We start from the raw sequence: 72089 nt of genomic DNA on the forward strand, positions 1-72089 counted from the left end.
CCATTCCAGGTGCTGCAGCCATGTTTGCGCACTGGTCAGTGGTTGGTTTAACCACGTCAGTACTCTGTTCCAGAGTTGCTGCGCATATGTACACTTGACGAACATGCGTTCCCTGTCTTCATTATACGTTTTACACAGCACACACACTGGATCAAAGCTCAGTCCCCAGCTGAGTAGTCTATCAATTGTCAACAATTTTCCATGAAGACATAGCCACAAGATAAACACATATTTGGGTCGGGCATCATTATGGAACATTAAGCATTTCCAATTCACTCTCTCATGGTTGTTCAGTAGCTGTAGATAGATGTTTCTGATCGCGCTTTTGGCAGGCAGCGTCCCAGTGGTCACTTGCTCGAGTTTTTCCCAAGTGTCAATAATTTTTCGGACCATCCAACTTGCTTGGCGAGGTATTTTAAGAGTGGCCAACTGCTGATCTATGATGTAGAATGTATGAATCCATTTTATCCAGAGTCGATCTTGCTTCCTCGCTAGGTCCCAACAAAGTTTAGCTATAGCCGCTTGGTTCCACACCTGAAGGTTTATGAGATTGAGACCCCCCGAAGCCTTAGGACAACAGACTCTATCCCATGCAACAAGTGCTTTTTTTGTGATTGTATTGACCCCGGACCAAACATAGCTTCTACAATATGCTTCAATGGCTTTGATCACCTTAGCAGGCAAGATGAAGAGTTGTGCCCAATATGATTGTATGCCAAATAATACACTTTGTACTAGTTGAACCCGCCCTGCATATGATAGTTTCTTAGCAGTCCAAGAAGATACTCTTTTTACAATTTTCTCAATCAGTGGCTGCCATTAAATTAGAGTAAGCTTCTTTGTAGTTAGCGGTATACCAAGATACTTGAAGGGTAAGTCTCCACACGAATACCCCAGGTGTTGTAGGATTCTATCCCGCTCATTTTGTTCAACCCCACCGAAATAAACAGAACTCTTGTTCAAATTTGCTTGTAGTCCTGATGCCCGAGAGAACAACAAAAAAGACTTATGCAGTGTAGTCACAGAGGCTAGGTCCCCTTTGGAGAAAAGCAATAAATCATTCGCAAAGCTGAGATGAGTTATCCCTAATTTTGAGCATCGTGGATGGTATTTAAAGGACCTGTCTGTCCGCAAATTGTTCAGGCTTCTACTTAAATATTCCATGACAATGGCGAATAAGAAGGGGGAGATCGGATCGCCTTGTCGCAACCCCTTTGCTGCATCAAATGGTTTCTTTGGAGACCCAATTACCAGGATAGTATAGTTGACAGTAGTAACACATTGCATTAGCCAGCCCTTGAATTTTGCAGGGAATCCCAACTCCTCCAAAATCTGTTCTAGGTATGCCCACTCAACTGAATCATACGCTTTTTGTAAATCGATCTTGATCATGCATCTAGCAGAAATATGTTTCCTAGAGTAGGCTTTCACTAATTCGTGGGCCAGTAGGATGTTATCAGAAATCCTCCTACCTGGTATAAAACCCGACTGAGCCTCACAAATTAGGAAAGGCATAATCTTTTGCATTCTTGATGTCAATATCTTAGCTATGATTTTGTACAAAATGGTACAGCATGCAATAGGCCGAAAGTCCTTGACCGTCTCAGGGCTCGGGATTTTAGGCACCAACGTGATAGTAGTACAGTTTATGGCTTTGTACATTAACCCAGAGTTAAAGAAATCCTTGACTGCTGCACATATATCCTCTTTGATAATAACCCATGCTTTCTTGAAAAAATAGGCCGAATACCCATCTATGCCCGGGGATTTCTCATCATCAATAGATTTAAGCCCCTCCCAAATTTCCTGATCTTGGATTTCTGCGCATAACTCCAGCTGTTGTTGTCTTTTTAGGACCGGTCCCAGCCTCATAATTCGTTTATCTACAGCTGGGAGGCATGCCTGAGTCGACCCCATCAAGCTTCTATAAAAATTAGTGATTTCCACTTCAATGTCTTTAGGCTCACGAATTCTCTGGCCATTTAAGGAGCGAATATCGCTGATCAATTTCCTCTGGCATCGCTCTTTCATCACAGCTCAAAAATATTTGGTGTTACAATCTCCAAGTTTAATCCAAGAGGCCCTAGATTTCTGCTTCAGAATGTTTTCCTCGATCAAGGACCATTTTTCTAGATTAAGCAGAAGTTGTTTTTCCTTTGCTATCAACTCATCAGTGCATTGAGAACCCAACTGTGCCTGGACATTCTTTAAGGTCAGTCGAGCCTTATCGATGTTATGTCGGACTCCCTTGAACTCTTTGACATTAAGGTCTTTAAGTCGCGGTTTGAGTGTTTTAAGTTTCTGCCAGATTTTCTTCATACCTGTTTGTCCCACCGGATGCATCCATACCTCCTGTAGTATGCGAGGGAACTGGTCATGTTCAGCCCAAATATTAAAGAATCTAAAGGGAGTTTTGCCACTTTGAGGGGCTTTGTATAACTGTAGAAGCATTCGGGAATGATCCGGAATATGTGGCATGTCATACTCCGACTGGACATGTCCCCATTGCATCAGCCAATTCGCATTTCCAAAAGCTCGGTCAATCCTGCTCCAGACTCTGTCCGCGCCAGTTTGCTTGTTTGACCAAGTATAGAACTCACCCTTCCATGTTAAGTCATTCATATGTAGATCCTGGACACAGTCCGAGAAGTCCTGTGTTTCGGCAGAAGTAACAGGGTTGCCCATAAGTCTATCAAGGGGAGATAATACTGCATTAAAGTCGCTCCACATCAACCATGGTTTTGTAACCCCTTGGCCTACTCGAATCAGATTTTGCCATAGCACTTTCCTTTGCTCTATACTGTTGTACCCGTAGATCACAGTGACATACGCGTCAAACCCATCGAGTCTACCTTTCACATGCGCATGAATATATTGAGCCCCTTCTTCTATCAACTTCACCTCGTAACTTTTTTGGTCCCAAAGCATCCAAACTCTACCATTATCGGCATGACTATAGTTGTGTAGGCTGCCCCATCTAGGAACCACATTATTTAAGACACTTGCTACTCTATGTCTTTTAACACGAGTTTCTACTAGGCACACAAATTTGAGCTTCTTACTAGTGATATAGTATTTCAGCTCCTTTTGTTTGTACCTTTTATTTATCCCTCTAACATTCCAACAAAGCCAAGTCATATTGAATTTTCAATTGGCCTTGCATTATCAGGAGGCCGTGCATGAGTCTCATTGTTTCCATTAGTCAACACAGAGAAAGAATTCCTGATCGGAGTAGGTGCCTTATTAAGGGCAGGAAAATGTTCCAAGCTCAGCTCAGGAACAGGCTCAGCCCCTGCCTTGTTGCTGGTCAGTGGGCTTGGTCGCTGGTTCTGCTGTTGAGGGGGAGTTTTAGTTGTCTCAAGGTTAGCTGGTTCCGGTTGTTACGTTCGTTGTGCTGGCTGGTTGCCTGCTAGTGTAATCACATCCTGATCAACTCCCGCAATGCGCCGCTCCTGAATAGGCCCTTTGTATTGCCATTCTTGAGTGACAACCTTATTTTGCCTCCTCCTTCTAGCTCGTTGCATGTTTGGTCTTTGCTGTTGTACATTCATCTTCGCTGACTGCTCGACACATCTGTGACCTACAACCAGGCATTGTTCACAAAACTCTATCTTCCAGTCGTATTCAACAGCTTGGGTGTGTTTGGTCCCATCGCAATCCATTATGACTACAGCTTCAGGGAGTGGTTTAGTCACATTGACTTCTATTAGGATTCTAGCATACGAGATCCTAGTCTGCTTACAAGTGCATTCATCAGCATAAATGGGTGTCCCGACAAGACTAGCAATCCGACTGAGCGAAGCATCTCCCCAGTAGTTCATAGGCAGCTTAGGGAACAATACCCACAGTAGTATCTCTGATGGAAATTCGACATTAAAATCAAAATTTGGTGTCCATTGCTTCAATATGATGGGTCGATTGTTAATAGAGTATGGGCCATCATAATACACCTTCTGCGTATCCTCGACTGTTTGAAATTTAATAACATAATAACCTTCGGTATGAAGGTAGACATCAGGTTCCAGGATATCCTTCCAATTTGTCGCAATATATCTGCACATCGCATTGTAGCCCGGAGTTTCGCCCAAGAAATATGCAATCACAACACACTTCCATTTCTGGGTTTCTGGCTCAACTTCTTCGTTTGTTAATTGAGCCACCACCTGGCCCTCAATTACTTGTGGGGGGATATAGTTAAGTTCCCGCCCCACTGTTGCTGCTCTGTTATTTCGAAACATGTTTCCCCATTTAGCCCCCAGTCGTGTTTCATTCCCCGTCACAGGTGCAGGATGTACAACACACCACTTTTCTACACCCGACGAGCTGCTAGCGGCCATTGTTACATCAGCAACTGCAGCGGTGAGCACTACTGGGTCATTTGCCTTCATTGCTCGTGTACCTTCATTACTCATGTTCCCCTCATTTGTGTTAGGGGAAGTGAGATCTAGCCTTTTGACCACCCCAGATCCGTTCGTGTTACCCCCATAAGTTGGATTAATGGCGCCGTCGACTAGATCTAGGTTTTCCCCATCTCGATTCGCCGGATCCACTTCGATTCGAGCACCCACCGAGCTACCAAAAGTAGTAATCGGTACTTTCCTTGGCCTTCCCCGACCTCGACCTTGCTCCTGCCCCGGTAGTTGAGCTTGAGCTTGCGTTTTCCGTCTCCCTCTAGCCATGGTTTGCTCACCTGGTGCAATTTAGCCGAACGTGCGCCCAGAGCCTTTTCTAGAGAGAGAAATTTTTTAAGGTTTTTGGATTGGACAATGTTAGATACACTATTCCCGTGCACTTTTACTTGTTCACTTTTGATTTTTCACGTTCTTTAAGAATTAATAAATCTCACGTGGATATATGTCATAGTACTGAGTATTTATTCTCTTCTCATGTATACACATATGCACTTCAATTTTAATTCTTCGACATATATTTATTTCGTCCGTGCACTTTTACTTGTTCACTTTTGACTTTTCACGTTCTTACTGAATATTTATTCTCTTCTCATGTATACATACATGCACTTCAATTTTAATTCTCCGACATATATTTATTTCCTCCGTGCACTTTTACTTGTTCACATTTGACTTTTCACGTTATAGACTAACACAGCATCACCAACTTGTACCAAAAACTTTACAAACTGTACACGTAATGAAATGCTTGTACCATAAGCTATATAACTTGTACACTTTACCCAACAAGTTTTTAATCCCATGTGGACATATGTCATAGTACTTAATATTTATTCCCTTCTCATGTATAGACGTATGCACTTCAATTTTAATTCTCCGACACATTTATTTCCTCCGTGCAATTTTACTTGTTCACTTTTGACTTGTCACGTTCTTGCTGAATATTTATTCTCTTCTCATGTATAGACGTATGCAGTTCAATTTTAATTCTCCTACACAAATTTATTTCCTCCGTGCACTTTTACTGGTTCACTTTTGACTTTTCACGTTCTTTAAGAATTAATAAATCTCACGTGGATATTGTCATAGTACTGAATATTTATTCTCTTCTCATGTATACACATATGCACTTCAATTTTAATTCTTCGACATATATTTATTTCCTCCGTGCACTTTTACTTGTTCACTTTTGACTTTTCATATTCTTCCTGAATATTTATTCTCTTTTTATGTATACATGTATGCACTTCAGTTTTAATTCTCCGACACATATTTATTTTCTCCGTGCACTTTTATTTGTTCACTTTTGACTTTTCACGTTATTTAAGAATTAATAAATGAAGTACTCCCTTCATCTCATATTACTTGGCCACCTTACTACACTTGACTTTTCACGTTCTTTACGAATTAATAAAAATGAAGTACTCCCTTCGTCCCATATTACTTATATGTCTATTTTTCTATTCTATATTTTTCTTCTTCTTATCTTCTTATATATAAATGCCCAAGCTGGACGAACACAACAACAATAAGTTGTACAAAAAGCAACTGAAATTGTACTCTAAGCAAGAACTAACATGTGTACATTTCAAAAGTTGAGCATTAATTCCACCTCTTGTGTGTTTACATTTTAAGTCCCTACAGGTCCTCAGCGTCTTAATTGTCCTTTCATTTGGCATGTACTCCCTCTGTCTCAATTTAAGTGTCTATGTTTGACTAGACATGGATTTTAAAAAATAAAGATAGACTTTCAAATCTTGTGGTTCTAAATTAAAAATGTGTATAATGTAATTAAATATCCCTTGAATCTTGTGATTATAAACTTGACATGTAGGATATTTGAATTGTCAACTTACTAAATATAAAAAGAGGTGGACATAACCAAAATAAGACAAAATTTAACAGCAATTAAGAAATTAAGGGGAAAAATAAGACGAAAAGAAAAAGATATGGAGACTCGCTAAGGAGAATTTTATCCCACATGGACATATGTCATAGTACTTAATATTTATTCCCTTCTCATGTATAGATGTATGCACTTCAATTTTAATTCTCCAACACATTTATTTCCTCCGTGCACTTTTACTTGTTCACTTTTGATTTTTCACGTTCTTGCTGAATATTTATTCTCTTCTCATGTATAGACGTATGCGGTTCAATTTTAATTCTCCTACACAAATTTATTTCCTCCGTGCACTGTTACTTGTTCACTTTTGACTTTTCACGTTCTTTAAGAATTAATAAATTCCACATGGATATATGTCATATACTGAATATTTATTCTCTTCTCATGTATACACGCATACACTTCAATTTTAATTCTCCGACACATATTTATTTTCTCCGTGCACTTTTACTTGTTCACTTTTGACTTTTCACGTTCTTGCTGAATATGTATTCTCTTCTCATTATACATGTATGCACTTCAAATTTAATTTCCCGACACATATTTATTTCCTCCGTGCACTTTTACTTGTTCACTTTTGACTTTTCACGTTATTTAAAAATGAATAAATGAAGTACTCCCTCCGTCTCACAAACCATAAAGAATAACTAAATTGAGTAACCAAATTAATCGCGTTTGGCCCCGTGCATCGCACGGGCATAGTTTGCTAGTATATATGTAATTTACCTATTTAAAAATATTTATTGTAATTATATTATTTTATGAAATACTAAAAATTAAATACTCACGGGGGTTACGCCTCACCGAGGAATACATAAAACGCTCCGCCTTACACCCCCGCCTTTTAAAACACTGATATTACCCACGTCACTTCCCACTTAAATACTTTCATTTTCTAAACAAATATTTTCATTCGTAAAAAATAATAATATTTAATTTAATTGTAAATAAATATTTTAATTTTAAAAGTATATAATATTTATTAACTTTTAATTTAACAAACTAACATTCAAAGAAATAATTTATGCATGACTAAATCATGCACATATAAATAAACCCTGCATTACTAATACCTGCATAATTCTAACCAGCTACCAAACGACCTCTTAGTGTTTTGTTTTAATTTAGGTGGCTTGATTTGATGAATTAGTATAAACTAATTAAAGTATGACACACACACACACACACACAGATATATATATATATATATATATATATATATATATATTATAATATAGAATCAATATATAGAATCAAGGGCGGTTAAAATTATATTTTATGTATACATAGCAAAACCCTCTTTGGCTTCTTCGAATGTTTATTTTTTTATATTTTGAACCCCTCTTTGTGAAAATTCGGGTTCCGCCGCTGTATAGAATTAAAAAAGACATAGCAAATAATAAGAAAGGTCTGATATAAAATCTAGGAAGAAACTACTTCAACAATAATCGAAGCGCATAAAATAACAGATATTAACAAAAATCGAAAAACAAAAGACTACGAGAATAGTGTTCATACTACCTAAGACCCTCGGCTCAAATCATGATGGAAAAAATACTTTTAACTCTTTCAATCGTGATTCAGACAAATAAATTGAGAATCGAAAGAAATACGAAAATACTTTTTAATGTTGTGATTACAAAAAGATTTATGTGTCATATTAAAACAAATTAAAATAAGAAGATACATAGATTAAAATAGAAGGACTAACAAACAAAAAGAAAAAGAAGAAGAACAAAAGGTGATGAAAAGTTCTCAAACAATACAAAGATCTAGTGAGAAATCACATAATTCAGGCCTCGTGAATGTCTTTATTGTCTTGTCTAAATGGAGTAGTCAAAAGGCAATGTTCGCTTTCGACCAAGTTTAGGGAACGTACTAGCTAGCCTTTTCTTCAATTAATAATTAAAGAACACAAAAAAGCTTATCAATGCTCCTAATTAAACATGCATAGCTATTGAACGATGATCAAAATAATAATAATAATAATAATAATACTTTCTTTGCTCAATTTATATGACACATTTTTTTTTTAGTCAGTCGCAAAAAGAATGACATATTTTTTTATTTGGGCAACAATTTAACTTTAAACTTTACTGTACCTTTTACGCTTAACGAGATGATTTATACCACACAAATATCTTTGGCTTGTTTTAGACCACAAAATTCAAAAATCTTTCTTTATTTCTCAAACTTTGTGTCCGATCAAACTACATCACATTGGGACAGAGGGAGTAATAATAACGCATTCCAATCCTTTGAACTAATTTTATAGGAGCACGAAAAAAATTAATTGACCTTTTTAGTAAAAAAATTATATCCTTAATTTAATACAATATACAGGTCAAATTAATATTATTAACCTTGCTTATTGAATTAATGCATAACAAGATTGGATTATTATTTTTTAGAATAACTATGGGGAATGGCATAATTCCTAAGCAACAGTTCATAACTTGGCTAGTTATTCAACACAGGCTTGCTACAGTTGACGGATTATCCAAATGGGGCATTCAAGTAGCCAAGGAATGTGTACTCTGTGACTCAGGAACAAAGGAAACAGTGGCTCACCTTTTCTTTGACTATAGGTACTTTACTTTAGCCACATTTGGAATGCAATATTGAGATGGTTAGGGTTACTAGACACTCTATCAGTTGGGATACAGAAGTAACCTGGATGACCCAAAGAGTGAAGAGTACAAGACAAAAGTCTGAGATACTGAGATTCTTGTTCCATGCAACAGTGTTATCATATCTGGCTGGAAAGAAATGTAAGGAGATTTCAAGGAGTCCAGCGACCAAGTGGAGATAGATTGAGGGAGATAGTAGTTCAACTACACAAGGGAAACCAACAATCGAAATGGAAGCATATGCTTACAACTTTGAATAGTTATCCAATCTAGAGGGATTAGATGTTTTTTGGTGTATTCAGATTCCTTAGGCTAGAATGGTTAAGTAATTATGAGGTCTAGTTCTAATGTTTATATGAACTAGCAGGTTAATTTACAAAGTCCCATTTGGTTGAATAAAGGTTTCCATTTTTCAACCAAAAAAGATTGGATTTTTTTTAATGTGGGTAGAATTTTTTATTGTCATTTTTAATTGAGTGGAGCTTTGTAGTACAAAGCTTAGCACCCAATAATTTAAGTAAAAAACGAGCCTAGACTGTGGCGGCGGATGGAGAGTATATTACTAGGTTAAACTGGACACTAACTTGTTGACACGAAATATAATATATAGGAAAAAAGACACAAATGGTCAACCGGGTGAAACTATTGACAGCCGGTAGCCCAAAAATTTTAAAAGTCATTTTTTAGCCTTTTTAAACTAATTCCATTTTCTAGCAATTTTTCAACTTATTCCACCATATATATATATATATACACTGTATCATTGTTGTATATGTATCACTACTGTATATGTATAAAAAGTGTATCATACGTATAGAAACTATATCATTGTTGTATAGAAGATGTATCACTACTGTATATGTATAGAAAAAATGTTTCACACATATAGAAACTATATCATTATCGTATAGGTCATGTATAGAAAATATATCATTATTGTATAATTTGTGTATAATAAATGCATAATCAACATATAATTTCTGTTTAAAAAATGTATAATTAATATATACTTACTAATTGTACACATATTATACATGTTTTGGGATATTTTTCGGTGACCTTGTGGCGACTTTACTCGCCATAAATAGTCCTGTTCCATTTGTGGCAAACCTTTTAGTGACGATTTTTTGATCTGTCATATTCTTTTGCAGCAACCTTTTGTGGCGGTTATCCTTTTTTTTTTTTTTTTTTTTTTGTAGTATAGGCTGGGCGGCTAGCGCCTGGGAATAGTATGGGCCGAACTGCCAACTCGGGTATTCAGCTCAAAATGGGGCTTTTTTGAGCCTTTTTTTTTTGCTAGTAGTCTCTCAATGCCCTTTTCCCTAATATACATGTGTATTAAAATTTCAATAAATATTTAATTCTAAACTCATAATTACAAAATTATAATGGGTCCGCTATTAAGAACATAAAGATTGAGTCCACGGGATTAAAGATCTGCCTTTGCACCGGGGAAGGTTTGTGAAATGTTTACGTTCAAATATTAACATCGCAAAAGGGCATTTAAAAAATATTCTATACGTATCATTTGCGCACCTTATGAGAAAAAACAAAAATCAAACAAAGGAAGTTGCGTTTAATTTTTGAGTTAATTCCTCAAATGGTCATTGAACTTATAGAAAAGTTCTACTAAAGTAACTTTTGAATTTTTTTGGACAATAAGGTCATCAAACTATGTCCTTGTTTCCAATAAAGTAAATTAACCCATTTTTAGACATAAAACCCCTTAACACATATATAAATTATAAAATCCATTACCTAGGCACAATTTTTAGATACTCCAAAATTCTTGTTCAATTTTTAATAATAAAATAGAAATATTCAAATAATATTTCAAGCTATAAGAATAAAACACTATAACCGTTCAAACTTTAAGTATGCTATAAGCTGATTTTCTTTGTTATATCAACATCTTTTGAACTATTTTGATATTTTTCTATTGTTCAAAGTCGAAAGTTAAATATTTTACTGAATAGAAGTGCTTTGGCATAATTGAAACACATGAGACGTTATATAAATCTATGATGCATGTAATTATTATTTTTGGTTTTTTATACACACGCGCGCGCGCGCGCGCGCACACACACACACACACACATATATATATATATATATATAATTAGAACGAGATTGGTTTATTGGTAGAATATTTGGATAGATTTTCTCAAGAAAAAAATCGTGTTGGATAACGACGTCGCAAAAATGAAAACACTTTTACAATTAGTTGTATATATGCTTTCTAAAAATATAAAATGTTTACATTAATTGTAATCCACTTATTTATAAAACTTAAATAAAATCAAAATATTACAAGTTCACCTCAATCAAAATAAAAATACTAAATATTTTCCTTTATTATATATCAGGGAGAATAATTTACAATCAGTTAAAAAACCTATAGTTAAGCTTTGTGCTTTGTTCTATTACCATTCAATTGTATCCTCTTATTTTCCACTGAGATATAATTTTGGAATATTCTGAAATTTTTATTCGAATTAATATTTTACATTTTGAAAGTAAAATAGAAATATTCAAATGGGTTTTATAATCTAAAATGAGTTAAGGAGTTTTTATGTCAAAAAATGGATGGTTTTACTTTTTTGGAAATATGGACGTAATTTGATGACCTTATTGTCCAAAAAAATTCAAAAGTTACTTTAGGAGGACTTTCGTACAAGTTCAATGACCATTTGTGGAATTGACTCTTAATTTTTTAAACCGCGAGAGAGGTTAGCCTCATAAAAATACAAGCATAAAAGGAGGTCCTTAAAATTTTCTCATAATTAAATATTAGGAAAGTCTCCCTCTTCATATAATCCTAATTGTACTACTAGTATATTTCTCTTCATAATCCCAATTGAACTAGTAACAGAGCTACAGATTTACGATCCCATTTAGGAAAAGTCCTGTCTTTTCCTACCCCGAATCAAATTAGTAAATATTTACTCTTTATTTATAGAAACACGCAATCACACAACTCACAGCTAATGTTTTCTTGTGTCACTGTGCACCTAGTAGCAGAAATCATATTAGAAGATGCTCGAGACTTTATTTTTTATCAAGAAAGTACTATGCTCGCGGCCGAGTAGAATAGGTATGATGTTGTCTGCTTCTAATTACAACGAGGAGAAGCATATGCTACAAATTAACTGGGCTTATCATTAATTGGTGGAGGCAAGAAAATATATGAGATAAGTCTTCGTGGGGTGGTTATGAAGAAGTCCAATTTTAGGATATGGGGTTGCATATTTGAATAATTCTTGGCGAAAGAATGGAAAAAAGGGATGACTGAAGAAGAAGCCGAAGAATTAGTATTGAAGCTAGGCACTGTCGTTAAATATTTCATTAGGTGGTGTTCGTAGCTGTAGGGTTCAAACTGTGAGTATAAACTCGAAAGAAATCCCAGAGCTTTAATTTTCACCTTTATGACAGACACACTTCCAATTAGACGAGAAGAGTTGGAATTCAAGCATGTGAATGAGAAGGCCCTGCTCGAATGCGTGCGTGCACGTTCAATTCCTTTACTTCAACGTCCATGAATGTATCTAGATTCAAATTCTTTTGACACTTATAATGGCAATGTAGTATAAACTGCAAAATCATGAAGTAATAATAGTCGTGCTTTTATTATGCTACGTAATATTTGTTATAAACAATATGCTTGAACCTCACTTTATTAGGTGGCTATTCTTTTATGGGAACTTACTAAAGAGTATAACAATTACAGTTTTCAATTTTTCCCATTGGAGTTGACTTTCTTTTTCATAATCTTGTACTAGTTAACTTTCTTTGTCAACGGATAAAGGCTGGAAGCTTTATGTATCAATTTTATTCGAGACATTTGGCTAATACTACTTATATATTACTAACTATTCAGTTAGAAGAATCTCAGTAATATTTTGAACACATTGAATCGCATTGTTACACCGATAATGTCAAAATTATTACTAAATAATTAGTGCAATTTAACCAATATATTATAGCAGATTATAACTCTATTTTCTACATTTCATGCTTGATCATGAAGTTGGAAGAGTAAATATTGAACCGATCCCACTTGTGCAGTGTGCAGCATGAGTGGTCCACGAGAGAAGGGAAATTAGCATCTTCGAAACCAATATGTTGTAACTAATATGCTTTACAAAAACACGCAAATGTTTTTGCATGCAGATACAAACAAATCAAGGAAACAACAATGGATGCTTAAGTCAGTCTAGTAGAAAAAGAACATCATCCACGTCTACACCAACCACTACAAGAGAACAGGCTATTAGCTATGGACTTTAGCTAGGAAAATCAAATTCCTAGCTAATATACATCATTAGCTACGAATTTGGCTAGAAATGTCCGATTTCCTAGCAATTTGTTTCGTCTGAAAATTTAGTCAAACTATAGCTTGGAATTAGCTAGGGACAATCCCTAGCTAATACATAGCTAGGGATTTTTCCTAGCAAAATCCCTAGGTAATTTTTTGCTGGAAATTGGATTTGGCGCTAATTTTTTAGCTAGGGCACTATCCGTAGCTAACCCCTAGCTATTTTTTAGCTAGGAAAGTTTCCTAGCCAAATCGCTAGCTAATTTTTAGCTGAAATAAAAGCTAATTTATTTTTCTAAAAGGTAGCTAGGAAAGTTTCCTTGCAAAATTTATAGCTAAGTTTTAGCAAAATTCTAATCTTGCGCTAATCGTTTTCATTTTTTTTTTCTTTAGCTAGTCGAGTCCTTACTAATATATTGTAATTTTAGTAACAATATTGTTATTATTATTATTATTATTATTATTATTATTATTATTATTATTATTATTATTATTATTATTTTTATTGTTGTTATTTTAAAGGAAAGATGTCTAAATAGTGATAATCAGAGTTTATATAAATGTTTTTTGATTTCTTACTGCAATTTCACTATATTTTTTACCATTTGCCTCAATTTACGTGCGATGTTTGGCCTGGCAAATAATTTAAGAAGTAAATTGAAAAAATATTGTGGTTTAAAACAAGTCATAGACATTTGTAAGACATGTCAATCATCTCATTAAGGATTAAATAAAAAAAATAAAGTTTTTTTATAGAATGATATTATTCTTTTGGGACAAATTAAAAAGAAAGTTGTGCCTTGTAAAATGGGAAAGAGGTTATATTATATTAATTGCTTAAATCTATTTATTTGTTGTTTTGTATTTTCAATCTTTTTTGTTTATTTCGTATTGAAATTTAGTGGTAATTCTATTTTATGTGAGTATTTTGTTTAAATTCATAGAAAATTAGAAAACGGGAAAAAAGAAATAAAATGAAAAAAAATATAAAATACGGAACAAAGACCTTGATATTGTCACGACCCATTTAGCCTAGGTCGTGCGGGCACTTACCTTCCCATCTCGGTAAGCGAACCCTCATCCCAACAATGAACCAATACATAAATTGAAGAAAGTTAAGTAGCGGAAATCAACAAATACGTAAGTCCCACGATAGTAGTAAAAGTGCGGAAGACAGTAACTACCCCTAGGGTCTAGTCTGAATAATACAAGAGCATCTAAGGTGAATAGTACAGTCTGGAATACTAATACATAAATTTCTATGTCTCTGAAATAAAAGTAAGACATATGATAGGAAAGCCTTCAAGGTCAGCGGACACCATGCTCACCTTGGAAACTCGAGAGGAAGTTGAAGAGTCGATCAGCCACGGGTCAAAAAAGTAGATCCGACCTGCTACTCTGCATTCATAAAAGAATGCAGCAAGTGCAGGTTAGTACAAACAACAGTACTGGTAGGCATCATCGGCCGACTAAGCATAGTTAACACAATTCAGAAAATAAAGCAGATAAGCAAGGAATCTAACAAGTATAAGACAATATGATTACAACCAAGTATCCGTCATCGCCTATGTAAAGCATCTAAACCCAAATACGTCAAGTCCGAATATATCCGATCCAATCCAAACAACATTATCCAATCACCAAGAATCTCAATCAAGTCATAATGCAATACAGTGCAATGATGGAATGAATGCAATGTGATGCCATGTAGATGAGGTGTACACATGTACTCTGGACGGAAATATCGACGTCTCGGTAGCACAACCCAACCTGACTCGTGAAGTCTAAGTACCACCCTTCCCGGATCTTTGCCTAATAGACAAACGGGACCCTGGCTAATTGCTCACAGGGTGAGTCTCACTGGCACCACCCTGGGGGACCCGTGGAGTCCATGCACTAACAACGATTACGGGATATCATCGGAATCGGCCATGCAACGACGATGCCTGAATTGATTATCGGACATCAGCCATCTCACAATCACTCAAGTAAAAGAGTCTGTCAAATATCAGTCTCACACAATCAACGATTCCGGAATTGATCTTCGGACATCAGCCTTTTCATAATCACTCAAGTAAAAGAGTTTATCAGATATTAGTTTCATACAATCAACGATTTCGAAATTGATGTTCGGACATCGGCCTTTTCATAATCACTCAAGTAAAAGAGTTTATCAACTATCAGTTTCATACAATCAACGATACCAGATCATCACTGAGTATCGGCCATGCACCATGAATGTGTGAGAATGCGTGCAATGCGTATATCAATTATCAACAATCAAGTTCAATATCACAAGTACCAACGAAGGGGTACGCCAATAATGTATCATATCACAATACCAATAGCGGTATGCCAACAATATATCAATATCACAAGTACCAATGAAGGGGTACGCCAACAATCTATCATATCACAATACCAACAGTGGTATGCCAACAGTATATCAATATCACAAGTACCAATAAGGAGTACGCCAATAATGTATCATATCACAATACCAACAGCGGTATGCCAACAGTATATCAATATCACAAGTACCAACAACATGTACGCCAACAATGTGTCATAGTTCAAATACCCACAACGGTATATCAATTCTATCTCAGTCAAGACAATAACACAGATTCCGATATCTACCAACTACTCATGGTATCAACCATCACAATGGAACAATCAACACACATAACAGGGTAGCTAGTCCCAACACACAACAGGGCCCAAACCTAAGACAATATCCAACCCGACTTCATACCCGAGGGTTCACATGCTATCTCCGACATCATAATATAAATGTGTGCTTCGTTATACGAAGTCTCCCCAAAGGTAAGCCATAACCTACCTGGACTGCCGAACCATAACACCAACAACTCATTCCTTTGCTTTGCCCTTCCGCTAAACCTCGAAACCAAAGTAGTCTAAGCATAATTGAATTCTATATTAGAAATCATGAAGAATGATACTAATATTGCTACTATTTAATTCAGTCCATTTTAACTCTAGAGATTGGGGAAAGGCCCACAAGGGCAAAACGAGAAATTCGCAAGCAAAATACCAAATTAAGTACTAGGTAATCATAATCTAACCATTAATTGTTGATTTAGCCCAAGATTAGCCTAATTTCTGATTTCAAGCAAAACCCCCAATTTGGGTATAAACCCTAAGTGTTCAATGCCAAACTTCAAAGTTAAAAGTGAAAGATATATGATTAATAAGCTTAGATTGGTCAATATCTAACATAAACATCACCAATTTTATCATTAATAATCTTAGAAACAATGTTCTTCCAAACCCTGCTTCAACTCTTATCACCAAGGGTTTATTAACAGAATAGGGGAATCTAACATGATAATGGGTTAAAGGAAGAATGAAGAAATGAGTAGGAATTACCTCCAAGATTTTCCTCTAAATATCCTTAAGAGCAGTTTCTTCAAGCTCCAATATCGAAATGGGACAAAATGAGGGTCTAGGGCTTTTTAACACTTCATTAATATTATTAACTGCCCGTCACTCACTTCAGCGGTAATGACCAAAGTCATTAACCACTCCAATGGCAGGACTACCGCTCTAGCGGTGCCGCTGCCGCAGTGCTGGTGCAGCCAAAGCGGGCACCAGACACCAGAAAACTCCCAACGTCCCACTTTTCGATCCGATTTTTCGACTAGCTCCCGAGGCCATATGCTCACATACCATATACGTAGACACATATAAAAACGCGCTACAAACCCACCCGTGGCCTCGGAATTCCCAACGGAGGTCTCGTTGACCGAGTCAACCCCCGATGCCTTAATTCCAATTTCCCATCCCAAGTACGAAATGCATCCGAATGTGTTGGGAACCGAACCTCCAAAATCGACGAAATTTCGAAAAAGGTTCGTTTGCCCAAAAGTCAACTTCGGGTCAAATATTTTTCACTTTAAGCCTATATTTCCCAAAAGTTGCCCGAATTCGGGTCCAGACACCTCAGGAAGCGTGTCAACGGTCCCCTCGGGTCAAAGGTGAGCTAATCTATGCTCGAAAACTGGCGAAAACGCCGAAAATACTATAACGATTAAACGGGTCGTTACAGATATCCTTAACCGGTTGAAACGTATTATCTCAAACCAATTGTTTCTTCTCTCCACCATCAAAACCCTTCGATCATGCACCAATGTGAAAAATAAGATGATTTTAATAAGATGGTTTATCAAAATCATAATGGCAACAATCCACATTTTTAAAACAATTGTTCTATGTACAATTAAAACGATGATTTCCTACTAATTTTGAATTTCTTTCATTTCCTCCAAAAAGAATGTCGAATTTGGTATGATTCTCTACCTCAATTATCTATGGTTCCTCACCCATCCCCATACTAATTAAGTTCTTGGAGAACTCCACATGTTAAAAGAATGAAGAGGCGAAAGATATCAAATTTAAATTTTGAAGTTATAATTCTTTAATTTCTAGTCTCTTGTGGATGACCTTTTCATCTTAATGGTTTTGGTTCTACGTACACCGATGATCTCAATCCCGATGACCATCTTAATTAACCTCGAAGCTACATGTTTTGTTGCTGCACTTTGTTACTTTTCTATTATTTACTGTGACGCCCTTAATAAAGGGCGGCGAGCTGATGGGGGCAGATCAGGCATGACTAACAAACTGCTAGGTTGGTAAGCTTCTGAAGATGAGGTGTACATGACTCCTTAGGCGAACCCCACATCAAAATGTGAGAGGAAACTACAGAAATTCATAAGGCATAACTCAAGTTCACATGGTATATGCTTTTAAGGCTTGATGTGGCGTAGTCCAAAAGACAAATCTGTTCGGGCCTAGCCCCAAAGCGAATAATACGTGCTATAAACTTAGATCATGAAAAAAGTAAATATCTGAGCCTGTACTCCCTTAGTATGATGGTGGGCAAACCTCAACAAAGATACTGAGTTCCTAAGGGGTGTATGTGAAGCCCCCAATAGAGGACGAGCTGATGCGGGCAAGTCAAGAAGGACTGCCAGTGGAGTTCACAACTGTGTTTAAAGCATGCATGGAGTTTCAAGGTGAGTTGCTTGGCTGATCTGCAACACCGGACTCTGATTCTACCTTTACTTCCCGTCCTTCCAATCTAGACAATGTATTAGACTCAGACATATGTATTTAGTTTTCATCTAAGATGTTCTTGACTCATATCACCACTTATATTATTTGAGACACCCTTTATGACTTATAATTTGTTTAAGATATTTGTTTTCTACCTTGTAATAATGGAAATGGTTTAAAGTTAGAATTGGCACGTCTATCAGGGTTGGGGTGTAGGTGTCATCACGACTTAGGTGATTTTTTGTCGTGACAGATTTTTTCATGTTATGTTACACAATAGCATTTAACTATAGCAACAAAAGAATATTCAGAGTTTCTTTGTTTTGTAGTAATAAGAGTTTAATAACCTATTTTGAGTTTCTTATGGAAATACTACAAAAAATGTCAATTTGAAGAAAAATGAAGATTTAAAACCCCATCAAAATTTTCACGTTCTTATTTTGTTCCCTCTCATTCTTTTGGAGGGAAATGAAAATCTAAACTTTTAACTCCTTTCTCCAAAAAAAAAAAAGAAAGATCCAGAACTAAACTTTTAACTCCTCAAGACTCCTCTTTATGCCCTTCTTATTCGGTCTATAATTCTTCCAAAAAGCTCAACCAATCTTTTGGAAATTTTTTAAGGTAACTGGCATTTATGGCCTTATTGCTTTATCTTGTTTTCTATAGATTTAAGGAGAAAAATATAATTGCTTGAGCGAATATGCTTTCATTCTTAGCAGATTATTAACTAACTTTTCTTTTTGTTGGATATGTGTTTTCTCGGGTTAGAATTCACTGATTCTGTCTCCAACAACGTGCTATATATAAATTGAGCTTTTCATACTTTATTTCTCATCTTCTCTAGTCGATAGTTGTTTTGATGCGTATGCTACTTTTGGTGTTTGTTCATGTCTATTGAAAACCGAGTTTCTTGTTTCTCCATAAATTTGATAAAATTAGAGAGAATGGATCTTATATGGGTTGTTAGAATTGCATCCCAATTGTTTGATAAAATGCCGCAGATTGTTGAAGTAAAACTTGCAAATAGCTGCTATTCTACTTTGAATCTTGTGTGCTTTGGTCATTCATTAAGCAAGTTCCTGGTGGTTCTTTCTGATTTTATATATATATTTTTTCCACCAGTGATATAGCTTTAGGCTTAGGCTTAGGCATTTATATAAAATGGAGAAAAGAGATTTCTCTGTAACTGTGTGGGAAAGAAAATAAAATTACTTATCCGTCCCAATTTAAGTGTTTTAGTTTGACTTGACACAAAGTTTAAGAAATTAGCGACAAATAGTTATATAGTTAGTAGAGCTACTTAGAAAAATTTGGTGTGAATGTGTAGATTCATACTGCATTTGTACTACATTAAGAGTTTTACTTAAAAGTGAATTTGTTCTAGCACAAACTCACCTTACATGATCAGATGCTAATAGGCACATTAATTTTTGTTGTCTAGTAAAGTTGAAATTAGCTTCTTGCTTGACGCTGAATTCTGGCAAAAGGATATGTACTCCCTCTCTTTCTGTTATATGCTTGGTCATACATATTTCACCAGAGGTCAGTCCCACTTCAGTAACTTTTGTGCACTTTTCTACTTGTTAAAAATCATAGCTCATTGTTGTTTTATTCATATCATTTTTGAATTTGTTTTGCTCCAACTCCAGCTGTAACATATGGTTTTATTTGATACGGATATTAATTTTTGCTCCAACTTGAGTTGCAGAGAGTTCAACAGAAGGCAGCCCCAGATTGTGTCAGTCTCGGAGAGATTGTAGTTTGAGTATGTTTTCCGCTGCAAGTACCGACTACTTGCATTATTAATCTTTCTGCGTTAACTTTAGTTGTTTTTTTTTATTTTATCACAATGCAATTTATTTTAGAATATGCTGAAAGAAATTATAATAATACATGATCAGTTGACGGGTTGTCTGTGATTTGTAGTTCAAGACGATAGGAAAATAGAAAAGATCAAGAAAGGGAGGCAACCACTACTGGAAGAGCATCTGTTTAGGTTCAAGACTTTTGGTGAGGTTATTGCAAGTTCATATTTATTTATTGTTTCTTTTAACATTATATTGTTTGAACTTTCTGTAAAGAAAGAATAGAACTATTTGAGATTACAATTAGCTTCAATATGATCCAATTTAATAGTATAACATAATCTTGACTGACAGTATTTTGGTGTGAATATATGAAATTGTACCAGGAGACAGAGGAGGGTAGCACGAATTCCAAAATCAATATGTGAAACAGCGAGAAGTTCTGTATTTTATGCCCTCTTTGGCTTGTTGGGAGATTGGAGAATTGCTATACTTTTGTGGTAGATATGCTGCATGTTTTGAGCAGAGATACACAAAGCAGAAGGTCATGTTGTCTTTGGCTAGAGACCTGTTTTTTTCCACAACAACTACCAAATGTTTGTGGTTCTCTTTCAAAGTTTTTGTTGTATTTTATGTTGAAGATAGTTTTTCTCCATTTTAAACATGGATTTCATCTTTTGAAGACTAATGGTTATACAAGATTCATATTGACGATTTGTTTGGATTTGAATGGTATTAATCACTTTTTCTCATTAGTTTTTCTCCATTTTAAACATGGATTTCATCTTTTGAAGACTAATGGTTATACAAAATTCATATTGATGATTTGTTTGGATTTGAATGGTATTAATCACTTTTTCTCATTTCGAATCATATAGAAAAATTGTGGTTGTGCTTAATTTGTGTAAGCCAGGAATTACGCCTAGTTATGTGAAAATAATAGGATATTTAAACAAATTAGCTTGGTCAATGGTTTTAGCTGAAACATGGCTTTAGCTAGGGATATTCCTAGCTAATTTAGGGAAAACCTATCATATCATTCTCTAAACAAAATTTGCTAGAAATTTAGCAAGGGATTGCCCTAGCTAATAATTGCTAGGGATACATACCTACCAAAATATCCTTGCTAATTTAGCTATGGATATCAAGATTTCCTAGCTAGAATTTAGCTAAGAGCATATTAGCTACGGAACTTTACTAGGGTCATTCTCCTAACTAAAATGGCATTAGCTAGGTAATTTTGCAGGTTAGCTAGGGATCTCGTCCGTGGCTAAATGACTGTTCTCTTGTAGTGAACAAGTCATCAACGAGCAAATTAAACATAAACAATCAGAATACTTAATAGCAAGTCAAGACAAGTTTGCCAAAAATATAATTACAATGCTACAGAAAAAAAATGCATATGCAATATTAGTCCATGTTCAAAAAAGCACTACCTGGAAAATCTAAATTTGACAAAATAGACCAATACATGACAAAAATCAAGGAAATCATAAGTTAATATCCAAACCCGTGGTGAAATAACAAAAAAGTCAACATTCAATCCAATCAGAAACTTATAATCTAACACTAACCAGAGAAGAAATTGCACGGGTTACCCTTCAAACAAAGGCGGAGCCAGGATTCAAAGCTTGTGGGCGGAGCCAAGATTCGAAGCTTGTGGGTTCGGGATTCTAATTCTTTAATAATTTGTACATATTTGACAAAAATTTTAATACAAATATATGATTCGGACAAAAGCTACTGGGTTTGGCCGAACCCACACCCGAAGGGCTGGCTCCGCCCCTGCCTTCAAATGGTCTGGTGCTAAATATTTGCCTTTAGCAATTGTACTTATGTCCAGCAGGGTAATAGGAGTAAGTTTTTTAAGGATGTGTGACATAACTTGTGAAATATTATGATGTGTAGGACAATTCGCACGAATGCCCCTATCTTGGGGTGATCTTTAATTTTTGTCCCTCAATTCGCTGGTCTTTAATTTTTTCCCTTCGGCACTTTAAGTAACAAAAAAGGTGGCCGAAAATATTCCTGAAATTAAAAAAACAGAAAAAAGAAATTCGGATCTATGACCTAATTGTTATGTAGAAATTAAGTTATCCGGCATAACTTTATTTCTACAGAACTTATGCCGGACAAGATAAAGTTTCTATAAACTTATGCCGAGCGAATTAGTTACTACACAACTTATGCCGGATAACTTCATTTCTACACAACTATGCCGGACAAGGTATAGTTTCTATGAAACATTGCCTTGTGATTTTTATTTTTTATTTTTTATTTTTTTATTTTTTTTGACTTTGCTAGGGATCGAACCCAGAATCTCTAATTTCGTAGACTAGCGAATAAGGATACTTGAGCCCACAAATTTTCATTAAATGAGAAGCAGGGACAAACATTAAAGACCAGCGATTTGAGGGACAAAAATTAAAGATCAATCCTTTTGAAAGGCAATCCGAGCAAAAAATTAAAAGTATAAACTCATACACCGCAAAAAAAATTGTTTGTTACGAGGACTAAAAGTAAAGACCAGCACAAAATAGGGCACGCAAAGAACCGCTCTATTAGACGAGCCCAGACGTCCTAGAATGGATGTCGGCCCAAATGGGCAGAAGTGTTAGGCTGCACGAGGAAAGTGGGCAGCCCCCAATGAGGCTGGTCCTTGGAACTTTTTTTTGCGCTGATTGCCCTTCTTTTGGGGTGGTCTTTAAATTTTATCTTTTATATTTGTGGTCTTTAAATTTTACCCCTCATATTGTTGGTTTTTAATTTTTGCCCTTCGCGTTGCAACCCTGAGCTTCGCGCATAAATCATGAGGTTCTGGGTTCGAACTCCTGCTCAAGCATAAATTAAAAAAAAAAAAAAATCGCAAGGCAAGGTTTGGGTCGCGTGTATGTCGGACCCAGCATACTCATGCCTTATGGGCAGACTTGGCATAAGTATGCCGGGTCCGACACAACTTTGGTTATTCCTTAACAAGTGTATGTCAGGTCCGACATAACTTTGGTTATTCCTTAACAAGTGTATGTCGGGTCCGGCATACTTATTGGCAGACTTTTAGTTAAGCCTTAACTAAAAGTCTTTTCCTAGTTATGCTTTATGGGACAGACTTTTAGTTAAGGCATAACTAAAAGTATGCCCCTAAGGCGGAACTTTTCCTTAAGGCATAAACTTTGCCTTATAAGGCAGAACTTATAGTTATGTTGGGTCCGGCATAACTTTAGTTATTCCTTAAGGAAAAGTTCCACCTTATGGGGCATACTTTTAGTTATATCTTATGGGGCACACTTTTAGTTAAGGCATAACTAAAAGTTTACCTTGAAAAGTAAAAAAAGAAATATATATATATATATATATATATGCCTCAAGGCAAAGTCTGCCCTCATCGGCAGACTTTTGGTTAAACTTAATTAAAATTTTGCCGGTGGGGGCATAGTAAAATTTAAACTCTGTCTTGCGAATTTTTTTAAAAAATTTTGACTGAGTGAGGGTTCGAACCTGAAACTCATGAGTTTTAGCCGAAGGACAAAATTTAAAGACCACCCAAAATTGCCCTCCTTGGAACATAAAACAAATGAACCAACCCCATTAATTATAGCTTGAACAAAATTATAGTTGTTTGACAAACTTTCAAAGTATTTTTATTTAGAAAAGTGTTTTTATCATAATTGTTTTTTCCAAAAAAAAAAAGTATTTTGAAAGATTAGCGTTTTGTGTTTGGCTAATCGATTTAAAATTATTTTTGCAAATATTAAAACAACGATGTTGTTTGATCAAGGTTCCCAAAGGATAAAAACTTACCTCAACTTTCTAAAAATAGCATTTTTTTTAAAAAAAGTTAACCACTTTTAGCTTTTCATTAATTTAGTCAAACATGCTATAAATCAAACAAACCCATCAACAGGAAGGATTCCCCAAACTGATATTGTGTAACTAAATTACAAGAGGACAGTTTTGATTGTTTTATCTATCAAAAAATAAGTCAAAGGAACCAATGAAAGTTGCAAGAATAAGATAATGGACGCGGAATAAATAAATAGAAACAGTTGCTTATCAGCCTATTCTCTTTTAGGCCTAAAGAAACCAACCAAGCTTTATATCCTTAAAATAATTACTTTTTATACTACTATTTCTTTGTTTCTCTAATCTAAAAGAGGAACTTCTAGTAACCATTATGGATCACCTCTATAAAAAATTGAGGAGAAGTTCAGTATGAATATATCCAAGTGATTAAAGTACTTATTTCTTAAAAAATAAATAAAGTTGAAGCAACTGTAACTATGCTTCTGGAGACCCCCATTTGGGGAGGTTCTTAAAATAATCGGTCCGACCAAAAACCAACACAGTGTGCTTATTAACATTTAAAAAACAAACTAAAAAAGAAGTTCAGATTACGTTGTTTGAATTATCTTTAGAAATTTTTTAGCAATCACTTTTGTATTACAACTCAAAGTGGAGCTTCAATTAATACGTAGTAAGTAGATACATTGGTTTTCCCTATGGTCATGGAGCTCCTCTAAATTGGATAAAATCAAGAGTGTTTAACGAACGAGGTGTTTTAAAGTTGAATTAGTCAAATAGCCGTTTAACTAAAATGTGCGGATCATGAACAAATAATCTAAAATAATTCGAGATAATATGACTTACATGATTTATGATTATATCGAATATGACTTTCTGTCTCTCTTTTTTTTTTCTTTTTTTTTTTTAAATGAAGACGTTTAACAGGATATGAAATTTAAAAAAATTGCTACTCCTACTTTGGAGTTACAAATATAACCACATTGAATATTAACTTGAAATTGATCCAATCTATCTTACCTTAAGTATTCTCTGAACCAGTTAAATCATACTTAGTCTATTTGCTGACTTAATCAGTTTAGTGCTTCCAAAGATAATCCATACCGATGTATAGCAAGAAGTTAAGAGGACATTAGAGATGGAAACGTCATTGAGCACGTGAAGTTCAAAATGGAATGATGTGAAAAGTAGATAACCAAGGATATACTTCTACTAATTTGAAATAGAAACAAAAGGTAGAGTAGCAAATTGGCTAAATTTAGAAAACTAAAGGAGTAACCAAATAAGGAGAAGAACAAAAAAAAGGGAAATAACTCTTGGCATTAAATGACATTTGTCCACCTCCTTCGTAAGCCCCAATTCCCTGCTCCACACTACAAGAAAGTACGAAATAGCAATAACTTTTTGATAACAAAATAATATTTTTGGCAAAACTCAATAGTATTTGATAATAACTTATTTTTATTGTTGCCATATATGATGAAACTTTTAAAAATGAACTTTTTTTTATTGCTAAACAATTTAATTTTGTTACCTTATATTGACTGTTGTTGCGAAAAGTACTTTTGGCACAAGAAAGAAATTATTGCACATTGTTGCAATAACAGCCAATGGGAAAAATTTATACAACAACAAAAAAATGTTATTGTCAAAATACTTTTTGCAACAATAGTTAATACTGTAACAATAAAAAAAAAAAATTGGCAAATATCTTCTTTCTTGTAGTGCCATCACACAAGAAGAATTACTCCCATAGATATTTTATTTGTGTAACATGTGATTCCCTGTTCCTTACGCAGTTACGCTTGCATTCTAAAATTTTGTTGACAACTACGTGTTCCCAAAAAAATTTTATAAACTATAGTATTCCCATAACATTAAATAAAATAAAACAAGGATTGGGGATTGGACACTCCTGAGTCCTGAGACGATAAACATGAAACAACAGAAATTCTAGCTCCATTTCTGACACATGCTATGTCGCGCTTGTTCACGTAGTCCAATTTGTGCACACATAGACCAGTGTAATATAGTGTTCCGCACCATTATTTAATCTTTTTTCGAAACTAGAATACGTATGGCCTACAAAATATATACTCCCTTCATTTCATAATAAGTGACACTTTAGCCAAACACGCATATTAACAAATCAATAATGCAATGTAAAATTTACTAAATTACCCCTATATAATAAAAATAAATTATTTTTTCCTCTTGATTAAAGCATGCACAAGTAGTAATCCTTTTGACATTAGGAATCTAACAATACCAAGTTACTATGTGGCTTGTCCAATCATCATTTAGATGTTACTTTAACTTGTCATTTTTTGTTTAAGGGTAAAATTGAAAAAATTAGTTAATTTATGTCTTGATTTCCTAAAATAACACTTATTATGGGATAATTTTTTTAGTTAAAATAACATTTATTATGGGACGGAAGGAGTATATTACTTGAAAGAATGGCAGGGACAGGAACTTGCAGAGTTGCAATTCTTGAATGAATGGTGGGGACTGGAACTAGTAGAGTTGCAATTTTCACGTTACGTCATTTTTGATATTTTGTTAGTTGTGGCCTCTAGGGCCTTGTGGCCACGACATATGATTTCGGAAGCAATTCATTACTACTATATTAGAAGCACCGGTTGGGTGCTTTTCGTCATCCGTTGTGGGGCCCTTCATTAAAAAAAAATATATTTTGAGTCTCATGTTAAACAGGCCCATAATAAAAAAATAAAAAAAATATGAGTCTCATATATATTAAACAACAACTAATATTAAAAAAAAAAATTGTAGGCTTCATATTAAACACCAATCAGTATTAAAAAAAAAAAAAAAAAAACTGGAACCCACCACATCCAAACTCACGGGAGAAAAAAAGTGGACTCCATATTAACAAAATTAAGCAATATTAAAAAAAAAGTGAATCTCATATTAAAAAAATAAACAATGTTAAAAAAAAATTGTTGGCCCCATATTAAACACCATGCGTATTCGTAGCAAACACTAATATAATAAAGTTTGAAATACGGAGCACAAACTACAATATAATATTAATCGTGTTTTGAACATACTTTCCTATATTGACAAAATCAAGCAATATATATATAAAAAAAAAAAAAAAGTGAATCTCATATTAAAAAAATAAACAATGTCAAAAAAAAAAAGTGCAGACTTTGTATTCTTAGCAAACACTAATATAATAAAGTTTTAGATACGGAGCACAAATTACAATGTTATATCAATCGTGTTTTGAACATAGTATATATATATATTATATGCATAAAAATAGTTCAAACTAATAATGTCCAAAAGGGTGGGCCCCATACTAAACAACACCAAGCAATATAAAAAAAAAAAAAAAAACTATATAATGCATGGGTTTACACCCATTCTTCATCGTCCGTTGTCCCTTAAAAAAAAGGGTGGGCCCCATACTAAATAACACCGAGCAATAAAAAAAAGGAAGAAAACAAAATGGAACTCACCACATCCAAACTCACGGGAAAAAAAAAGTGGACCCCATATTAACAGAATCAAGCAATATTAAAAAAAAAAGTAAATCTCATATTAATAAAACAAACAATGTTAAAAAACAAATGCTTAGAAAATCAAACAATTAAATCAATAATGATGGACTCATTGCCACATGCATATCAACCCATTAGTGGGAGCAAATGAAATTATTGTACAACAACATACCTAAAATACTTATATATTAAAATAAGATAGAATTTAATTACTTTTTCATTTTTTCCTTTCTCTAATAAATGTGAAAAGAGATTAATGTCATAAAAGAAAAAATAATATTAAATGGAGATCAAATAATTAATAAGCTAAATTAGTGAAATTATAATTCTAATTGACGTTTCCTTAAAAAACCGTGTAAAAAACAACATGACAAGTAAAATGAGTTAAACAAAAAATATTTACTAAAAATTAAAAAATAGAAGCTCTTCATGGCCCCATATTAAACACCAACCAGTATTATAAAAAAGGGGGAAGAAAAAAGTGGAACCCACCACATTCAAACTCACGGGAAAAAAAGTGGACCCCATATTAATAAAATCAAGCAATATTAAAAAAAAATCCATATTAAAAAAACAAACAATGTTAAAAAAAAAAGTGCTTAGAAAATCAAACAATTAAATCAATAATGATAGATTCATTGCCACATGCGTATTAACCCATTAGTGGAAGCAAATAAAATTATTGTACAGGAACATACTTAAAATACTTATATATTAAAATAAGTTAGAATTTAATTAATTTTTCATTTTTTCCTTACTCTAATAAATGTGAAAAGAGATTAATGTCATAAAAGAAAAAATAATATTAAATGGAGTTCAAATAATTAATAAGGTAAATTAGTGAAATTATAATTCTAATTGACGTTTCCTTAAAAAATCGTGTAAAAAAAACCATGACAAGTAAAATGAGTTAAACAAAAAATATTTACTAAAAATTAAAAAATAGAAGTTCTTCATTTAAATAGAAAATCAAATTTCTACTTCGTTTCATCTTAAACATGTAAAATTAATATAATAATTTGAATTAGAATTATCCAAATCAAAATTTGATAAAAAAATTATATGTATTACTTTACTATTACTACTATATAGAAGAGTCGGTTTACAAAGGCAAGATCGTCGTCCGTGTTCGGTCCTACTTTTTTATTGCTATTCCGCCATGTCATTTATTTATTATGTTTACTAAAATAAATATACTTAAAATATATATATTTAAAAAATAAGATACAATTTAATTACTTTTTTATTTTTATTCTTACTGTAATAAATGTGAAAAGAGATTAATATCAAACGAAGATCAAATAATGAATAAGATAAATAATCAAATTATAATTCTAATTCATGTTTCCTTAAAAAACCATGCAAAAGACAACATGACAAGTAAAATGAGTTAAACCGAAAATATTTACTAAAAATTAAAAAATAGCATTTCTTCGTTTAAATAGAAAATTAATTTCTACTTTGTTTCGTTTCAAACATGTAAAATTAATTTAATAATGTGAATTAGAATTATCCAAATCAAAATTTGATAAAAAATAATAAGTATTTTACACTTTTAAATTAATCAAATTAAAATTGAAAATATCAACATATATATATATATATATGTTGATATATATATATATTATTTAAACACAACTACATATACATAGATACACTATAATCCGACGTGTTGGTCCGTGCCCAGCACGGGCATAGGCCATCTAGTTACTACTTTAATAGAAGAGTCGGTTGGAGCAAGGATCGTCGTCCGTCCTTGCTACAACATTGGGTGTAGGTCCCACCTCAATTTCCTATGCAAGCTTTTTGAACTAACCAGTTTACTTTTGTAAAAATGTGGGCCAGCTGAATTTATTTAAAAGGAAAAGGGCCAAAATTACCCCTGAACTTTAAAAAATAGTTCATTCATACCCTTCGTTATACTTTAGGGCCAATTATACCCTTACCGTTATACTATGGGGTCAATTATACCCTTATGTCTAACGGCTGCCACGTGGCATCATCTCAGCCCTTCAAAATTATTTTACCCTCAAATAATTTTTTACCCACTAAAATAACTCAAAACGACCCGTATTATTTTTGGTGGAAAAAAAAAATTCGGGTCGTTTTGAGTTATTTTAGTGGGTAAAAAATTATTTGAGGGTAAAATAATTTTGAAGGGATGAGATGATGCCACGTGACAGCCGTTAGACATAAGGGTATAATTGACCCCATAGTATAACTGTAAGGGTATAATTGGCCCTAAAGTATAACGAAGGGTATGAATGAACTATTTTTCAAAGTTCAGGGATAATTTTGACCCTTTTCCGTTATTTAAATATCAATATGTCATGATTTTGCTTAATAAGCTTTTTATTCAATTTTTTATTAATAGTATTTATTTAACTGAGTGAGAAAAGTTCCGTTTCTCCCCCCCCCCCCCCTCTCTCTCCATAGCTTTTTGTTAATTTTTAAAGTAGGAGCTCTATTTAAATATCAATATGTCATGGTTTTGCTTGATAAGCTTTTTGTTCAATTTATTATTAATAGTATTTATTTAACTGAGTGAGAAATCCGATAAAAAGAAGGATAAAAAGTTTTATAAGCATACAAATATAGTGACATATTTACAATTGCAAGTTCTAAAAATATTCAAAAACCACACACTCGAAATTTATACTTCTTTTACTAAATAAGAATTATCTTATATTATCAATTCAAAATTCGTTAAAAACTTAATCATTGATTTATCAATATTTTTACATGTGTTTGGGCCCGTGCATAGCACGAGATTTTATTATAACTAGAAACATGAGTTTCAGAAGTGGATCGGCGACATGCCTACTTGCACAGAGGGGCAGTTTTGATATTTCGTATTTTTTTTTTGTTTTAGAGATATTGTACTCAATTGTTTTATGTATGTACTTTTTCTTTCTTGGACAATTAAGTGCCTATTAGGTGACTTTAGTGAAACTGTGGGTCCACCTTGGATTTCGAAGCCACATGCTTTATTTGCACACTTCTCAAAAGATTCCTCTGCACCATTTAAACATTTAAGTGACAATCTCGATTTGCATCTTTTACTTCTTTCTTTCTCCATAGCTTTTTCAGTGAATATAGATCCTATCTATAGTTAATATGTTAAATAGGTAGAAAACACCGGTTAGAATTATTTAATAAAATTAATTTTTAGTTTGAAATAAATATTTTATTAACAGACTTAATTTTTAAAAGTTACAACTGGTTAAAAGTTGTGATGAATAAGGAAAAATATCTGAAGAAACAAGTATAATTAGGTAACAGGACTAACTGTAATATTGTAATAAAACTAATTAAACATGTTTACGAAATAAATTACTCTATTTTTATCGCAATGTTTAATATTCTGAAAATAAACTAATATAAGTAGGCATTTTCCAATGTATTAAGTTTCTAATTATAAAACATCAAAATAGCCAATATAATTTATTAGTAAATACATAATTATGATAGTTCGCGTAAAAATAAAGATATAAAGAGTATCTTATACCACACATATAATTATATGTCCGTGTTATATCATACGATAGAGACATATAATTATCATACATATATGTGAAGTTTTAAAGATTATACTACTCCAGAAACATTTCTCGGAGTTCTTGCATTCCAAGTACATATATGTGAAGTTTTAAAGATTATCACGTTTTAGTCTATGGGTACGGTCGTTAAAATGATGTTTACTGATTTTAAAAAGTAATTAAAACTCAATCAGTCTTAAAACGATAGTTAAGGTTTGATTAATGGTTTAAAATGATTATTAGCACATATCTTCAAAAGAAATAAAAAAAAAAAAGGTCACATAACTTGAAGCAAAGAAAATATACTATAACACAAATTATTGAACTCTTGCTCCTAAAACTTTTATTTTTCCACATGTAACTTTCCAAAAACATCATAAAATATGTTGAAGGAGTCTTATTATTGCATAAAAATAAAAATAAAATAATTAACATATATCGGGCCCGTGCTAGCACGGGCTCCGGTATCTAGTAATACAAATATGAATGGGTAAGTGGTTCTAACTATTTCATGTTGTAAATAGATGCATGCTTACCATCAAAAGTTGTGGGAAATTGGTATCTAGGGCGAATATAGCCTTTTGGATACAGATTTATCTAAGAAAATTTACTTGTCATAGCTACTCCTAAGACTTAATTATGGCTAGTAACTATCTTTTTAAATTTTTAAGTTTAGTAGCTATATTATTCAAAATTTACATTTTATAGCTACCCCATTTTTTTTTAATTAAATGTGCTGCCCCATAATCCCTAAGTTTTTATCGTTTTAGCTCCATACCCACCAAGTGTATTTTCAGTGTATACAACCGTTTTCACACCTAATTTCAGTGTATACAGTCGTTTTTTACTCAACAACGATTTTGTATTTCGCTGTATTTCGAAAACGCGAACATGACCAGACTCAACATCGATTTTGTATTTCGTTGTATTTTTTGTTGTATTTCGCTGTATTTTGAAAACGTGAAAATGACCAGACTCAACAGTGATTTTGTATTTTCGTTGTATTTCGCTGTATTTCGAAAAAGAGAAAATGACCAGAAATACAACAAAAGGAGTTACGAATTGTAATTTTGCAACTTGTAGCTATAAATTGTTAGAACCTATTAAAAGGTAGTTATTTGTGTAAGTTTTACTTTATCTAAACCCAACTTTCAACGTGGAGTACAAAGTAAAATCTACTAAAATCTCAATAAATATTAGAGTTGAACCCATAATCAGAGAGGTGAATCTAGATTTCTAGAATATGGGTTCACCACTTAAGAAAAAAAGGAAAAATATATTTAGTGGGAATTGATCCCTAGAAATACCAGAACCTTGAGGACTTAATCATCAATTAGGCATTCTCCAGGTGGGGCCATACAGAGAAGACGAATCATGAATAATAACAGAATTCAAAAGCTAGCTCAAAAGGTGAAAATAGTTCACGCGATTTTAAAGAGATTTCTCATCCCGTAAGAGCCCGATATTGGACTCAGACAATATTTAAGGTTTTAACACAAGTCATTACAAAATTATACTATTTGATAGCATTAATCATAAAATGTATAATTAAATCATCAACAATCTTCCTCAAATGAGTAATTAATGACCAGTACTTCTTCAAATAGTAAAAGTTAAATTGAACAAAAAGAACTTAATATCTTTTGATTTTTTAGAGTGTCAAAATATTTGCACGATTTATTTTTTAAAATTCAAGTGGCAAATAAATGAGCGAGAGGGAATAAAGTTTTTCCCTTTTTGAACTACGAAAAAATATATACCATTTCATGACCAAGTTAATGTAATAATGTGTGTGCATTGGCGGAGATCTTTGGAGCAGTAGCTGCCGGCTTGCCGCACCAATTCATTATCTATGTCTTTCTCTGCCATCGATGCCCCTTTGAACTTTGCACAAATTTAATTCAACACTTTAACTTCAAGTCCACTCTTTTGAATACCTTATGTGTGAAACATGTGTTTGTTATACAAAAATCTAACAATTTCAAACCAATCATATCCCGTGAAATAACAAGATTTGCTGAAAACAAAGAAAAGGAGAGGATGGGCCTGCAAAAACTTCACATTTACAGCCAGTAGAATGTAAAATATAAAAATTTAATGCGCTGAAATTGACACTAAGATGTTCAATAGTACCATACAACGATGAAATGTAGAAATTTTTACGGCCCATAACCAACTCTAAGACTTATTTATTAGTAATAACTACATTTTTTTAAAATTATATTTGGTAGCTTAATTATTTATCAAATTATCATCTATAACTTGTTTTTGTAACTGTAGTGTATTTCCCTAAAAATAAGTACCATTCTCCCACTTACCCACAATATTTTTTTTTCCAAATATTTTTCTCTCACTTATCAAATCTGTTTTCTCCCTCACCCCTCTTTCTCTCTCCGTTCCATCTCCTAGTCTTTTAAATTAATTTTCTCTCACCTACTAAATTTATTTTCTCCCTCACCCCTCTCTTCACAAGCAGACTCCAAGATGTGGCTTCACAAGTTAATCGCGATGGCGTTCATCTCCTTCAATTCCTCTCAAAAGAAGAATGTTAGGAATTGCTCCAGTTGAAGATATTCCCAAAAGAAAGTTGTCCATTAGAAGAACTAATTGAAATTGGATACATAATTGCAAAAAAGTGCCAAGGCCTTCCTCTTTTTGTTGTTTTAGTTGCTGGACTTCTATCAAAGATAGAAAGATCTAGAGATTGTTGGGAAAAGTTTGAGGTAAATTTGAGTTCAAAACAGTTGATGGACTTAGTAGATATGAGCTATCAGAATTTACATCCACTCAAGTCATCCCACGCCTCTAACTAGTCCAATTGAAAGTCTTTATCTCCGGATAACGTTCTTTTGTAGCAATCGGAGGCGACTCGCTTCTTTCCCATGAGAACACCTTTGATGAGAGTTGTGGAGCTTCATGCCCACCAAGTGTTTGATAAAATGTTTCAGTAGATATTTCAATTTATTTCTGTGTATTAACAAACATTATATTTCAGTATATTATTTCGCTATATTTCAATGTATTTATCTTTTTTTTTGTGTGTAAATATAGTGAATGTTCCAAATATAGAGCCGATTTTTACTATACTTTGTTTTCACGACTTTTGTACTTCGCTGTATTTCAATGTATTTCTGCATTTTGTATTTCTAATTTATGAAACATTTTCTGATATATTTCATTGTATTCCATTGTATATACGCATACTACAACTTTATATTTCTTAAACAATTAACCATATTTCATTATATTTCAATGTATATTTTTCAGTGATAAAAGTTGAGAGAGATACGAAAGCTTTTATAGAAGAACAATCGTTATACGTGATTTATGGGAAGATTTAAATTGAATCCCCTAATATATATATATATATATATATATATATATATATATATATATATATATATATATATATATATATATATATATATATATATATATAAATAGGGCCTGATTTTACCCTTCAGTGATTTGCGTGAAATATGATTGATTTAATTTGACTTACTATTTAAAAAGGAAAAGAATATTATGTTCTAAAAATATAGATTATTTTTTCTCTCAGAATTTAAAAAAAAAATATGTTTAAAAAATAGAGCCTAAATTTACTCTAACGTGTTTTGTATTTCTCTGTATTTTGCTATATTTCACTATATTTCAAAAATGCAAGATACAACTAAAATACAGCTAAAAACAGCTACGAATTGTAAATCTTTAACTTGTAATTATAACTAATTAGAAGCTATTAAAAGATAGCTATTTGCGTCAATTTTGTGCCTACTGTGAAAGGCCAACTAACGTTATTGACTCTTTTACCAAGCACCAATCAATTATTTAACTCCACAAATATCTTCTTCCACTTTTTTTAAGGCAAACATAAGGAAGAAAAAGAATGCCGCGTGTCTTATTAGGAGCTCCTTTTGTTTCTATTCAATTCCGTCAAGCCACTTCTCATACTGTATTTTATAAAATAATCATCGTCTGGATATGTGTCATCCTATCCTTCCCTACCACGTTACACGTCTCCCCCTTTGCATTTAATTTAATTCTAACACACCCACCTTTGAAGTTTGAACCACCAACATTGGCCTTTTGCCTCCTTGCTCAATTGTTGTCTCCTCTGATTTGACAAGACAAATACTCGTTTTATTTCTTTGTCACTATTAATCTTCTTCATGCCAATATGAATTAGAAAAAAGAAAAAGGACTGTATTGACATAACCTATCAAGCGAAATGAATTGACTAGAAGAAGGTAATGAGTTATAGCAGCTCGTGATCCTTAACAAGTATTCCACTCTTCGACTATCCAATGCATAAGATTCTCACAGTGGTATTAGGAAAGATCATTGAGATATTTACCTTTCGCAATGAATGTGCTAGCAAAACTAATAAATAATCGCATGCAGCATATTGAAAAGATTGATTAGCCAAATCGGATGTTATTCATCATTTCAAGCTGAAACTCGAGTTAAAAAGAGCTCAACAATACAATAAAAAGGTTGATCAAGGTTAACAAGCTGGATTTTGAGTTTACAAGAGACCAAAAATAAAATTGACCCTAGTAAAAGGTTTAATCGCAAGGCAAAACAAGCAATAATTAGAGGCGCTTAAGAAAATTACAAATATCAAATTTGTGAGAATAATAACACGGGAAGATATTTTAGGGGATCCACAAAAAGATACTTCAGCAAAGAAAAGCTTTATTACGCAACTCGACATCCCCCACCTTTCAACAACTTTTTCGAACAACTTCCTTAGAAATCAAAAGTGTCTAAAAAAGTTCTTTTGACTTACCTAATCTACCCCCAAATAAACAAGTTAATTCCTCCATGATTCATCTAATCCAGCCCACAAAATCAACATCAAAGGGTTGTTACAGGTAATTCAAAGAGGGGCTGGGTGGGCAGGGACCACCTTCACTATATTTAGCTTAAAATTGACAGTTATAAGAGGTGCTATTGGCATTGAAATCAGCGGAATTGCGTTTTGGAGCAGCACTTGTGCTGCATCCTACATCACGTGCCCTCTTCTTAGCTGTTGGATTTTCATCATCCATCATCCTTGCAAAATCTCCACCGAACATTTCCACAAACGTTCTCTGTAGATCCTCTAGACTCTCCTCCTTTCCCATTAATTCAAAGAAGAAAGAAAAAACAAACAAAATAAATATAATCATATAAAGCATCATATACTTGAAAAAAAACATGTATGAGTAATTGATTATAATCACTTACCGCCGCCCCAACATTTTGATCCATTCTGTTCATCAAATCGTGCAGGAAATCACCCATCCCCTGCATACAATTCCAACTTAGGGGGTGAATTTATAATTACCCTAAAGTGACACAACAAAAACGGCGGGCTAAAGTAAAGACTAAACAGTAGAGTTTTTGTCGTCCCGTTATTTGTTTTAAGCGTATTAATAATAATACGAGTTGAACTAAACATACAATTCAAAAAACAAGTTAAGACTTTTAAAACACAAGTTAAAAAAAAAAAAATACGCGAGCTACAAAAGTTATTTTACATTTAAGAATAGTACAAAATAGTAACTTGCCGTAAGGGGTTGTTATATAAGCTGATATATCCCAATAATAATTTTGATATTAATTTTATAACATATAAAGGTATAAATTTATACATTCTACCAAACAGAATATAAAATGAAACACACCTTATCCCACTAATCTTGAGATTATTTTATCTCATCTCCCAAACAAGATAAATTAGTCCTAAAATTATAATTCCGAAATAATTTAATCCGCGTACCAAACGACAAGTTACAGTGTTTCAATTTTTTTCCAATAAAAGGTAAAGGTCTGACGAATTATCATATCATTAAGAATAAGAAAGCAAAAGCTTTCGAATAAAAAAATAATGTCATTTTCTTGTAATTGATGAAAGAAATATCACATAAAATTGACAAAGGGAAATAACAGAACTGAAATACTCAGCTGAATTGCAATTGACAAGACTTAGGAGATAAATTCCTAATATATAATTTCGAATTGTAATATCATCACTACAATTTTAATTTTGAATTGCTATATCACGACCACCAGGATTTTTCGCAGCTGTGCAACTAGTAATAAAGTAGCGGCAAACTGGCAATATATAAAAAACAAGAGAACAAAAAATCTGGGGGTTATGATTATAAAAAGGACAAAATTACGTACTTCATCTTCCTCAAGCAGATCAAGGAAACCGGCGTCGTACATTGACCTCTTGCCTTCATCGGAGAGAACTGCCAACACGAATAACGGAGCAACTAACGACCGTCAATTCCCTTCAAAACACCATTTTTCAACGAGCAAAATAAAGACACACACCCGCCGAAAAAACTTTGTAAATGAAGAATTGTAATAACCTGAGTAGGCCTCTTGGATTTTCTGAAAGCGGCGTTTAGCTTCTCCAGCCACCGACGGATTCTTCGCCCACCTATCCGGGTGCCATTTCTGAAGTATTATCACACGCTTTGTTATAATAATACTCACAGAGTACTATATATTTGTACAAACATATCCCTCTCTCCCAATTTATGTAGCATCTTTCAAATTTTGAGATTTAATCGGTTTTTACTTTTTAATACTCCCCTGTTTCAATTAGTTTGGCTTGATTAGTACCGGCGTCAAACTAACTCATGTTCACAATAGTTAGTTATTCAAAATATTTATGGTAAAAAATACTATAATTTTTTATGGTCCATAATTAAGACAACAAATTGAAACAAAAAGGGTATGTCTTTTAAATATTTCGAATTATCAATCATTGTGACTTATACTAAACACAAAACTTACAGATTGTTTGTCCGAATGTACAGTTAAAGTTAAGTTTTTGAGTCTCAAAATTCAAAATGTACCGCATAAATTGAGAGAGGGAGAGTAACTTTTTATCTCAATTTGTAGTTAATTAAACAAAAAAAGTACAGGAGTTGAATAAACTACGTACGACATACCATAGCTAGCTTGCGATAAGCTGAGCGAATGTCGGAGCAGGAGGCATCCTTACGAATCCCGAGAACTGAATAGTAACAAGATCCAGCGGATCCTCCTTCTCGATCCATAACCGTTTCTCTAAACCAGACCCAAAATCCCCAAAAAATTGATACGAAAACAGAAACTGTACCTTAATTGACAGGTACAGCACAAAGTGTAATTAATTCAATTAAACCATAGACAAATGCTGTTACGAATCAGATAAAAAAGTGGAGCAATACTTGAGAATTTAAAGAGGGAAACAACGGGGAGGCAGAAAGGCAATGTGTGACGTGGAGGGGATGTTTTGTAAGATTTGTGTTAATGAAGGGAAAAGATGAAAATATCTGGCAAGAAAAAAGATAGTGATGCCATGGGGAACGTTCGAGAGATTTCGCATTTTCCAAATGGAGAAGATATTTTTTTGGTTGAGTTTTGGAATTGGGCTAGTAGTTTAGTAGGATTTACGATGATTGCCACTGGGATCCGATAAAGTCGTTGTCGGTTCCCGGGTCATTATGTGATGTAACCGTTTCGGTTTCGGGTTGTCTTCAAATAGAGCGGGAAAGGTTATAAATGAAATTCTCTAACAATAATAGGAAATTACAACAAAGTCACAATTTCAAACTAATCGAGACTGATTATATATGTTTTTATAGTAATTTAATTCATTCAACTTGAACCCATTTCACAATACCCAATATTGAAGTTTGCTTCAGTAACATGAGCAGTAAATTTAATTGTGCATAATTATAAATGTAAAATTTCTTGTAAATAATGTTCCTCTGGAGTTTCACAAATTTTTAGTAGATTCTAGGAAATAAGCATACATTAAGATGGAAACTATAGATATGTATGCCTTTCTTCTTTTTGTTCCCTCTATCATTAGCAAATGCTTGAATGTTTCTTCTTTGGTTATATTTATTATTATTATGCTTATTAATGTTGAACTCATAGTTAAAATAATTGGCTCTTTTATTAGGTATATTGCTCCCCAACTCAAAAGGTTTGTGTCCATCACTAATCTTAGATAAGCACGTTATATATCAAGAAGGGTAAAAAGTTACAGAAAAAATGTACACTGGGAAGATGAGGTCCAAGGATACAGATGACAACAATTGACATAGCATCTCATTATGATATAAGCTTATTATATTACTTCCTGTACAAGCGCATGTTATCACATTTGATGCAGAAAACATAATGAAAACACTAGTACTATATAGTAAAGAGGTAGCACTAAACTCCTCTAAGGATGATGGCATTTGGGGTAGCAAAGCATTTGATATTGTTTCTGCAAGCAAATTTATCCTACATGCACCTTCATCCTGACAAACAAAACCCTTAATATATATGTACAGTTCACTCACTTATGCTGGATGCTATATGTAACGGACATATATCTTAAAATACCAAAGAGGCGAAAGAATAGGCTGAGACATGGAGGTGAAGTTTGGTGGTTAAATCTCGAACAAACTTCAGATATACCTACATGTAAAAGCCTTTCCATCTTCAAATAGCCACGTTTCGCTTAACCAATGTTTTTTTCCATTTCAGGACAGCACGGATGGTGCACCATATGGCTCTAGGATTTCCACGTCTTGTGACTTGAAAGCCAAAATTAGGAGACACCGGCTGAACACTTGAACTCGCTAACAATCCATTTCCTTGCCACACTGGTGTCTCAAACTGATGATTGTTGTTGGGAGGTAGATAATCGGTCATCCCTAGTGACTCCAATGAACTATTGGAACCCCAGCCATAGTCGCCAGGATAGATACTGGAGCAGGGATCACTGACCAAGAAATTGCTTGTGAAGGTCGAATTAAATGCTTGAATTCCATTAAAGCTTTCTGGCATGGACACTGCGGTTGGGCTATCTTGTTGCGCTGTGTAGGCTAGTGGCAGTGAAATTGTAGTATGATCAGAGTTGCTTTGTGACTCCCATTGACCTGCAGAACACATTTTCTAAGTCATACCATCATTTATCAGGCAAAAAGGAGGACCAAAAACAAAGTTTGGTCCAAATTGCCCTTCCCAGCAAGCAAATCCAGGTCTTTAAGTCTATACTATTTAGATGGTTTAGAAATTGAAAGAAGTTCAATATTAGCTACAAAAAAGTGGACATCTTTTGAAGAACACAACTTATTTATGCTCAATCAGATGTATGAATATGCTTAGTTGAAAGCATACTTTTGCCATACCTCCCCCCTCCCCGCAACAGAAAAAAATAAATAATAAACACAAAACAAGTTAAAAGAAGGAAAATGGAAAAATAAAGGGCAGAAAGAGGCATATGACTGAAGAAGACAATTTGATGGTTCATACCTTGTTCAACTGGGTAGTTCATATTCTGTTGGCTTGAACTAGGAGTATGAGAAAGGCCAATTTGCAGATTGGATGTAAGGACGGCTTGGCTAATCAAAGAGTGGTCCTCAAGGGGAACTAGACAATTCAAATTTTTGTAAACACGACGCTTAAAGTCTTCCACCTTCCGCTGGCAGTTATAAGAATACTATCAGCTTTTTAATTATTACGGTAAAGAACCAAATAAATATCTATGTGGGATACAGACCTTCTGGCATACACCTAGTTTGTCCAAGGACTGCAAATTTTGTCCATCAAGAATTGCTCCTACAACCTCATAGATGCAGTTGAATAGAAGTATAATACTTTCTCCAGTGTTGTATATGTACCACTCACTGTTGTCTAAAACACAGGTTTTCACATGTTCAGTTATTTTCTCCCATGTGTTGTTTCCGACCCCACAAGCCAGCATCTACAAATTAGATGGGACAAAAACAGCTACTTTACTTCTATAAAAGTTCGACTTACAGATCAAAGACAAGATTCGAAATGTTAGTATTAAGGATGACCTTACCTTGCGCAAAAGAGATGGATCCGTGACATACAGCCGTAGGAAGTCTTTCACACAGGATATTCCTTCCTGACTCAACCGTTTGTGTGATGCACCATTTTTTGCAATCTTGTCCAACCGCCATATTTCATCATCCAAAGTGGGAGGGTAATGCTTCCTATAAGCTAAACCGAAGGAATAAGAAAATAAAACAATGTCAGTACAAAATATTACATCAAAATAATAGGCACAATGACCGGAAAGCAGTACTACGAGCAGCATCTCCACAAAATGGATATTTTAATCCGCTTGAGGCAAGTAGAAGTGGATAATATAGCAAGCATAAACAAATTTCTATCCATCAATCCTCTTTTCCCACTTTGCAGGGTGTTATTAATAGGATGGGGATAAGGGCAGGTAAAAGGAACTTACCCTCCCCACGATGATCTCTCACAGTAATGGGCTTGCTAACTCCTTCTCTGACCCTAAATTCACCAGAGCGGTTAATCAATTTCAATCCCAACCTAAAGGTCCTGCTCTTTGTCCAGCTTGAATTGTCAGTGAAGCTGATATCACCCAGATATCCCACACCGTCCCTTAGCTGAATGAATAAATCTCCAGTCAATAATGGACGTTTTCCTTCTCTTTCATGAACAACTTCTCTGCTGAACTCTTCTTCAGTCCAGTCTTCTTGATCGTTGGGATTAAATTCCCCATTAAGCACAACCACACCAACTTTTGCTGAAGATAAGGGTCCAGATGTTATCCTCTGGTTGGAACTAGCATCATGCAAGAGAACTTTAATGGGCCTATTGCCCACGGATATTTTACTGCCCGTGTAAAGGGAAGTAGGAAATATATCATCAAAGAGTAACTGAATAGTCCTCGATTGAGAAGTCTCCATATCATTCAGTGAGGATCTGCAACAACCAAAAGAAATCCCTTTGTAAATCATTTTATACCAATATCAACCTACAGATTCATGTTGATACTTAGAGAATGGTAAGTCTATAGTTAAGAAAGCAGCATAATTCTTCCATGTGCTGGGTCATATATAAAAGGTCACGGGGATTATCAACAGCCATTTGGTTAAAAGCAAGAACTAACCTCAGGTTTGATCGGAGTGCTCTCTCAACCTCTTCACGCACCTATCACCGTTTAAGAAAATGATAAATATGGAAACTTTAACAGAAGACAAATCAAAGCATAAAATAAAAAATAAAACAAAATACTGCTTTTCTCTGTAACAATATAATATTAGCTTCAAATATCAATAACTTTCAAGATTACTCCTACTGAGAAGTAAAGAAAAATATTTCAACTTTTACAAACATGGCCTGGTATCATCTAATAGTTAAACTAGCGGCAAACCATATTACTACTAATTAACATGAATTGATAACAATCCTCCAATCAAGAACAAAACACAATTATCCTACCTTCTTGAGATAAAAAGTAAACATCAACAAGTTGGAGAAACAAAATAATGAGAATAGGGATGCATAATACAGACATTCAATTATTCAATGGCAGGTAAAAAGGATTAACAAAAGGTAAAGAGCACTTTGGGCTGAGAAAACCTTGTAACTTATCAAAATGTAGGCAAACTTACAGAAACGTAAAGCTATTTGATGAACAATGTGAAGATATCTGGTCAAGGATGTCCAGGCTATAACCTGATATTCACTAACCAAATAAAACTTTCCAATCAAAAAACAGCTCAACTACTTTCTGAGCTTGACAAAATTCATCCTTCTGCATTTCCACGAAGACTTTGGTATGCGGGATAAGGTGGGATATCCTAGTATTAAGTTTTGTATTAATTTTACACTTTGTTTGGTACAAGGTATAAATTTATCCCAGGATAATGTTACACTTTGTACCAAACAGAGTATAAAATGAAGCCCAAAATTAATCCTGGATATTCCACCTTATCCCATCATAGTTGGGATTAGTTTATCCCACCTTTCAGATGGGATAAATTAGTCTCAGGACTATAATCCCAGGATTATAATACCGGAATAATTTAGTCCCCATACCAAACGACCCCTAAGGGCCTGTTTGGTAGGTTTGCAAACAAAAAGATACTCTAATTTTCTTGCTTAGAGCATGAAACCATACCACTTTTCGGATTAAGGGCTCCATCCTAAGTGCAAGTTCTTGCGGAGGAAAAAAACTCCTTGGCCCTGTAAAAAGCCTGTGAAAAACGCCAATCAGAACAATGCAATCCAAATTCACAAAATAACAGCCGTAAAAAAAAAAAAAAAAAAGGAGCAAAGTCTGATCCTATACTAAATAACATACTGGGTAGAAGGATGTTGGCGCTTAGATTCTCGGGCTGGAATTTCAGAGTTAGAGCCGTCATCATTACCCTGATTGATATTCCTTTTCTGTACCATCAAAGTTCAATTAAGGAGTGAAAACAAATGAATTAGTAATGAAACAGAGCAAAATATGATACCAGGTGTAACGTTCAACTGTCAACCACCAAAGTTTATATAGAAAAATTAGTGACCCCCATTTGCAGGAAACAGGGTAGGAAGCTTCAGCAATATCCAATTAATTTATATTGCTAATCATAAGTCAAGCACAAGTGGTGTGGTTCTTTAATGCATTAACACACGCACTGTGGGTGCTATGTGTTTTATGTGTGCGCGTCTAGTCCTTCAAAATTAGTATATTATAAAAACAGGAAGACTTCTTTAAGTCAATGTCGTCTTCTGCTCACACGAAGACAATGTTGAGTATAATATTATTGCTTTTTTTGATTAATCAAGGCTACAACTTGGAATGTAGGTTAAATCAATGGGGGTGTTCAAGATTTGAAGAAGAAAAATCCAAGAAAATAACCGGAATAAGTAGTATTATTTTATTAAGGCCCTTACCGCGTAAACTCAGAGAAGTACAGGGAAAGTACAGTTAAAAGAAAATTAAGGGGTCGTTTGATAGATAGTCGAAATTATTCGGGGATTATAATTTCGGGACTAATTTATTCTATCTATTTGGATTATTTTATACCATCTAAAAGATGGTATAAAATAATTCCAATATAAGTGGGTTAAGAAGGTATAAGCTGGATATCCAAACACTAATTTTTGTATCATGTTTGGTACAAGGTATAAATTTTTCCTTTATACCTTCTACCAAATATGATATAAAAATTAGTACTGGATATCCCAGCTTATACCTTCTACCAAACGACCCCTAAGAATCTAATCAGCCCAAGTTTTGTGGAAGTGCGGCAAGACAAGCAATTAATGGAACGCGTATCTGCTGATTATTCTTCTGATAAAACAAGGATATGTTTTACCTAGTAGTTCGGTATAGGGTGCAAAACACATTAAAAATTTGTGTGAATCTGGCGTTTACATGCATCAAACACACTCGCTTCTTTAAATTCGTTTAAATTTGTTTGTCTTATTTTTTTTTAGTCCGTTTTAAAAAAGAATGTATTTTTTTATTTTGACAGCTTGTTAATTTAATTTTTCACATGAAATGTTTTAGAACACAAGATTAAAATATTTTGCAATTTTATATATTTGTAATTTATGATCAAAAAATTCATAAATATTTATTTTCTTAAACTCCATATTAAATCAAAACAAGATAAACAAATTGAAACGGAAGGAGTATTAACTTACGCGTGATTAAGGAATTTAATAAGATGAAGACACATGCATCTATTAGTTTAGCATGAACATGTGAAAATAAACTCTCGCGACAAAGTCTCAATCACAGGTTTTTATCATCCATCTTCTTGCTCGTAGGAAATAGGAAGGAATAATCCCATTTTTTACCTTTTTTTTTTTTTTTTTCAGAAACAATGTGGTTTTGGTAATGACGAGCAAAGGATGACATACTGGGAAATAAGCGGGGAAAAAAAGGTTTGGGGTCACTTTTGCATCATTGAATTATGAAGTACTCCCTCCGATTAAAAAAGAGTGGTCATCTGGGGCTATTTGGAAAGCCACCCAGATAATTGGAACTAACTGTAATTTAGGGTAACTATATAGTTTGGTCTGTTTGTTTGATCAAGTAATTATTCGGTTGCGTGGAAATTTGGTATAATTGACAGGGTATAATTGTACTCTTCAATTCTCAAGAGAGGGTTGAGAATTGAGTGTAACAACATTACTTTTTAGTTTTTTTTCTTTTTTCTTTTTATTTTAATTTCTTTTCTTTTTAGATTTATTTTTATTTTTATATTATTTATCTTTTATCTCTTTTCTTCTCATTCTCAACTTTTACCTCTTGTGACTCCATGTAGTTGCTCATATGTTTTTTTATTTTATTCATTTAGCATAACTGTGTTATTATTCTAATTTTGAAATTAAAACTCTTAATATTAAAAAGAATGAGTCATTAACAAACTTGGCATATATGAGTGATATTATTAAAGTAAAATTTCATTGTGAATGAGGTTATAGACTTATAGTTTTCCTTTCTTTTAAATTATATTTACTTAAGTTATGTTGGGACTTACTTATGTAATGTTGGAATTTGACATAAGAGTATTATGTTAATTTTTATTCTTATTTTAAAATTTGAATTTAGGTTATATTTTCGATTTTAATTTATTTGCTTTAATACTATTGATTTATTCATTTACATCGCATGTTGTTTATTTTTTACTTACAGTTGATAGATTATTATTTTTTTGTCAAACATTTGAATAATGTTAGGGAATTATATTTATAAATATTCATTTTTTTTGTCAACATACAATCCATGATTTTCTCACAAAAAAAATCTTCTTTTAATTTTTATAATTAATTAAAATAAAAATATTATTAATTCTTAAAAAAAATCAATTATTTATTTACAATATTGGTTACAAATATATGATTATTAATTAATATATTTTCAAGAAATAATGTGTTGTTAAATACATAATGTGTTGTTAAATACATAATTTAATATCATTTATAAAGACACATATTTTTCAAATATTAATTTTTAATTTTTGATAATTAAATTTATTTTTAAATTAAACTAATTGTGTAATTACACTTGTGCAATCAAACAGTACGCTTGTAATTACACTGTAATTACATCATGACAAACAAACAAGTCATTATAATTACAATACTGTATAAATTGTAATTACTACCCTAGTAGAAATTTCACCAATTCCATTACTAGGTGGCTTTCCGAACAGACCCTTAGGATATACTTTTGAGTTCAAAACGTCATAAGCAGTGAGAGACCATTATTCACCCAAAACTAAATAGGACCGCGATTAACAATTGCCCGAGTTTTAAAAAAAAGATAATGAAGCAAATGTGTATATCCAGATCAATGGACATGCATGTATTTTTATAAGCAGTCATCATCATTTTCTAAAAGTTCTTATGATTTCATAGCTCAAGTCAAAAGCAATGAAATGAACGTGGATCTGAGTATGAACTTTCAAATCTATGTATCATCAACCACCATGATCGCCTCTATTAATAATCAATACATCAGAAACCCATGATGAACATTAATGCATCATGTATAATATGCAAGTATTTCTAGACTTTATTTAATGGCTTAATGCATATGCAGCCATCTAAACTTGCCCTTTTTTTCCATTTTGGTATCTCAACTAAGTGTTGTTCCCATTAAATCCTTGAACTCGTCCTTATGTCTATCAAACCCCCTAAATCTGATTTTTGTTAGAAGCAGAAATTGAATTGGAAAAATGAAGGCGAAGTAATATTTTGGACATGTGGTAAGTTATTCTTTAGGTTCATGAATGTGTCGAGCTCTGCTGGTCTGCTCTTCCACTGCCAACTTAATTAAAAGATGCTCTTTTTTCCCCTCTCAATTACTGGTAATCTTAGTTAAAAGATGACACAATTAAATTAGAATATATATTAGCATGTTGCTACATTAAAGATAGAATACTATGTAAGTCGAATTGTGTTTGATAGACGTACTTGAGGACGAATTCAAAGATTCAATAGGAAAACACTTAGTTGAGGTGCTAAAAATAAAAAAATAAAAAAGGGACAAATTTAGGGGACTCATATGCATTGAGCCTTATTTAAAACACCATATTTTCTTGACATTGAAAAATCAGATAAAACCAACGCGTTTGGTAATGGGACAACCAACCAGCGTGAAAGAGACTAACCGCAAGTTGGACTCAAACCAAAAAGTCCTTGATATAAAGTATAATAATAGTAACTAGACGGTCTATGCCCGTGCTGCGCACGGGCCCATTATAGTGCATCTATGTGTATGTAGTTATCTTTGAGAGAGAGAGAAAGAGAGAGAGAGAGAGAGAGTATATATTATGTTCAAAACACGATTAATATAACATTGTAGTTTGTGCTCCGTATCTAAAAATTTATTATATTAATGTTTGCTACGAATACAAAATCGGCAAATTTATTAATATTTTTTAAAAGAGAAGACTTGCTTAAAAGGAAATTATTTTCCTCACCTTGAGATAAAACAATAACAATATTTAAGCATCAGTTGATACTTTCAATTTTAATTCGATTAATTTAAAGGTGAATATGGAGCGCACTTTTTTTTTTTGACATTATTAATTTGCACTTTTTTTATGCATATATATATCACGATTAATATAACATTGTAGTTTGTACTCCGTATCTAAAACTTTAGTATATTAGTGTTTACTACGAATATAAAGTCTGCACTTTTCTTTTACATTATTTTTTTTTTAATATGGGGTTCACTTTTTTTTTTTATATTGCTTGATTTTGTTAATATGGGGTCCACTTTTTTTTTTTTACAGTGAGTTTGAAGATGGTGGGTTCCACTTTTTTTATTATTATTATTATTTTATTTTTTATATTGGTCGATGTTGTTTAGTATGAGGTCCACCCTTTATGGGGTGCACTTTTTTTTTTGACATTATTAGTTTGTACTATTTTTATGCATATAATATATATACATATACTATGTTCAAAACACATTAATATAACATTGTAGTTTGTGTTCCGTATCTAAAACTTTATTTTATTAGTGTTTGCTACGAATACAAAGTCAACACTTTTTTTTTAACATTATATTTTTTTTAATATGGGGTTCACTTTTTTTTTTTTTATATTGCTTGATTTTGATAATATAGGGTCCACTTTTTTTTTCTCATGAGTTTGGAGATGGTGAGTTCCACTTTTTTTTCTTCGTTTTTTTTATTGGTCGGTGTTATTTAGTATGGGGCCCACCATTTTTTTTAAGGGACAACGGATGACGAAGCATGAGTCTAAACCAATGCTTTATATAGTTTTTTTTTTTTTTTATTGCTTGGTGTTGTTTAGTATGGGACCCACCCTTTTGGACACTATTAGTTTGCCCTATTTTTATGCATATAATATATATATATATATATATATATATATATATATATATATATATATATATATATATATATATATATATATAAAACACGATTGATATAACATTGTAATTTGTGCTCCGTATCTAAAACTTTATTATATTAGTGTTTGGTACAAATACAAAGTCTGCACTTTTTTTTTTGACATTGTTTATTTTTTTAATATGGGATTCACTTTTTTTTTTTATATATTGCTTGATTTTGTCAATATGGGATACTATGTTCAAAACACGATTAATATAATATTGTAGTTTGTGCTCCGTATTTAAAACTTTATTATATTAGCGTTTGCTACGAATACGCATGTGGCAATGAATCCATCATTATTGACTTAATGAGATATTTTGGAAATTACATGAATATTGTTTAATTTTTTAATACGTGGTGCACTTTTTTTTTGACATTATTAATTTGCACTATTTTTATGCATATATATATATATATATATATATATATATATATATATATATATCATGGGGCCCACAATTTTTTTTTGCACTTTTTTTTTGACATTGTTTATTTTTTTAATATGGGATTCACTTTATATATATATATATATATATATATATATATATATATATATATATATATATATATTGCTTGATTTTATCAATATGGGATACTATGTTCAAAACACGATTAATATAACATTGTAGTTTGTGCTCCGTATTTAAAACTTTATTATATTAGTGTTTGCTACGAATACGCACGTGGCAATGAATCCATCATTATTGACTTAATGAGATACTTTGAAAATTACATGAATATTGTTTGATTTTTTAATATGGGGTGCACTTTTTTTTTTACATTATTAATTTGCACTATTTTTTTAATATTAGTTGTTGTTTAATATATATGGGGCCCACAATTTTTTTTTAATTAAATTGGAACGGATATATATATAAATTAGAATTATGGGACCCACATTTTTTTTTATATTAGTTATTGTTTAATATATATGAGACCCACAATTATTTTTTATTAAATTGCAACGTACCCCACAATTTTTTTTATTAAATTGCAACGGATCCCATAATTTTTTATTTTATTTTATGAGGCCCACAACGGACGACGAAAAAGTTAAAACAAAATATGGTATCAAGATTTCCAATCCAATAAGGGGAATTAAAAAATAAAAAGTACTTAGCAGTACTTGATTAACACGATACTGCCAATGGCAATACCAAAGATTTAGACGCTTTGTTTTCTCGTTATAGTGATTAGATATGTGACACAACCCCACAAGATTCGAATTTAATTTTCTAATGAAAGGCAAGTGTATCAGCATCATTGTCGTCGTGGCTACACCTATACCCAAAGGTCATTGAAAGGAACTTTGTCACTGTTTGATTGAAACTGGTAAAACCCAATGGAGAGAGACACGCATGCCCTAGTATTTTTGGATTGTGTATTTGATGAGAAAACTTTTTCACCAACAAGAGTTAATTTCTTGGAAATTCAAGTTTTTGGATATTCTTGGAAGTTGTCCTTCTCTCTTGTCTTGACTAATTGTCTGTGTGGAAATGCTAAGATTGTTTGCTCATATTTGTCTCATGGATGTCTCCCCACTCTTATAATTACTTAGAAAATACTTGTAAATACCGATTTTTCATTATTTGATACATGCTACAATGCATTCTATAGCAAGCGCAAATTGAAATGAGGAAAGCTGATGAAACAATTGGCAAGAAAGGAGAAAAATAAAAATTAGACTGCAAAAAAAATAAGTAAAAATTAGCGACGAGTAACTTCTGTAACTAAACAACAAAAATATGGCAGTGAAGAATTATCAAAAAATCATATTATCTAAAGGCTATTGAGTGACTGATCAGCGACAAACTTCATATATAGTTTATTTATGTATTCCTTATTAAAAAAGAGATGACCAGTTTTATGTTAATGAAATAAATATTTTATAACTTCTCAGGAGTTTCTTATAAATCTAAGTCGTTGTGAGAAAAGTCTCTGTACTTTCTTTCTCTTCTTCTTATACTTTTTGACCATTAAGTGGTGCATGTCAGTAGGCCTTTTTCCAGAAAGTGTGAGTGTTTTGAGGAAAAATCATTAATTTACATATATAAACAAGATGGACTTACACCAAGCTAAGTATGTTGGTTAGGAACAATATTTTGGTAATGAGCACAACATATCATCTTGTTGGATATAACTCAAAAAATGAAACAAATTTATCTCGGTAAAACATGTAATCGACTAAGAGGTCTTTTCTATTTCACCAATTAAAATAGATAATTATAAGTACTATTATTTTAGTAAAACAAGTTAAGTCAATCATACCACTCATTTGCTATGTTTGGATGGACAAGATTTCTAATATGCACTACATATATGTAATGTGATGCTAATAAATTAGTAACTTCCTAAAAAGTGATACCGTTTTTGTTAATTAAAAATGATGAGAAGAACATTTTGTGTATTTTCTGCACCAAATTTTGATCCAATCAACTAGTGGAAATATATTCAGGATAATTGCCACTTTACGTAGACTTTTAAGATGCATAAAACGTTTTACAAATAATATTATTATCAAACAGTTGATGAAAAAAAAAGTCAACCACTTGCTTTCTTTTTCCACTAAAAATTTAGATAAATTTATTCTAATAGTAAAATGTTGGTAACCTCCCACGAGATTCTTTTAAGTCTTTCACTTAGGAAACTTTTCGTGTGATTTTTTTTTACTCTCCAGTCCTCACGCATGCACTCGATGGAATCCTGAGCTAACTCATGGTCGTGTTTCTTTAATTATATAAGCGGGATGCTATGCTACTAATGAAATTTGAAATATGCACTTGGAAGGTAACGACATATGTGAGCTAGCGTTCAATCCTTTATAAGAGTCTTTGGCATAATATGTTACAATAATTGTTTTATGTGAATACGTAATATTTTATATAGAAAAATAGTTTACCATGTAAAACTTATTTGTAATACGAGTCTTTAATAGTTAATTAGGTATAAAATTAAAATAGATGACATGTCATACTAAGCCTAGCAACTGGTTTGGATCGGACCGGACCGGTAACCGGTTAGTAAACCGGCCGGTTTCCGGTCCAAAACGTTACAAAAACTCTTTTTTTTGTATAGTATATATATATATTAAGTTATATGCTTGAGTTATACTACATATATCTAAAATATACTAAGAATATACTTAGGTTATAGAACTTTATATATATATATATATATATATATATATATATATATGTTTAAGTTATATGTATACTATATATAGCTATAACTTATATATATATATGTTTAAATTATATGTATACTATATATACTTATAACTTATATATATATATGTTTAAATTATATGTATACTATATATACTTATAACTTTTATATATATATATATATATATATATATGTGTGTGTGTCTGTGTGTGTGTGTTTAAGCTATATGTATTATAACTTAAGTTATTTAAGTTATATGTATTATAACTTAAGTTATTTATGGCTTAAGTTTTTTCTAAGTTTATAAATTCCTATTTTATAAATTAAGTATATTTATATTATAAGTATATTATTAGTATATTTTAGTTATTTTTCAAGTATATAACTTTCTAGTTTTTAATTTAAGTAGATGTATATTATAAGTATATCCTTAGTATATTTTAGGTATATTCCTAACTTAATATAAGTAAAAATATGAACACAAGTAAATAGAAGAAAGCTCAACGAGCCATATATTTTATTCATTCATGGATAACATTTATTTGCAAGTTGTAGTTTTTTTTAACTTGCAAATAATACATGAGTTGCAAAGAAATAGTAGAGTAATAAAATAAAAAATTGTCAATCATTTGGCTAATATCCGCCATATCATATTCGGTCATGGAGATATCTTCAAAGTCTTCCATTTGGTCCGCTCCACTTGCTATCAAATCTTCAATCTCTTCCTCTTCGCCTTCCACCGCTTCTAAGTTTTGGTTGTATCGCTCCGATCTAATCCAATCGAGAATGCACACTAGTACTTGCAAGCTAAATCCGGATAACGAGTGTCTATGGTTTCCAATTTGTTGTCTTCCTTAGCTAAATTCACTCTTTGAAACCACGGTTGATATTTGAACCGTAAGGATATCTCGAGCCATTCTTGAAAGTATCAGATGACTTGCCTTGTACCTCTTCCACCATGCTAAGACGTCCAAATCATCTAATTCCTTGATATCCACATTTTGCTGCATCAAATAAAGGTGATATTCATCAAAGTTTGCACTATAAGAAGGAGTTGGATGTGAATGTAAAAGTTTTAAATGCGACAAACCCGACAAACCCTTTTTGCTACTTTGAGAAGTAGTAGGGCGTGGAGCAACGGGTGTAGCATTTTCTTCCAAATTAGAATAATGACTAAAACCTTTTCTAAATTCGGCATCAATAGCGAGCTCGGCTTCAGTTAAAGATGATTCAACTTCCTCTTCAACTTCGAAAAAGGTATAAATTTGATTAACCAATGCTCCAGTATAAGACTTTTTTTTTTTTGGTAATTAAGGGACTTTTCATTAACCACCAAAGTGAAATAATTACAAAGCAAGCAGACTAACACAGTCAGCTTATTCTCATGTCTAACTAACCTCACTACCTACATCAACCTCTCCTAAGAGATTCAGATTACTCACTATCTCAGGAACACATCATGATGATTACCAATGAATCTAGAATTTAAATTGACTGAGTAACACCCTCAAATAACTTGCAGCTCTGTAATTACTGAAGCATGCTACTTGTCTGGCTAAAGCATCCGCTTGGGACTCTTTTTTCTCGAACACCCTGTTGTTTCTCTCCAGCCACACTATATGAATGAATTCTGCATATATGAGCTTATATAATTGTGCCTTGTAACTTCTCCCTTTGGTGACACTGATGAGCCAAAGATGCATGTCACTCCATGTCTGATACATACCTGGTATTTGTAGCCATTGACATAATCTACTCCAAATGTGCCTGGTGAAAGTACATTCTGCAAACAGGTGATCCCTAGTCTCCTGCACCAGCTTGCATAGAGTACAAGTAGGATTAATAGATATGCCCCAGCTGAGCAACCTATCTGCAGTGAGCATTCTCCTTTGTAGCTGTAACCACATACAAAAAACAGCTTTCGTCCTTGCTTGATTCTGGTACATTAAACCTCTCCATGTTACTTTAGGTAGATCACCAAGTAGTTGTAAGTACACCTGCTTTATGATACTTTTCTTATTTTGAATTCCAGCATTGACAAGGTGGAGGTGTGATTTGGCCTCGAATACCTTTCTTACCATCCAACACGTCTGTTGGGGGGTCTGCATAAGCATTAGTTCTTGGTCCTTAATGTAGTAACTATGGATCCATTTAATCCAAAGTGCATCCTTCTTAGTAGCTAATTCCCAACATGATTTAATAATTGTTGCTTTGTTCCAGACCCTCATGTTTATTAAGTTTAGGCAACCTGTAGCTTTTGGGGCACACATCTTATCCCAGGAAACCAAAGACCTCTTAGTAATCACATTAGTTGTTGACCACACATAACTCCTACAATGAGCTTCTATAGTCTTCATTACTTTGGAAGGGATAATAAACATCTGAGCCCAGTAAGATTGAATCCCAAATATTACTGTCTGCACTAGTTGGATCTTGCCTACATAAGATAGTTTCTTAGCAGTCCAAGAGGCTATTTTTGCCACTACCTTGTCTACCAAAGGCTGCCATTGCATAATTGTCAGTTTCTTTGTGGCCAGGGGGATCCCTAAATATTTGAAGGGTAATTCCCTATGACTATACCTCAGCACCTGTTGGATCTGGTGTTGTACCTCAGGATTCACCCCTCCATAATATATAGCACTTTTAGACAGGTTTGCCTGCAAGCCTGAAGTTTCTGAGAATGTATTGAATTTTTGATGTAGCAAAGATACTAAAGTTTCATCACCTCTGGCAAACAGTAACAAATCGTCAGCAAAAGAGAGGTGTGTGATATCTAGTCTGGAACATATTGGGTGATACTTAAAATTCTTATCATGCTTCAGTGTTTTCAAAATCCTGCTCAAGTACTCCATTACTATGGCAAATAGAAAAGGGGAGAGTGGGTCTCCTTGCCGAAGACCCCTAGCAGCATCAAAGGGCCTTGTGAATTCTCCATTAACTATGATTGAGTAATTAACTGTTGATACACACTCCATAATCGACCCTATAAATCTGGTAGGAAAACCCAAACCTTCTAGCACCTGTTTGAGACAAATCCAGTTTACAGTGTCATATGCCTTTTGGATATCAACTTTGATGACACATCTTGGTGAAATATTTTTCCTGGAGTATGCCTTGACTAGTTCATGTGCCAATAGGATATTATCAGCAACTTTTCTTCCGGGAATAAAGCCTGCTTGTGTATCAGATATAATCTTTGGCATTATTTTTTGGAGTCTGGATGCCATCACCTTAGCTATCAGTTTGTATAGAACTGAACAACATGCTATAGGTCTATAGTCTTTGATGTTTGTTGGGTTTGAGACCTTAGGTAGTAGAGTTATTGTTGTGCAATTAACTGACCTTAGCAATTTCCCTGATTCAAAAAATTCTCGTACAGCTTTACATACATCCTTCCCTACCACTTCCTAAGATTTTTTGAAGAAGAGGGAATTGTACTCATCCACCCCTGGTGCCTTGGCATCCCCAATATCACATAAACCCTTGTATATCTCAAGATCAGTAACTGGCCTACATAACTCAACCTTTAAATTTTGTTGTCATATTAAAAATAGCCGCTTGATAACCGGATTTATTTTTATACTTTTGTAAAACTCTAGCTATTTTCGCTAAGTAAGCTAAAATTCTGGTTACCGTGGGATAGAATTGTCTAGAAAAAGCAAGAGCTGCATTATAAAAATTTTGTAAGAGTTCAACACATTCCTTAACATCTTCCCAATCGGTAATATTTAACCAATCATCACTATTTGTATTAAAATGGTTGTGAACTTGTTGTATGGGAATCCTATAATCATATGCTTGTTGTAATATAATGTAAGTGTAGTCCACCTAGTGTCAATTTCTACTTGAATTTTTCTAGGTCTAAGGCTATTTTCCAAACAAGAATTCTTAAAATCTCTCAGTTTTGCCCTATTAGCATTGCAAAAAAGAAACGCAACCGCATTTCTAACTTTTTGAATAGAATCTTCAAAACACTCAAGACCATCTTTAACAATCAAGTTTAAAATGTGGCAACTACATCTCACATGAAAAATATTTTTTAGCAGAGGGTTTAATTCCCTTTTTAAAAGACCAGTCGCCTTTGTATTATTAGAAGCATTATCTAAAGCAATACAAAGTGTTTTTCTATAAATGTTAAAATATCTCAAAAATAGTAGACATTGAATCCGCTAAAAATTTTCCATCGTGACGACCTTTCCCTTCATCATATAAAAAAGCTATAATTCTTTTTTGCATCACCCAATTATCATCAACCCAATGACATGTAATAGCAAAACAATCTAACTTGTTAAGACAAAGACCCAAATCGGCGGTAAGAGAAACATTACAATTTAAAGAATTAAATATATGGCGCAAATAAAATCTATATTTTTTTATACAAATCTATAACATCCGCTCTACAAGTACTTCTAGGAATACCCTCAAATAACAACGTTGAATATAAGTAACAAACTCCAAACCTGAAGGAAAGGAAAATTGTAGAGCATCAAAAGCAACCATTTTAGCTATTTCTACACGCTTTTTTTCTTATCATACTTAAAAAATTTACCGGTTCTTGGGTCTATCGTCATTTGAATACCTCCCAGATTTGAACCCGTTTGCTCTTCCCAAACATCCTTATGTCTACTTTTCATATGATTCGTTAGTGTACCCGTTTCACCATCCTTACTAGTTTGTTGCTTAAAAACAAATTATTGTCTACATATATTGCATGTAGTTGTTTGTCTTTCCTTATTGTTAGTCATAAATCCCCAGATTTTAGCGGTTGGCTTACGAGTTTTAGGCGGTTTGTCTTGTGTATGTGATTGTGCAGGACTTGTATCTCTTATGGGATTTTCGGGGGCTTGTGTTTCATCAACTTCATTAAAAGTGTCGGTATAATGTTGTTGCATTGCTTCATGATCTAAAAGTGGATTATTTCCAGCAACATCAATACCTAAATTAGGTGTTTCGTTCACAAATGTTTTCTCATTAAATCCACCCCTAACAATACCACTACTACCGGCACCATGTCTAAATCTCTTCGCCATTAATCCATTATTAAATAGAATTAATTTAAATCACATTCAAATAAATCACAAGAAAATAAATTTGCAACAAATTAAATTGCTAGAATTAAATTGCATAAATTAAGTAGCGAAAAATAAAGATAGAGTTGGAACGAAGGTACCAAATTGCCGGACTAATTTCCAACAAAGCGAAGGCGGCTAGAATTGCAAATCCACCAAAGCTACTTCGGATTGTTGTAAAATCACCAACTCCACCAACAATATTATAATTGTAAAATAATAATTGAAACTAGAATAAAACTTTATAATATTTAATTGAGAGAAATTTAAAGTGGCTAATTGTTGCAAAGTAACTATAATTGAGAGAAATTGAGAAAAAGAGAAGAGTGAATTGGTGTGGATTAAAATGAAAATGGAGAGGGGTTTATATAGGGGTGAGGGATGGGTTAAAGTGTTAAAAAAAAGTTTTAGGGGGGGGGGGGGTGTTGGGGTGCCAAAAGGGGAGTTTGGAACCGTTTGCCAACGACCATTTTTGTAAATGGACCGTTGGCCAACGGTCCAGCCCATATACCCAACGGCTACATTTTTTTTTTAATTTTGACTGGTTTAACCGTTCCGGTCCCAAAAAATCAAAACCGGACTGGTATGTTTTAAACGGTTAATCGGAACCGGTAAACCGGTTCCACCGGTTCCTGTTCTGGTTTTACCGGTCCGATTACCGGTTTAAACCAGTTAACAGGCTTATGTCTTACTCTCATACATATGAATGATCGATAATGTATGATGATAGTGTACTAGCCAATATGGACCAAAAAAAGTGTATTAGCCAATACTAGGGAAGGTCTATACTTGCTAATTTTGCCCCCTTTTTTCCCATCGCTTCTAGATTTTATTATAGCTATAATTTGGTAAATTTAGTTATTAAGAGAATGTTTTAGAAAATCCAGAAAAAGATAAAAGAGTTGCGTGTGTATATTTTTTACTATTATAGAAACATGAGTTTGGAGGAGGATCGTCGTCCGTCCTCCAACTCATGTACAAAACAAAAAAAAAAACAAAAAAATAGACCCCACCACTTCCAAACTCATGTAAAAAAAAAAAAATGGACCACATATTACAATAACAAGCAACACATAAAATTAAAAAAAAAAAAACATGGACCCCATATTAAAAAATCAAAATATATTCATGTAATTTTCAAAGAATGCCCAATAAGTTAATAATGGTTGATTCATTGCCACATGCGCATCAACCCATTAGTGGGAGCAAATGAAATCATTGTTCAGCAAAAAACGTGGACCCCATATTATTGTTTTTCTTCAGAAGGTTAAGTAGCCAAATCATACAATTTCCTTTCTTTTCTTAGGCCCAGTTTGGACATGGTTTGAAACCATGTTTGGACATACAATTTGAATATTTTAAGGAATATTTTCTCTTATAGACATAAAAACTCCACAAGTTGTGACAACTATCAAAACATTCTCAATTCTTATACAATCTTACCAAATGAGCAAGTTATAATTCATAACAAAATTAATACACTAATTCATAACAACCGGCTCAAAATTAATACTAGAAGACCTTTCTAAAAATATAACATCAATTGATCAAATTTTAGTTCAATAATTAAAATTAAACTGTGGGTCTTATTTTACAAAATTAAAAGGTTGGTAGACATAAATAAAATTTGGTGGAAGTTAATGAGATTGGTAAATGATTGATGGGGGTAATTGTTAAAAATATCTACCAACTTATGGGTCTTTTTTCACAAAATATAAACTTATGGGTCAAATTTTATATTTTAAAAAGTTGAAACCATGGTTTCAAACCTTAGTTTCAAACTCATGTCCAAACGCTGGTTTGAAACCATGGTTTGAAAATTCATGGCCAAACACCTACTTATATTAGACTGAGATCTAATCTAGATATTTAACTGTTGTATTTGCTATTCTGCCATGTCATTTATATTTTAAAATAAGATAGAATTTAATTACTTTTTCATTTTTATTCTTACTTTAATAAAGGTGAAAAGAGATTAATGTCGTAAAAGAAAAAATAATATTAAATGGAGATCATATAATAAATAAGGTAAATTAGTCAAATTATAATTCTAATTGACATTTCCTTAAAAAAAACATGTAAAAGACAACACGACAAGTAAAATGAGCTAAACCAAGAATATTCACCAAAAATTAAAAAATAGTAGTTCTTCGTTGTTATACCCCATTTTAACCCGGGTTAAAGTAGAAGTACGACATATTGGTGATTCCTATTTTTTGCTTTATTTTAAGGAGTCGCCACCTAATTGATTTTACGGTGAATTAGGACACCTAAAGGTAAAGCTAACTAAACCTCCGTTAATAGTCTGCTTAACCAATGTGATTCTAGGTAAGGGCTCTATATTATCCTAAAGGGAAGGGGTTAGGCATCCTTTAGAATCCGTTAACTACGGTTATCCTGCCAAACTTAGGTTAATTAATTAAGGTTTAAAATTTAAGAAAATAGTTTTGAGAAAAAGGATCAACTTATAACTAACAAAGTTCAAATATTATTATATGAATGATGCACCCTATATGGTGAAAATAAGTACTAAATGTTCAGAGCGGTAATTCTAAGTGATAAAATCTACCCATTCTAATCCTACGTGAATCATAAGTGACACACATACTTTCAAACCATAGACAAATCCAACATACAGATAAATTAGCAATCACAAAAACAAAGGGTGAAATAAGATGAATGATGAGGAAAGGGGAGAAAAGAAAAACGATAAGGATGTCATAGACGGCCTCAAAGCGATTAGAGATTTCACTTGTTTCTCGCCGAGTGTTGTGATTAAAGAGTATGGGACACATCGAATCCACGCATGGGTATAGCAATAGCGTCGAGTCTCATTTCGAGACTACATTGTGAGATAGTCCTGAATTAAGACTCCATTTGCTCCAACGTGTACATGTAAAGAAAGGGAAATAAAGATTAGTGACAAACGATCCAAGTTTCCGGGACTTTAAAAGCAATCAAACACAACTTGACATATTAACATTCATAAAAGTAAAAATAAAAAGAGAAAACTAACAAACATTCATTACTGTGACCAAAACAGATTTATAGCTCGCTATATTCTTGTTCATTAATTGGTTCAACTGACTTTAAAACCTATTGCTACACGAGTTCATAAAAGAAAAAGGAAAAAAAAAACTGATTTTGACACATACTCCATACAAATGAAAATGACGAAATAGACAGGAAAGTGAATATAGGGCATATAACACTTTATGCTTGATCATTCAAGTTTAGGATAGCATTTAGCTGAGGTTTGCACTCCTAACTAAGGATTGGAAATTAAACCAACTGAATTTTAGGAATTGGATGTAACTAAAAAATGAATCTGCATAATATGCCAGCCATTCAGCAGTCCCGAACTAAAACTACTCAAACAAAATAGGAGAAACAAGACAACATCCATATTACCTAAAAGGGGGGTAGGAGATAGACAAACATATTTGAGTACTCTTGAACCTTTGAACTAAAAAAAAACATCATTTCCAAATTTCAAACAAGGACTTTTCGACTCATATTTTGTCAAATAACCTTGAAGGAGATAGGCTACTTAAAGCATTTATATTGTTATATTGATTTAAAGAGGAAGATAGGCTCGAAGAATGAAAGAAGGAAGCATTGTTCAAATTAAGGAAGTAGATTAGTTTGTAAAAAATCCAGATGGCTAAATCTTAAATGAAAGGTAAACTGCATTACAATTATGAAGTCAGAAAACACATATTCTGCAAATAAGGTTCAAATAGTCAAAGCTCAACCCAACGACGAATGTGTGGGAATATCGCTAACACTTAGTCCATGAAGAAAATATTTATTTAAACTAGTTAAGATAACATGGCCAAATTTGATACTCGTAAACTAAAGCTTTAAGCAACTGAATCCCAGGAACTTAAGTAAAGAAAACTGAGATGTAAACACGGCCCAACGACTCAGAATTAATCTAACAGATCCACAATCACAGAACTATACAAAATGTGAAGAAAAGGGAAAAGCGCTAGAATTGAAATAGGGAAGACCATTACTTATCCCAATCCAACAACACAAAAACAAACTAAGCTAATTTTGTGAGAAATCAAAAGGGCACAGCTCTTGAAAAAAAATGAAAATAAACTCTGATGAGGAAGAAAATTATACTAAAAGAACACAAACCGGCAATCTAAACATATCAAATTAGAACCAACTAAAACTGAACTAATCTAACTACATAAATTTACATAGAACAGAAACTGAAGCGAAGGAGAAGGAGAAGGAGGATTACCGACCTTTCTTGGGTGCAGCGAACTAGATGTGGGATCTCCGATATACCCTCGAACACTTCAAACTCCGACCTCGAATTTACTCGAACTCGAAACAGTTACAAGAAACGAAATAGAACCCGAATAACTTTCTATTTCGAATGAATATCAAAGCAATATTAAAACGGATGAAAACTTAGTAGTTTTCCGGGGGATTGGAAGCGGCTGGAAAGACTTGATTTTTTTTAGGGTGTTTCGGTGATTCAAGAACTTCCTTTTTAGGGAGATTTTTTGCGATTCGAAAGCTTTGATTCTTAGGGGGGTTTTCTGCGATTCCAAAAGCCTCCTCTTTCAGATTAGGAAACCAATATTTATAGGGGTTAACTAGGGTTTTGCTTGCGAAGAAAGAGAGAAGAGCATGGACAAAGGGAAGTGGAGGCGGCAGAGGCGTGGGGGACAGGGGCAGAGAAGAGACAGAGGCATGCGTGGGAGAGAGAAGAGGAGCGGGGAAGAGAGAAGGGAGCGGGAGGGGGCGGCGTGGTTGATGGAAGATGAAGGGAACCCTAATGGGTTTCCTTTGTTAAATGAAGGGGCGGGTCGGATTAATGGACCGGGTATTGGGTTAAAAATAGTGGGCTGGGGAATTTAGAGTAAGACTGATTAATTAGGAAATGGGCTGGGTTGGATGAGTTTTAAAATGTGGGCTGATTTTATGAATTGGTTTCAGCCCAAAGAGTTTTAGGATTTTAATTATGGACTGGATTAATACGGACTAAAATATAAAATATGTAATTATTAGTGCTCAGATAATAAAATTATATGACATTGTAATAGTCGTGCAAAAATCATTTTTTGAAAACAAATAAACGCTATCATTTAATTGTGCGAAATAAATGCGATGCGTATGCATAAGGTGGTAAAAAAAAATGCTGAAACGCAAATTATGATAATACTGGTAATAATAATGATAACAATAATAATAATAATAGTAATAATAATAATGGCAGTAGTGACGATAGTAAAGATAATGACAGGATAATGAAATGCCGGTATTAATAAAAAAAAATGCAAATACTTATTTTTTAAAGTTGCCAAAATATTGGAAGCGAAAAATAGGTATTTCGGAGGATAGGTGGGACAAAATTGGGTGTCAACATTCGTTTAAATAGAAAATCAAATTTCTACTGTGTTTCGTTTTAAACATGTAAAATTAATTTAATAATTTGAATTAGAATTATCCAAATCAAAATTTGATAAAAAATAATAAGTGTTGTTTAGGTCCAATCTACATACATTAACAATAGAATATTTTACACCTTTAAATTAATCGAATTAAAATTCAAACTATCAACTGATGCTTAAATATTGCTATTGTTTTGTCTCGAAGAAAGGAAAATAGTTTCCTTTTAAACAAGTCTTCTGTTTTAAAAAGTATTAATAAGTTTTTGCAAACTTTGTATTCGTAGCAAACATTAATATAATAAAGTTTTGGATACGGAGCACAAATTACAATATTATATTAATCGTGTTTTGAACATAGTATATATATGCATAAAAACAGTGCAAACTTATGTATGTTTATTAGCAACATAAAAATATATATATCATTACTACCTAAACACAACTACATACACATAGATACATTACAATCATACTATTATTTTTTGTGAAAACATATCTTCGGATTGTTTCCTATTCATTCAACAGACTTTTATCCAAATTTAAAACAAAAAGAAAAAGAAAAACTAACTAAACCTTAAATTTGAGCATTCATGAACTCAATAACAGTAACAAACATATCTCTCACTCATTGTGCTTTTATTGCTTTTAAATTTTAGTACACAATTATATTTTACAACACGCTATTAGCACGAGACTCGATAAATTGTATTTTCCCTTTGGAACAAGTTGAACGCCATTTCTCGTGAGGTATGTCTCGATGATCCAGTGTTAAGATTATTGGGCCTAATTGTCAATTCTCACTGCACATTAATATATTCTGCCAAATAAATATTGATTTTATTATTTGTGTTTTTAAAAACTGTTCTTCCATCATAATATAAAACTTGAACTATATGTTTTATCACTATGCTTATTATTATTATTTTTACCTGATTCCACAATTGGTTATTTTAGTACACATAGTATAATAATTACTTTACAAACATAACTATTTGTCTTAACAAGAAGGCAGAATAGCTTGCGACCCCCCTGAACTTATCGATTCTTATTTATTGTACACCTAAACTATGTGTTGGCTTAATTACCCCCATGAACTTGGTAATATGATAGTCTCGACCCCCCTAGACGCTGATGTGGCAAAAAGCGTGAACACACTCTCTTTTAGGCGTGTGGAAGGATCAAAAATCGAAAAATCAGCTTCCAAGTGGAGTATTTTTCAACTATTAATCGCCATATAATCAATATAATGATTTATTTTTTCCAATTGTGTTTCTTTTTGGTTTTTCTTAATATTCATTGCATATTTTATCCCAATTGTATTTTTTTCTTTTTAGATATAATGATTATTTATTTCAACTATGTGTTTTTTTTCCTTTTTTGGATCAAAATCTAAATAACTTAGTTGAAACTCTATTTATTTTAGCCAAATAAAAAGAAGGTTTAGCAAAAGTAATGAAGTTTAGACGATGTATTTTCTACAAAAAAAATTGTGTATTTTTCTTTTCATGCAATTACTATTTATTTCAACTCTACATTATTTTTTTCGGGTCAAATTCTTAAAATATTTGGTTGATATTTTATTTATTTCTTTTTAGATACAATGATTATTTGCTTTAACTATGTATTTCTTCTTTTTCTGGCCAAATATATAAAAATAACTTGATTAGAATATTATTATCTTTAGCCAAATAAAAAAAGAGTATGGTCAAAATATTGTTGTTTCAAGTTCTTTTTTTACAGATTTGGCCCAAAAAAGATGATCTAAATAATTGGTGAACTTAAAAAGGTAAAAAAAAAAAAAAATTATCCTTAAAAAATGCCACATGGACAAAAAAATTCATGTGGAAGCGCGTGTGTCACACGACCATGGGTTGCCAGCGTCTAGGGGGGTCGAGACTATCATATTACCAAGTTCAGGGGGGTAATTAAGCCAACGCATAGTTTAGGTGTACACCGAATAAAAATCGACAAGTTCAGGGGGGTCCCAAGCTATTTTGCCTAACAAGAAAGAATATAGTACACGATTATGTACTGCCTATAACTGTAGAAGTTTTTTTTTTTTTTTTTTGACAATACTTCTTATTATGTCTAACTTTGGATATTTTCTTTGATAGTTTCCACTATCTCAAATTTATCAAAGCTTGAATTTGTGGCACTTGATATCACCGAAACAATTATTTATCATGGGTCCTTGATGCTGAAATTCACCTTGAGGCTAAAGGTCTTGGGGATACTATTAAACAGGGAAATAAATCATCAAGATAAAGCCAAGGCTATGATTTTCCTTCGTCATCATCTTGATGAAGGATTGAAAATTGAATATTTAACTGTGAAAGATCCACTTGAATTGTGGAATAATTTGAAGGATCGATATGAACACCTAAAGCTGATGGTATTACCGAAAGCTCGGTATGACTGGATGCATCTCCGGCTCCAAGATTTTAAAACTGTAACTGATTATAATTCTGCTATCCATCAAGTTAGTTCTGTATTAAAATTGTGTGGAGAAACTATCACTGATGAACACTTATTGGAGAAGACTTTTACCACTTTTCATGCTTCAAGTGTGTTGCTACAGCAACAATACTGTGAAAAGGGGTTCAAAAAGTATGCGGATTTAATTTCATGCCTACTTGTGGCTGAGCAAAATAATACTCTATTAATGAAAAATCATGAGTCGCGTCCCACTGGTTCTGCTCCATTCCCTGAAGTGAATGCAGCAACAGGTTATGATAAGCCTGAAAGAAGGCAAAATAATTATCGTGGTCGTGGCCATGGTCGTGGACGTGGACGTGGACGTGAAAGGGGACGTCATAATTATCGTCATCATGGTAAGAATAAACAAGAGACCAATAAGGGTTCTCAAAATAATCCTTTAACAGGTAAAGTTAATATGTGCCACTGATGTGGTATGAAAGGTCATTGGGCACGTATTTGTCGTACGCCCGATCATTTTGTCAAGCTTTATCAGGCCTCTCTTAAAGGGAGAGAAAATAATGTGGAGTCACACTTGACCTTTCGTAATAATGATGATGAAGCAGCTCCCTCAAACAAGCATGATGATATTAAGGCAAATCTTGCTTATAAAGATGATGATTTTAAAAGTCTCTCAAATATTACTCATTTAGAAGCTGGAGACTTCCATGATGATATTGACTGAAGAACTAAGAACTGATCATCTCACTGGGGAATAGTACTATGAGAAAAATTGTTGTTTACTTTTATGTTTATCACTAGTTTGTTTTTCTTAAGTGTATTTCCTAAAATATCATGTCTTACTAGTTTCTATATTTCTAGTGTAGTTTCCTAAAGTTGTTTGTTCTCACATTTCTTATAATGTACCTTTTATTTTTATGAAGAATATGGAAATTCCCCAGTCATCAGTTGGACCCAAGATCAATTACGATGATATATGTCTTATAGATAGTGCTACAACACACACTATTTTAAGAGATAAGAAATATTTCTCTTATTTGGTGATGAAAGAAGCCAATATTCATACAATATCTGGAAGTACAAGATTAATTGAAGGCTCCGAAAAAGCTAATTTATTATTATCCGGAGGAACAAATTTGGCAATTAATGAAGCATTTTATTGTAGTAAGTCTCAAAGAAACCTACTGAGTTTCAAAGACATTCGCCAAAATGGCTATCATATTGAGACTACAAATGCTGAAAAGATTGAATATCTTTATATTACTACAATAATGTCGGGTAAGAAATATGTGCTCGAAAAATTACCCGCTCTTTCTCCGGCTTATACTACACAAGTACTAGCATGGTTGAAACACATGTTATAGTAAACCAGAAGTTTACTAATTCAAATGATTTTATTACTTGGCATGACTGGTTGGGCCATCCCGATTTTAATATGATGCGCAAAATAATTGAGAATTCATATGGGCACTCTTTGAAGAACCAAAAGATTCTTCAATTCAAGGAATTCTCTTGTGCTACATGTTCTCAAGGCAATTAATTACTAGACCATCATCAATTAAAGTTGGGGTTGAATCCCTTGCATTTTTGGAACGTATACAAGGTGATACATGTGGGCCCATTCACCCACCATGTGGACCATTTAAATATTATATGGTTTTAATAGATGCATCTACAAGATGGTCACATGTGTGTTTGTTATCAACTCGCAATTTAGCATTTGCCAGATTACTTGCTCAAATAATAATATTAAGAGCACAATTTCCAGATTATGCAATTAAGACAATTCGCCTCGATAATGCTGGTGAGTTTACATCCCAAGCTTTTAATGATTATTGTATATCAACTGGGATAATAGTTGAGCATCCGGTTGCTCATGTTCATACTCAAAATGGTCTAGCGGAATCATTAATCAAACGCCTCCAATTAATTGTTAGACCAATGCTTATGAGAACAAAACTTCCCATTTCGGTATGGGGTCATGCTATTTTGCATGCAACACCTCTTGTGCGGATTCGGCCCACAAGTTATCATAAAGTCTCCCCATTACAATTGGCTTTTGGTCAGGAGCCGAATATTTCCCATCTCATAATATTTAGATGTGCGGTATATGTTCCAATAGCTCCACCACAACGCAAAAAGATGGGTCCCCAAAGAAGGTTGGGGATATATGTTGGGTATGAATCTCCTTCTATTATAAAATATTTGGAACCTATGACTGGAGATTTATTTACGGCAATATTTGCTGACTGCCATTTTGATGAATCAATATACCCAGCATTAGGGGGAGAAAATAAGCAGCTGAAAAAGGAGATAGATTGGAATGCAATATCATTATCTCATTTAGATCCTCGTACAAATCAATGTGAACTTGAAGTTCAAAAGATAATCTATTTGCAAAATATTGCAAATCAACTGCCAGATGCATTTACTGACCTGTCAAGGATTACTAAATCTCATATTCCAGCTGGTAATGCTCCAATTCGAGTTGATGTCCCGGTAGGACAATCAATTAAGGCAAATGATTCTAAACCACATTTAAAGCGTGGTAGACCGATCGGTTCCAAAGATAAAAATCCTCGAAAAATAAAAGGAGCAAATAATCAAAATGATACTAATATGGAGGTGGTTGCTCAAAAAGAGCAACGAGACGTAACAATTGATAAAACCTCGGAAGAGGTTCAGGTACCTGAAAATGAAGAGATCTCAATAAGTTATGTCTCCTCAGGAAAAATATGGATCCGAAATGATATAATTGTCGACAATGTTTTTGCCTATAATGTTGTTGTTGAAATAATGCAACAAAATTGATGATCTTGAACCAAAATCAGTCGAGGAATGTAGATAGAGAAATGATTGGCCAAAATGGAAAGATGCAATTCAAGTTGAATTAGCTTCGCTTGAAAAACGCGAAGTTTTCGGATCTATAGTTCGAACACCTGAAGGTGTAAAGCCAGTGGGGTACAAATGGGTTTTTGTGCGAAAACGAAATGAGAAAAATGAAGTCGTAAGATATAAAGCACGACTTGTGGCACAAGGGTTTTCGCAAAGACCTGACATTGATTATACGGAGACATATTCTCCTGTGGTGGATGCAATCACCTTCAGATATCTTATAAATCTGGCAGTTCATGAAAAACTTGATATGCATTTGATGGATGTTGTCACAGCCTATTTATATGGCTCACTGGACAATGATATTTTCATGAAAATCCCTGAAGGATTCAAAATGCCTGAAGCATATAATGATTCCCGGGAAAATTATTCAATAAAGCTTCAGAAATCTTTATACGGATTAAAACAATCAGGGCGCATGTGGTATAATCGCCTTAGCGAATACCTATTGAAAGAAGGGTATAAAAATGACCCAATTTGTCCTTGTGTCTTTATGAAAATGTATGGATCAAAATTTGTCATAATAGCTGTATATGTTGATGACTTGAATATTATTGGAATTCCTGAAGAGCTTCCAAAGGCAGTAGAATGTTTGAAAAGGGAATTTGAAATGAAAAACCTGGGAAAACGAAATTCTGTCTTGGTCTACAAATTGAGCATTTTACAAATGGAATATTTATCCATCAATCAACATATACTGAAAATATTTTAAAGAGATTTTACATGGATAAAGCACATCCATTGAGTACCCCAATGGTTGTGAGATCACTTGATATTAATAAAGATCCATTTCGACCTTATGAAATGATGAAGAACTTGTTGGTGCTGAGGTACCGTATCTCAGTACAATTGGGGCATTAATGTATCTTGCCAATAATTCTCGGCCAGACATAGCTTTCTCTGTAAGCTTATTAGCAAGATTTAGTTCTTCCCCAACAAGAAGACACTGGAATGGTATTAAACATATATTCAGATACCTCCGAGGGACCATTGATATGGGACTGTTTTATTCAAATGAATCTAATTCACAACTAATTGGTTATGCAGATGCAGGATATTTGTCCGATCCACATAAAGGTCGATCCCGGACATGTTATTTATTTACATGTGGAGGTACAGCTATATCATGGCGTTCAACAAAACAAACTATGGTTGCTACTTCTTCAAATCATGCAGAGATAATAGCCATTCACGAAGCAAGTCGAGAATGCGTCTGGCTGAGATCAATAACTCAACATATTCAGGAAACATGTGGCCTTCCTTTGGAGAGGAATATTCCAACAACATTATACGAAGATAATACTGCATGCATAGCTCAACTAAGAGGAGGTTACATTAAAGGAGACAGAACAAAACATATTTCACCAAAATTCTTTTTTACTCATGATCTTCAAAAGAAGGGTGAAATAGATGTTCAACAAGTTCGCTCAAGTGATAACTTAGCAGATATGTTCACCAAGGCATTGCCAACCTCAACATTTGAGAAGCTAATATATAAGATTGGAATGCGTCGTCTTCGAAACATTAAGTGATGTTTCCAACATGGGGAGTAAATACGCGCTGCACTCTTTTTCCCTTAACTAAGATTTTTTCCCACTGGGTTTTCCTGGTAAAGTTTTTAATGAGACAGCAAGCAAGGCGTATTACAAACAACTATGTATAGTACTTTTCTTTCACTAGAATTTTTAGTTTACATGAACATCCAAGGGGGAGTGTTATGAATAGATAATGTGGATGCCATGGCCCACTTGGGTACTATAGAAAACACACTACTTCAAGTATTGTGTACTGTAGCAATAACACTACTCCAAGAATTGAGGCATTAAATATAGCCTCAAAGTTGATATGGAAAATCATCCCAAAATAGTAGAAAGAAAAGAAATAGTACTACTGCTCATTTCTCTCACTCTTTGTGCTTTTATTGCTTTTAAATTTTAGTACACAATATATTTTACAACAGTTGAAATTTAATTTATTAAACTATGGATGTGGTAATAAGCTTACTGAAGAATAATCGTACCAAGACGCAATTTACGATCAATTTGAGGACTAAGCCGGTGTTTTATTCTCATTTCTCATTTCTTTTCGGAAGAAACAAATAAAGGAGAAAAAATTACGGGAAAGACTCATAAATACCCCTAACGTATACAGGAAAAGACTTATAAATATCCTCTATTTATCTTTGGGTCTAAAAATACCTTAAAGGTTTGTTTTTGGGCTCAAAAATACCCCTCAAACTAACAGAACAAATTTGACTGTTTAATAAAAGACGTGTCATTTTTTAATTGGTGCCACGTTTTAATTCAGAATAATTAAGTAGGCTCTTGGCGATGAAAACCAAATATGTTTCACTCTATTTTGAATTTTGAAATTGAAGTTGTGTTTGGTTATAGTTTTTACAAAAAATATTTGATTGTTTGAACGTATTGAAAATGTAGGGGTTTTCAAATTCAAAATGCAACTTCAAGTTATATTTGAAATTTTCACGGCCAAATATTAATTTCTAAATAAAATAAAATAATTTTTCAGAAAAAAATAAAAAATTGTCATGGCCAAACGGGTCCCAAAATTCACCCAAGTTTTAAAACCCAAACCCGTATTGGTCGACCCGTTTTCACCTCCCAACATTAAACGAAGGGAAAAGGGTCAAAAATACCCCTCTACTTTGGAAAAAGGGCTAAAAATATCCTCTGAACTTATTTTGGGTCAAAAATACCCCCAATATGTAGGTTTGAAGTTTGAGGGAATTGGGGAATAAGGGGATCTTATGGATTATTATTTAGTTGTGTCAGGTTTAAATGATGAAGCGGGTTTAAAAAAAAAAATTGGGTTATTTTGGGGGATAATTTCCGTCAAGACAGAGGTAGATTTGAAAACTTTAAGGATGAGAGGGATATTTTTGACCCAAAATAAGTTCGGAGGATATTTTTAGCCCTTTTTTCAAAGTAGAGGGGTATTTTTGACCCTTTTCCCTTAAACGAAACATTCTTTTTCTCCTCGTCGATCTAGGGTTCTGCGAATTCAGGTAATTTCGTTCTTCTTATTTCTTCCAAATTCTTTTTATCAAAATCTAGTGTTATCTTTGCATAAATTTGTTTCTTCTATGCTAAAATGTCCGAAAATTCCCGAATGCTAGAACTAGATTCTATTATAAGTAATGTTTTTTGCTTTAATAGTTTAACTTCAATTCGGTTACTGAAGTTCTATATGAAAGATTAATAGTATTATGTTTGTTTTGATAAGGTTCCCTCTTGATCTTATTGGGAAAAGACAATCTCCGACGGGAGTGAAGAACTCTACTCACAAACAGCGTTGTTCCATCTTATACGGTAGGATTAAGGGAAAAAGATAGTGCAGAAAGATGTTTTTGACAAAGCAAAGCTCAATTTCTCGATATTCTTTCAATTGTTTATAATTGAACAAGGAAATTTGTTTTAATTGATTGCTCTGTCGCTGGAAATGTGCAGTGGCTTGTGAATTTCTTTAATTGTTTTGTAGCACCAGGTTTTAGTGATTTAGAATTAATCTAGAATTGTGCGAAATGCAAATTGATGTTGTGATAATGCTAAATGTCCGTGAAACTGCCCCAAAAGTAGTGGTAATTCCTGCCAATATTTTTTCTGGGATTTCCTAATGTATTGTAGATTTTGGGCGGCAATGATTGGTGGAACATATATTTGAAGTTAGATTTGACTGTTTGAGCATGTAGGGGACTCTGATTCATGGTGTTGTGTATTTTTCATGAACTGAGATTTTACATTGCCAAGGAATTTGTGTGAAACATGTTTCACTTGCCTTCTTTCTGTTATATTGTTGAAAGGCTAACTACATAGATGGCCCCTTGAACTTGTTTCATTTTTCCATTTAGACACCTAAACTAAAGGTTGTTCTATTGAACACTTAAACTTAAGTTAAAGTCTACCTATTAAACACCTTGCATACAATCTTCCATAAAAAGACAGAGCGTGACTTTCAGATGCTTGTGACATGACAAATAGGACAAATCAAAATGTGACACGTGGAAAACAATCTCTACTGCCCCTCCCCTACACTTGTCTACCATTAACAGAATAGAATGGTGGAGATACCAGTGAGGATATAAACATTTCTTCATTTATAGGTATGGTTCAAAATTAACCCAGCAAAAACATCCAGTTCCTTAACAAAATGTAAACACCATTTCTGCCATTGATTTCCTTTTGGAATTTTGAATACTGTCTGAACCTCATTTCCAGTCTTTCTTTCAATTTCTTTACCATTTTCGGTTTTTTAGTCTTTCTTTGAAATGGACACGAACTGAAAAGCTAAGTTACTCGGACTCTCCTAAAATGTCGTCGGGTGCTTGTCGGATCCTTCAAAAGTAGTCTTGTGCAGGAAATTTAAAGGGCGGAAACTACAAAGGGCTGTGCGCAGCCCATGCAACATGAAAGGCGGTGCATGGCCCAGGCAGTATATGAAAGCGATGCAAAGGGCGGTGCGCAGCCCATGCATCATATGAAAGGCGGTGCGCAGCCTTATGCGAAAATTTTAAAGGGTGGTGCATGGCCCAAGAAATATATGAAAGCGATGCAAAGGGCGGTGCGCGGCCCATGCATCATATGAAAGGCGGTGCGCAACCTTATGCAGAAATTTTAAAAGGGCGGTGCATGGCCCAAGCAACATATGAAAGCGATGCAAAGGGCGGTGCGCAGCCCCTGCATCATATGAAAGGCGGTGCACAGCCTTATGCTGAAATTTAAAAAGGGCGGTGCATGGCCCAGGCAATATATGGAAACGATGCAAAGGGCGGTGCGCAGCCCAGGCATCATGTGAAAGGCGGTGCACAGCCTTATGCAGAAATTTATAAGGGCGGTGCATGGCCCAAGCAATATATGAAAGCGATGCAAAGGGCGGTG

At 33.4% G+C, this 72089-nt stretch overlaps 3 protein-coding genes and 1 long non-coding RNA gene across 6 annotated transcripts; 1 reads left to right on the forward strand and 3 right to left on the reverse strand.

Moving 5' to 3' along the window:
* Positions 1 to 2037: 2037 nt before the first annotated feature.
* LOC132644554 (uncharacterized) lies at positions 2038 to 3138 on the reverse strand. Its single transcript, XM_060361142.1, has one exon. The coding sequence runs from the start codon at positions 3136 to 3138 to the stop codon at positions 2038 to 2040; it is 1101 nt and encodes a 366-aa protein (XP_060217125.1).
* A 15598-nt stretch (positions 3139 to 18736) lies between these two features.
* Positions 18737 to 20897, forward strand: LOC132600095 (uncharacterized). Of its 2 annotated transcripts, none has more exons than XR_009567119.1 (5): positions 18737 to 18963; positions 19784 to 19884; positions 20051 to 20107; positions 20269 to 20352; positions 20534 to 20897. It is a non-coding gene; the product is annotated as an uncharacterized LOC132600095 (long non-coding RNA). The 2 variants fall into 2 exon arrangements; XR_009567120.1 differs by having other exon boundaries at positions 18739 to 18963; positions 19789 to 19884.
* A 14792-nt stretch (positions 20898 to 35689) lies between these two features.
* On the reverse strand, positions 35690 to 38268 carry LOC132598416 (uncharacterized). The gene is made up of 5 exons (XM_060311265.1): positions 37962 to 38268; positions 37374 to 37461; positions 37183 to 37250; positions 36241 to 36300; positions 35690 to 36128 (listed from the first exon to the last, which is right to left on the reverse strand). Exons 1-5 carry the CDS (start codon positions 38067 to 38069, stop codon positions 35937 to 35939), a joined length of 516 nt encoding a protein of 171 aa, XP_060167248.1. The 5' UTR covers positions 38070 to 38268; the 3' UTR covers positions 35690 to 35936.
* An 843-nt stretch (positions 38269 to 39111) lies between these two features.
* LOC132598415 (calmodulin-binding protein 60 B-like) lies at positions 39112 to 43479 on the reverse strand. Of its 2 annotated transcripts, XM_060311264.1 has the most exons (9): positions 43299 to 43477; positions 43142 to 43227; positions 42959 to 43034; positions 41945 to 41985; positions 41270 to 41757; positions 40862 to 41022; positions 40556 to 40759; positions 40309 to 40477; positions 39112 to 39932 (listed from the first exon to the last, which is right to left on the reverse strand). In XM_060311264.1, exons 3-9 carry the CDS (start codon positions 42980 to 42982, stop codon positions 39493 to 39495), a joined length of 1527 nt encoding a protein of 508 aa, XP_060167247.1. In that variant the 5' UTR covers positions 42983 to 43034; positions 43142 to 43227; positions 43299 to 43477; the 3' UTR covers positions 39112 to 39492. The 2 variants fall into 2 exon arrangements, with proteins under 2 accessions (XP_060167247.1, XP_060167246.1); XM_060311263.1 differs by having other exon boundaries at positions 43142 to 43479.
* Between the last annotated feature and the right edge of the window lie 28610 nt (positions 43480 to 72089).

The sequence above is a fragment of the Lycium barbarum genome, chromosome 6 (assembly GCF_019175385.1).
Source record: "Lycium barbarum isolate Lr01 chromosome 6, ASM1917538v2, whole genome shotgun sequence".
NCBI lineage: Eukaryota > Viridiplantae > Streptophyta > Magnoliopsida > Solanales > Solanaceae > Lycium > Lycium barbarum.

Coding starts and splice junctions, on each gene's coding strand:
- LOC132598416 (XM_060311265.1), bottom strand. CDS start 38,069: ATGGATCGAGAAGGAGGATCCGCTGGATCTTGTTACTATTCAGTTCTC. Junction 37,462..37,961: donor CTTATCGCAAGCTAGCTATG/GTATGTCGTACG, acceptor ATAATACTTCAG/AAATGGCACCCGGATAGGTG. Junction 36,301..37,182: donor ATCTGCTTGAGGAAGATGAA/GTACGTAATTTT, acceptor AATTGTATGCAG/GGGATGGGTGATTTCCTGCA.
- LOC132644554 (XM_060361142.1), bottom strand. CDS start 3,138: ATGACTTGGCTTTGTTGGAATGTTAGAGGGATAAATAAAAGGTACAAA.
- LOC132598415 (XM_060311263.1), bottom strand. CDS start 43,236: ATGGTACAGAAAAGGAATATCAATCAGGGTAATGATGACGGCTCTAAC. Junction 43,035..43,141: donor CGCCAACATCCTTCTACCCA/GTATGTTATTTA, acceptor CGTTTTTCACAG/GCTTTTTACAGGGCCAAGGA. Junction 41,986..42,958: donor AGCCCTTAATCCGAAAAGTG/GTATGGTTTCAT, acceptor AAACGGTGATAG/GTGCGTGAAGAGGTTGAGAG.